This window comes from Miscanthus floridulus, chromosome 1 (assembly GCF_019320115.1).
Source record: "Miscanthus floridulus cultivar M001 chromosome 1, ASM1932011v1, whole genome shotgun sequence".
NCBI classification, from domain to species: domain Eukaryota; kingdom Viridiplantae; phylum Streptophyta; class Magnoliopsida; order Poales; family Poaceae; genus Miscanthus; species Miscanthus floridulus.
The window spans coordinates 58994644-59066585 of NC_089580.1; the positions used below are offsets into that span (position 1 = coordinate 58994644).

The 71942-nt window shown below is 44.2% G+C and overlaps 3 protein-coding genes, 1 long non-coding RNA gene and 1 pseudogene across 4 annotated transcripts; 4 read left to right on the forward strand and 1 right to left on the reverse strand.

Moving 5' to 3' along the window:
• The first annotated feature begins 21250 nt into the window (after positions 1-21250).
• LOC136457384 (putative F-box protein At1g50870) lies at positions 21251-22423 on the forward strand. The gene has a single exon (XM_066457421.1). The coding sequence runs from the start codon at positions 21251-21253 to the stop codon at positions 22421-22423; it is 1173 nt and encodes a 390-aa protein (XP_066313518.1).
• Positions 22424-23236: 813 nt separating this feature from the next.
• On the reverse strand, positions 23237-24102 carry LOC136457396 (transcriptional corepressor LEUNIG-like). The gene is made up of 5 exons (XM_066457430.1): positions 24018-24102; positions 23829-23916; positions 23679-23754; positions 23388-23437; positions 23237-23263 (listed from the first exon to the last, which is right to left on the reverse strand). The coding sequence occupies exons 1-5, from the start codon at positions 24053-24055 to the stop codon at positions 23237-23239; spliced, it is 279 nt and encodes a 92-aa protein (XP_066313527.1). The 5' UTR covers positions 24056-24102.
• Positions 24103-26721: 2619 nt separating this feature from the next.
• Positions 26722-32863, forward strand: LOC136457407 (uncharacterized). Its single transcript, XM_066457438.1, has 9 exons — positions 26722-26911; positions 26990-27184; positions 27280-27429; positions 27525-27728; positions 28303-29262; positions 29374-29474; positions 29565-29660; positions 29758-31496; positions 32485-32863. The coding sequence occupies exons 1-9, from the start codon at positions 26722-26724 to the stop codon at positions 32861-32863; spliced, it is 4014 nt and encodes a 1337-aa protein (XP_066313535.1).
• Positions 32864-36342: 3479 nt separating this feature from the next.
• Positions 36343-37149, forward strand: LOC136484789 (uncharacterized). Its single transcript, XR_010766219.1, has 4 exons — positions 36343-36415; positions 36536-36698; positions 36780-36928; positions 37017-37149. It is a non-coding gene; the product is annotated as an uncharacterized lncRNA (long non-coding RNA).
• Positions 37150-37169: 20 nt separating this feature from the next.
• Positions 37170-39370, forward strand: LOC136457414 (uncharacterized; annotated as a pseudogene).
• The last annotated feature ends 32572 nt before the right edge of the window (positions 39371-71942 follow it).

Sequence of the window (71942 nt, forward strand, 5' to 3'; positions counted from 1 at the left end):
CTTCAGGAGCAGCCAGATGGAAAAAACGACTAAACGGCCGATACGCAAAGAAATCAGCTCTTACAGACTGTGAAGCTCGTGGATCGCGATTGATTTTATGTTGATAGGTGTAATGCATGTGGATACAAGCAAAATCATCAGCTAGGTGGATATTACCAGTGTAAAGCATTGAGCCGATGAATCTAACGAGAAAGGATATAACATGCGAATGAATCGACTGTTTAGTACGAATGGATCTACAAACACTCTGAATCTAATCTGTTACCATCAATAGTGAGGTTCAACCGGATCGATGACAGCTATGATGATAATAACAAATCAAAACCGAAGAATCCGTAAAACCATCTATACATTGACAGGTTTTCCGAAGGACATGCTATATGTGTGAGCGCTGAAGCGAATCGGCTGAAATATCCGATTCAGATGGAAAAAGGACTACGGCATGTGAACAATCGACTATTTAACATGGACAAATCTATGAACTCATCAGACTTAACCTGCTATATCTAATAGTGGGGGTCGACCGGATTGATGGCAGCTGTGATAAAGACAACAAATTAAACCTTTAAAGTAAACAGATCTATTCACATTTAATAGAATCATGAAGACACACTGTAGGCGTTAAAGCATAGGAGATCAGCTATTTGGCCTATGTAGGCATAGCAAACAGTTAATGTCATGTCTAATCGAGAACAAATCTACCAACTGGCATCCTCCAATCTAAAGTGCCATCAGTGGGGATCGACCGAAACCGTTGCAGCCATAACAGCAAACTATAGACCCAATTTAACCGGCCAACAAACCTCCTCAAGATCGGACATGCCTTAATTGCGTACTATGCACGATCAAGATTGAAATAGAACAGCCAATGAAACATAACCGGTCACTTAAAGTAAGAAACATCATATTGTAACAAAGCAAACGATGGACTAAAAGGATGTAAGGCCGATCTAGATCAATCTGGACCGGGCATGTTGATGTTGCCCAAAATTAATGACAATAAGAACATCAGCAAGATCAGTAATTTAATGAATCCACCTAAAGGACGTCACCCATAGGTAGAGCCAATAACTTGACCTTGATCTAATTCGAGCAATGAAAGTCGAACTTAACTGATGCAGCCGTACTTGAACTAGATAAGGGTCGATAACTAGCTTATACTAGAGTTCGCAGTGGAAGTCGAACTTAACCGATGCAGCCGTACAAACAGAAGTATAAGCCATGACGGTACTTACAGACAAGCTGGAGGTCGGCCAGACCGATACAGCCCTGCTTGTTGAAGAACTCGCCGAGATCTACACTACTCCTACTCCTAAGGATTGGCGTAAAGCCAAAAAAGTAACTTGTATTGATTGATTGGATGTCCTTTTTACAATAGCCGGGGTCGGCATCAGGGCCCAAATAAGAGTAGAACGCTGGTGCACTATTTGATTCTAGCTCCGGAAAGAGTGCCTCGCAGTGTTGTGGTATCTCGGGGTACTTCTATTGGAGGGCAGGGTCGCTCTTGGTCTGTTCCCACCTTCATTCTGGGTGGTAACTTTCCAGGAGGAATGCCAGGTGATGAAGATCCAATTCCTGTAGACAGCAACCCTCACCCGGCCCATGGAGTGCCATTGGCTGGAAATCCCAACAACTTCTAGAACTGGCAGCATGATCTTGTTGGAGCCGGCAATCAAGCACTGGGTGATGCAGGGATCAATATTCAGATGATGCAGGAGATTAACATGGAGGTCGATCCAATGGTGCAGTTTTAGAATGTTCAGAATCAAGGGAATGGAAATAATGTTCAGATGGAGGATTTGATGGATAACTGGGTGCCTCAGCACCCCGATCAGCCACAGGATACCATCACCTTTGATCAGTCTGGCAGTACTGCTAATTACTTCAGGGTGAATGGCCCTAACATTGTGCTGAGAGTGGAAGATGTACTTGCTAAAATTCAGAATGAGGTAGACATGCAGAATGCTCAGAATGGGAAGGTTCTTCAGAATCAACCAAATCTAGACCTGCTAATGGATCAGCAGATGATGGAAGCCCAGAACCACTCTAGCTCATCTTCATCTAAAGATTTAGGGGTGGTGACATCAGCCAGGATAGCTGCTGTGATTATACCTCCCTTCATCGTCAAAGTTTGTCAGAAGTTGCCTCTTGATAGTGTGATTCCTATGTGGAAGGAAGACATCCAGAAAGCTTTAGTTCCTGCTCGACCAGTCATGGACTGTATTTTGATCAAACTTTGGGTGGCCCTGTTTGGTGATAAGACCCAAACTGGTGTGGTCCCTGGGCCTGTTTCAATTCCCACTCTTGTTTCCAAAAGGCCAGGCTCTAGGACTCCATTGGTGGACACCATGGTTAGAAGAAGCCCAAGAATCAACCCCTCTGCAGTTAATGGCTTTCAGATGGTGAAGGTTAGAGAGCCAGCCACCAAGAGAAGGAAGAAACTGATCAACCTAGATGAGCCACCTGCTGATGTTAGTGAAGTGATCAACCCAATCCCCCTTGAGAACATCAAGGAGTGGGGAGTAATCTATGGTTTGTCTCCTGAGGAGCTTACTGACGATGCCCTGATGCAAGGGCGTACTGAAGACTGAATCAATGAAGATCTTTCCAATGGCTATGGAGTTGGGTTAGGGTTTATTAGTGTCCTTTTTTTTGTCCTTCGTCTGTTCCTTCGGATGTGTCCCTCTTTCCTACCCTTCCTTCCTTGTCCCTAAGTGTGTCACCAGTCTGAAACTTTACCGTATTAAGTGTCTGTCTCTCAGTCTTTTTGTAATGCTTGTTTTCATGGGTTGGACATTGTGGGTCCAGTTCTGGACTTCCTATGGAAGTCTTGACGCTACTTGGTCAATTTATCATTATAATGAATAGATCGTGGAACATGCTTTGTTGGAACGTGAGGGGGATTAACGCTGCTGAGAAATGGCTGCTTATTAGAAACAAAATAGATGAAAGCAACTGTGACATTTTCTGTTTCCAAGAAACCAAGAAAGAGCACTTCGAGCCAGCTTTCATCAGAAACTTTGCACCTCGCAAGTTTGACAAATTTGTGTTTGCCCCTTCTGTGGGGGCCTCTGGAGGTATCATTGTGGGCTAGAATGGTAATCTTTTTGATGGATCTATCATTGAAGTCCACCCATTTGCCATTTCTCTTTGCTTTTCTTCTAGAGTGGATTTACATTTTTGGAAGCTTGTCACTGTCTATGGGCCATGCTCTGATCCGGCTAGATCTTTATTTGTCTCTTGGCTGAGAAACCTGGATATACAGGAAGGAGAGAATTGGATTTTGCTTGGAGATTTCAATTTCTATAGATCTCTGGATGATAGAAATAAGAGTGGTGGGAATTTCCAGGACACTCAAATTTTCAATGAGGTTATTGATCACTTAGGGCTAGTGGAGCTTCCTCTAAAAGGAAGGGGTTTTACCTGGAGTAACATGCAGGCTGATCCTTTGTTGGAACAACTGGATTGGTTCTTTACATCAGTCAACGGGACAGCGGACTTCCCAAACACTCTGGTGACCCCTTTAGCCAGGCCTACCTCAGACCATGTACCCTACAAAATCTCAATTGGCACCAAAATTCCTAGAGCTAATGTCTTTCGGTTTGAGAATTACTGGACCTCCCATAAAGGATTTCTAGACACTGTGAAAAGCTCTTGGGTGAAACCTGTTGCCGGGCAGAACAATTATGTCTCAGTCATCTCTGCCAAATTTAAGCGTCTAAGATATGACCTGAAGCAATGGAGTAAGAGTCTTTCAAAAATCAGGATGCTCATTGATAGTTGTAACAGAGTCATTAAATACCTAGATACTATTGAGGAATTTAGAGCTCTCTTTAACCCTGAATGGAACCTGAGATCTCTGGTAAAGCAAAAGTTGTCCTCTCTTCTGATGCAACAAACTCAGTATTGGAAGCAAAGAAACATAGTGAATAGGATTAAGTATGGGGATGAATGCACCAAGTATTTTCACTCCATGGCTATAGTTAACTATAGAAGAAACTTGATTGCTCAAATTCAAGATGATTATGGGGTAAGTCTTATTCAGCATGAGGACAAGGCACATTACCTATGGCATTCTTTCAAGAACAGAATGGGTGTCTCTAGGGAGGTCTCCATGGCTTTTGATTTGAGCTCTCTAGTGTTTGTCTGTTCATATGACATCTTGGAAGGATTGGTTGCTCCCTTCACTGAAGCTGAAATCGACAACATCATTAAAAGGTTACCTGCTGACAAAGCCCCTGGGCCAGATGGCTTCAATGGGGTCTTCATTAAGAAATGCTGGCCAATCATTAAGAATGATGTATATGACTTGTTCTTTGATTTCTTTGATAACAAGATAGACCTCTCTCCAATCAATGGTTCTTACATTGTGCTGGTGCCCAAAATTAGCTGCCCTATTACAGCCTCGGATTTCAGGCCGATATCTCTCCTAAATTGTTGTGTTAAATTGATCACCAAGCTGCTAGCGGATAGGCTCCAATCAGTTATCTTGAAATTCATCCATCAGAACCAGTATGGTTTTATCAAGCACAGAACAATCTAGGATTGCTTAGCTTGGAGCTTTGAGTACATCCACCAGTGTCACCAATCCAAAGAGGAAATTGTTATTGTAAAGTTAGATTTTGCAAAAGCTTTTGATACCATTGAGCATTCAGCCATTTTGCAAATGCTACACAGTTTGGGCTTCCCTAGAAAGTGGACTGATTGGATTCAAGCTATACTATCACCAGGGACTGCCTCTGTCCTACTGAACAACACTCCTAGAAAAAATTTCAAGTGTAAACATGGTGTTCGACAAGGTGATCCTTTATCACCACTGCTGTTTGTTTTGGCGGCAGAGCTTTTGCAGTACATTATTAATGGGCTAAGAGAAAAAGGAATTCTAAAGCTTCCCATCCCTCAACCTTCTCTGGACTTTCCAATAGTCCAATACGCGGATGACACATTGTTAATCATGCAAGCTGACGCCAAGCAGCTATTTTGTCTTAAGGCCATCTTGAACACTTTTGCCTCCGCTACTGGGTTGTGTGTTAATTTTAACAAGTCTATTATTGTCCCAGTGAATGTTTCTAGTGAGAAGATGAAGGTTTTGGCTGGGACCCTAGGTTGTCAAATTGGGTCCTTCCCATTTACCTATCTGGGCTTGCCAATGGGGACGACTAAGCCCAAAATTGAAGAGTTTGCCCCGTTATTGGATAGGATGGAAAGGAAATTATCTGCCTGCTCCTCACTGCTCTCTTATTCAGGAAGAGTGGAATATATCAACACTGTTCTCACTCCAATAGTTACATATGCTATGTGTACTTTTAAGTTGCAGAAAGGGGTTATCCAGGATATCGATAGAATCAGAAAGCAATGCCTATGGAGAGGGAATTCTAAAAGAAAACATGGTGGCAATCTGGTGGCTTGGCCTCTTGCTCAAAGGCCTAAGAAGAAAGGAGGGCTGGGTATCAAGAATCTTCTCCTCCAAAATGATTCCCTACTAATGAAGCAAGTACACAAATTCTATTCCAAGGAGGACATCCCTTGGGTTAATTTGTTGTGGTATAGGTATTATGATGGCAGAGTTCCTCATACCCAAAGGGATGCTGGCTCTTTCTAGTGGAAAGATGTCTTCAGATTAAAGGATTTGTATGGATTCATAACTACTTGTCAGCTGGGGGATGGCTCTTCTATCCTTTTCTGGAAAGATGTCTGGGCTGGTGAAAGTCTGGAAGATATGTTCCCTAATATCGCCCATTTTGTCAAAGATTCAGATTTATCAGTCAAGAATGTCAGTGAGGCCACTAGTCTTAGTGAGCTCTTCAACATTCCTATCTCATAGGCTGTAGCTACAGAGTTAAATGATCTGAGAAATTTAGTCCAAAACTTTGTCTTGACAGAAGAGAATGATCAGAGAATTTTTTGTTGGGGGAATAGCAGATTTGCTACCTCAAAGCTTTATAAGATGGCTTTCTTGTCGTCACCGGTTCCTGCCTCCTTCAAGTTAATCTGGAAATCAAAAGTGACGCCTAGAATTAAATTTTTTGCCTGGTTGATCTTACTAGACAGGCTTAACACCAAAAGCATGCTGGCAAGGAGAAACTTTAATGTGCAGCCTAACTGTCATTGTGTCCTCTGCACTGAGGGCATTGAGGAATCCATAGAGCATCTGTTCTTTTCTTGTGAGTTTGCCAGAAAAGTTTGGGATAAATTGGGTATTAGTTGGACTGCTAAAATAGATATTCACTACAAGATCATACACACTAGACGACAGAATGACATTCCTTTCTTCATGGAAATTTTTCTCATAGCAGCCTAGGAATTATGGAAAATCAGGAACCGGCAAGTTTTTGATGGTGTCCATGCTGCTTTTAGTAGATGGCTCAGAAATTTTAAAGATGAAGCAGCTCTTCAATCTCACCAGGCTAAAGGACGATGATAGAAGATTAGTTTGTCTCTGGCTTGATGCTTTGTAACTCTCTAGCTGGCTAGTCTTAGTTTTTTTGTTTCTCCCTTGTAAAGTTGCTGTGTACAGTCTCAGGTTTCTAGGTCTAGGCGCCCCCCCTCTCCCTCCCTCTTCCTTCCTCTTGTAAGTTCTCTGGTTCTCTTGTACTCTTGTTCTCTTGTTTTGTTTTAAAAAGTTTTCATCCGTGGGGATCTCCCCCATGGTTTTTGCGTCAAAAAAATATTTATACCCGGAGCCTAAGCATGAATTCTACTTAAGTACGACTCATTACAATCTTTGGTATAAAAGAAAACATTCCTAACTTAAGATAACTTGGACCCTAATCTTTCCCTTTTTGTAGAGTCCGATATGTATTTTCCGATGCCAACCGTAGCTCATTGTTGTTATCTGCTGGCGTCATTCGAAGAGAGCCGATTTCAGCGCCGCATCTGAATCAGCTGATATCGATCCTTATGCAATCGATTCCTTGATTGACATGATCTTGGAAGCTTCGAGTTCTCATGTTCTTCTTTTCAAATTTGGGTGTAAACACATGCCCTCAATTTTAGGATAAAAATGATTTTATTCCAAAATTCCTATTCACCTATTTACCACATCGCAAACGTTTTATTCCGAGATATACGCGTGACTCCTGACTTCCCGGTCTGAGTCTTATATAATATCCCAACTGTATCTTTTCTAACTTACTCAGCTCATTTGCTTTCCCCTTCTTTCTTGAGCAAATCTTTACAGCTGACGCCGCCATCGCCAAATCCCCAACCCTAGCAAGTCTTCTGCCCTATCAAGCTTTTATTCAAGCGATCTTCCTCAGATTCAAATCTATTTCGGTTGCAATGGCGACCAGCGACCACAGTCCCTGAGGTATGCTTCCAAGTTCCCGCTTTCCAAGTACCAGCCGCTACCCTTCATTTCTTTTCTTCTCAAATTTATTTAATCTGATTTCTAGGAAATGAGGAACGATGTCTTGATTTCATCGGCTGTTACTCCCAATGTCTATTTTCTTAGGCCTATGGGTGACCCTGATCCATCTGATTTTATCCATCAAGAAACCAACCAAATCCCCTTTAAACAATCTATAGTGGATTTGTCCTCCTGGAACACCAAAACTCCCTTTAGAAACTGGCCCAAAATGCCTAGGGGATGGAGAGACTGGTTTCGTAGGGTATCTGATAAAAAGGCTGGAGATTGGGAGGTTTATGACTTGAATCAATGCTTGACACTCTCGTTGTCTGAGATGGAGCAGAACAATTCACTCTCGATTTCTGCATCTTATTTCTGGTCTAACACCCTAAATGCTTTTGTTTTTGGTCATGGCCCAATGACCATCACTTTGGCCGATGTTTACATGTTGACCGACCTTAGAATAATAGGATCAATGTAACCTTATGACTTTTTAAGTGCCGGGTCCAAGAAGCTAGCCAAAATATCAAACTGCATAGGATGGGCAAGCTACATTTTGAACCATGTTGGAGATGGGTCAACTGTTAGCGAAAGAGAATATGTAGCCTTCCTAAACATGTGGTTAGAAAGATTCATCTTCTGTCGGTCATCTTATGGTCCGACTTACAATCATAAGCTCATGGCAGAGCATCTAGTAGTAGGCGCTAAAATTCCTCTTGGAAAATATTTGTTGGGATCAGCTTACCATTTGATGCATCAGGTGGCCGCTTAGCTGCTGAAGAATGAAGCAGTGCACACCATCAGCGACCCTTGGTGGCTAATACAAATGTGGTTAAACTTGTATATGCATAAGATTGTAAGGCCAAATCTCTAGAATTTGAGCTTCCCTTCCTCCAACTTTGATGAGAAATACAGAGGCAAAGAAAGAAGAACCTACCAGTGTATGAACTATGGTGAAGCCGCATCGGCCATAACAATTGCCGTCGATGTTGGCCATCTCTTCAAGAGGTTTTATAGAGGGTTTGATGCAGATACCCTGACTTGGCTACCTTATGATGAGGATGAGAACAGTGAGCTGGTCTTTCCATTCAAATTTCGATTTGAATTAGGCTGTTCAGACAAAACGGTAGCTGCAATCTTCAACTCCTTCATCAAACCTTGTGTTCTTCCAGCCAAATTTTATCATGGCCAAGGCAAAATGTCTACAGGTTCCTTTCTCTAGGCAACCATCCAACCTATGAGTTTTACAACCCTTCTTTTATAGCTCGTCAGTTTAGTCTTGGTCAACTGTCTCCTTAACTGTTCTTCAAGGATATATTGAAGCCAAGAGAGGGTATTAGTGAAGTACTAGAATCCTCCAGAGTCTTCCAACTAGGATCAGATCTTCCTTTCTTTTGCTTGCATGACTGGACAAGAGTCAACTTCTCTTCCAACCTTTTTGACTCTTGGTGGCAAGAATGGCACTCCCATCTTTTCTGTGGGCCGGTTCATCCTAGATGCATAGCTCTAGATGGAGAGTTTGGTTCTGACAGTGAGGTAACTTACCATCCCTTTTTTTAGAAAAATTATTCAATGAATTCCCCCACCAACTGTTCTAACAGACCTTTTCAGGACATCGAATTCGATCCCCCAAGCATGGACAGGAAGGGGCATCCTATAGATTATCAGCCACCATGCCCAGTTTCAAGAATAGGATTAGCTGCACCTCCACTGAAGAGGCTGATGAAAACTCATGCTGCCTTCGTAATCGTAACATATCAATCTTCAAAGCGCAAGGTGGCACAAGGGACAACCTAGAAAACCATTACTGGGAAAGACTTCGCAGAACGAGACCATCGACTACCAGGTAAAACAATGACCCCTCATCTCAAAGTGATATTCATCTTCTAATCCTGTTCCTTTCTTCACAATTATCAATCATTGTGTCTCAACCTGCTCTAGGTACGGAATTGTTGTCCTAGGCATTCAAGTCAGCATCAACTGAACCTTCATCGGCCGATCCTCAAAACGAGCCAATTTTGGTTGAAACAACTGATGCTTCCAAGATAGCAGAGGATGCAAGTCTTTTCATTTCATCCCCTGATGTTGCCAAGGTATTTTTCTTAAAATTCTCAATTTTATTCAGTTTTCACCCTTCATCTGACCATTTATCATGCCAGATACTCTCTGAGGAAACACCCATGCAAGAGCAGGAGTCTGACAGTCCACCTATTGATAATGATCCTATTGGCATTGAGAATGATCCTGCTATTGTTGACACTCAGACTGTCGATTCCCTAGTTCAGCACATAACTGATGGTAAGAAAATCATATATCCATTTTATCCTTCTACAACGATCATGAACTAAAAATCTTCCTTGATGTTTGTAGATACCAATGTTGAGAGTTTAGAGCCGATTCAACTAGATACTATTGGTGCATCATCAGTCATTCCTTCTTCTTAGATGGAAGCTATCTCAGAGAAGGTACCGCATTTACTTCATCATTTATCTTATTATCAACTGATTCAATCCTCCTAACAAGATTTCCTTATATGTAGGCACTTAATCTTCCAGCTCCGAGCTACTCATTCAACCTTGAAGAGTATTTAGATGAAGACGAAAATTAGTTCATCAGCAACCTCTTCTAAGGAAGCTTTATCAGAAGAGATCAAAAATTGGCTAAGGGATATATTGCCAATGCTTGAGAAGAATATAGCTGATTTGGTCCAAGATGCAGATTCAATGTAGACACTCTCCTTGGCCTTTAAGGATAATTCATCCTCGGTTCTTACCAAGGCCTTGTCATCTTTGTCTATCATCGAAGATCAATCCCCAAAGGTGAAAAAGGCCCAGAGGAACCTGTCTAACCATGAAGCTTTATTGGCCAAGAAGAACTCCAATAGGCAAGAGGCCAAAGAGTTGACACAGTTGATCGATGATTTGAAGAACTCTTCTCTTAGGATCGATCCAGAGGTGACCCAACTAGAAGCCAAGTGTGCAGAGCTTGAGAAGGAACTAGAGAGTGTGAAGGCTACCATTAATCGCCATAAGTCCAATTTGGCTCAAATACCTGATGCCATTAAGCAGAAGAAACAAGAACTGCTGGCCAAGGTCAGAGAAGGCAGGGCCATCTATAGCAGCCTTGAGGATATTCCTGGGTCAGCCAAAGAGGATAAGCAATAAATCACGGAAGTCGACGCTATCTGGCTAGAAGCATTAAAAGCAATCTAGGATGTTCTAGACTTGTAATCTATGTATCAACATGCATCTTGTGTAGCACCAGTGATAACCATGTTGTCTGTTGTCTTATTGTATTTCTTGCCTCGACTAAAGAGCCGATTTACAAATAGCCGATTCCAGACTTCTAACTTTAATCCGATTAAGTCTGAAAACATGACCTTCATTAAGAAAAACCCCTCAATCTTCTGTTCTCAGCCACATTCTTTTTGGCATTAGTGCGGTGGTGCTTCGCCTCCTATTAACTGCGGTTGCCTTTTGCACATCTCGAGATGACCACCACCTCGCTTCGTGGCTTCAAATACCGGCCAAGGCCTCTGGCCTCGAACACATCTATACTCGCAACCGCTCATGTTCCTTTGCACTTCTCCACCCTCGCAAACTCTATAGCGGCCTTCTCCCCCCTTCTTGTAGATCCAACCAAACTTCATGGCCGGCGAGGACAACCGAGGCAAACGTGCGGCGGAGGAGATTCTGGAGGAGGACATGCCGGTGAGCTAGCGCCTTCAATGCATGAGGTGAGATCAATATCTTATGTGCATGGCGATGAACTTTTCTAACTTGTCTATAGGTTCGTCTTGAATGATAGCTTTCATCCTCTTCCTAGGGCTAGCGAGCCCTCCAATGCTGTATCTGATGCTGCCTCTGCGTCGGATTCGTCGTCGGACTCCTCTGATTCCTATAACAGCCACGATGCCCGGCGTTTCCTCCGGGAGTGGAGGGTAGCCCAGGACTGTTATTCTGAGGCAACTCGGGGAAATGGTCAGCTTGAGATCCGCCTCTGGGTCTCTCAAGCCGCTCTTCATGCCGCCGAGGAAGAGGCCAGCGCTGCTCGGGCGTGGCTGGCCGAATCCGATGCCATGGTGGCGGGTAAGATGGACTCCAAGAACATATTTACTTTGATTTCTACTGTCTTTATCTTGATAGTTCATTTGTTTCTGTGATTGCCATCCCTAATGGTGCAATTGGAGTCCCTCCATCTAGCAGCGAATGTGGCCAAAGTGGCCGTCAACTCCTAGGGCCCCCTCATCAGCGCCCGCCTCCATGATGTTTCGGTCCACGTCTAGGAGATCACCCTTCATGGCGTCCATCATGGCACATCGGTGGCGCTGGGCGCGGCACAGGTCCAGACCGGGTACGAGCTCCATACCATGGAGACCAGTTTCTCGATGGGTGATGGCCCCGAGGAGCATGAGGACTTGATCGAGGAGTTCGTCGATGCAGTGGAGTCCATCGTGGACATCACATCCACTTAGGATGTGATAAACAATGTCTTCAATTAGTTTGTATTTAGGGTAAACTGATCAATGAACAAAATCTTCCATCTTTCTATGTTGTATCTATGTATTTTCTGCAATGCCTTTGTATACATCATGGTTGCTTCTATGTTTGTTTTTGCTCTATAGGCGATACATCTCGTATCGGTTTTTCCCCTTTTGGGTTAATTTTGAACTAAAGGCGATACCCTTCTGGTACTGGCTATTAGAGCCGATGACTAAACAAATCAGCTATCAAGTGTTGATCCAAATGCTATGATAATATTCCTTCAAATACTTTCCATTAATCGCTTCTTGATAGGTTGCACCAGAACTCTTCAGACCAAAGTTTAAACAACTGACCAATCTAAGCCAGGCATCTCATTAAGCAAAACAATCTTTAAACTTCTTTAATAAATCTATCAACTCTGGCTTGTACTTAGGATTCGACTCAGCGCTCACATACGTCGGTCTAGGCCTATCTCTAGGACCAATGCCTATCTCCCTTAATCCACCGGCCGACGCGAAGCCATGCCCTAACTTACCACTTGTGCCATCCATTGGATTATTCATTAAAACAAACTCTCAGAGCCGATTGCTTGGATTAGCTGTTGGCTTTCATTACTGATCTTAATGAAGCCTCCTTCCCATAACTTGCCAGAAAAACACTCGAAGTCTTCTAGCTCCCAATATACTAGATCGGCTATTGCAATACTCACATATTCATCAGCGCGAACCAACTCAACATCGTCTCCATGCCACTGAATCAAACATTGATGCATGGTTGATGGTACACAATAATTTGCATGAATCCAATCATGACCAAGGAGTAGACTGTATGAACCTTTCCCATCAATGACGAAGAATGTGGTGAGCAAAGTTTTACTTCCAATTGTTAGTTCGATGTTCATTGCCCCCTGGTCATGGATGCATTACCCCCAAAATCTTTAAGCATCATGTTAGTCTCAATCAAATCTCTTGGTCCCTTGCCAAGCTTGTGAAAAGTAGTGTAAGGCATAAGATTGATAGAAGCACCTCCATCTACCAACATCTTGCTCATCGGCTTCCCATCAACAAAACATTTTACATATAAAGCCTTTAAGTGCCGATGTTTGACTGGCTTATCAAATATAGCCTACTGTATCACTGTTAACTTGGCAACTACCTCTTCATACTCTAATTCATCAAAATCCAAATAGATTTCTTGGTCTACTGGAGCTCTAAATTATGATGGTAATAAAAAATCCATTTGAATATTAGCCGATGGTTGACCCCTACTGTCTGTTTGTTTAGCATGCCACACTTGAGGTCTATCAGACGCCTAAGCCTATTCTAACTCTCTGTTCCTTAGGCGTTGCACCCTCCTTTTCTAGCTTCTTATCAAACCTCCTAGACACCATTGGCCTTCCTGCCAAACATATCCTTCCTCATTACTTTTTTCTTCATAATTAGTCCAATTTTAATCAACAACTCGCTTCCCAAGCCGATCATGAACACTTCTATTTTTTAAGCGCCGATCCATATTATTATGATGGTACTCATCTCGAGCATGGATAGACCGGTGGTTGGCTTAAGATTGCCTAAACTCTCAATATTGCTCGCTGCATTTTGGGCAGTTATTTCTAGTAGGCAATTTCAAACCTTCATTTCAACGATGTCTAAAGAAAGGACAATTTCAATGTGATTCAACTTGCTTTCTTTCATATCTCTCCTCTTCTCATTGACGCTGGTATTCTTGCTCTTCTAACCAATGCTGATAATCTTTTTCCTTCTACCGCTGTCATTTATTCAACAAAATTTGAGATATAACATGCGGTCTTGTCGCCCCATCCCTTGATATCTCTCCCTACTCATATCATCTCTTTTGTTGGTCACGATGCCTTCTAATCTTTGTACATTTATCAGTCGATATTTTCATCTTAGGATCGACTGTTCTAGTTTCTCTTGATCTAGTTGATGTTAGTACTTTAATTTTTCCTTTGAGCAACCTAGCATCAACCATGTTCTGATCTCTTGGGAAAGGATTATCATCAACTTTCATCTTTCGAGGTGTATCAAATTTGAGCCTTCCTTGCTGAATAGCCCTCTGTATGTTTTGCCAAAAAATTCTGCACTCATTAGTAGAATGAGAAGTGGCGTTGTGAAATTTGCAGAACTTCTTATTCTTCAACTGATCAGGGGGCAACATAACATGATTGTCGGACAACTTGATCTGTCCCTTCTCAAGTAAGAAATCAAAGAGCTTGTCTGATTTTGTGACATCGAAATCATAGCTCTCTTCAACTCCCCTTCCCCAAGGATTTGACACCATTACTATCTTCTTACCCTAATTCCATTCAGCTATGGCAACCTCTTCTTCTTCGTAGTCCTCATAGCCGTTATCAACTAAATATGGATTATAGGTTTCGCCAATTGCGGCACTCTTCTAGAAACGGGTATCTCTACGCATATTCTAAAATTGGCTATTGAGTGCTGCCACTCGTTGAGCCAACTGACCCAAATTGTCAAACTCTTGTCCAAGTAGCATCTCTCTCCACGTTGGCAACATTCCTTGAACAGCCAAAGCAGCTAGCTGATCATCAATCAAGTTCAATGAGAAGCACAAATTTCTGGTCTCTCGGAATCTCTGAAGAAACTCAATGCCCGATTCATTAGTTCTCTGCTTTATGGTCATCAAATCGGTAATTTTCTTTTCTCCTATCTTAGTATAAAAATATGTATGAAACTTCTTCTTTAGGTCAGCTTAATTGGCAATGGAGTTAACTGGTAGTGATGAAAACCAAGTAAATGCTGGTCCTAATAGGGACAAGGAGAAGAGATGAACTCGATGAGCCTCTTCAATGGATGCTTTGCCCAACTGTGTAAGATACCGACTGACATGTTCTATTGTACTTGTGCTATCTTGGCCAGTGAACTTAGCAAACTCTGGGAGCCTGTAATTTATAGGAAGAGCGACCAAATCATACCACTCTGGATATGGGCGTTTGTACGAGAAGGTCTACCCTTTTGGCTTCAAATCGAACTGATTCTTCATCATCTCGGTCACTCTAAGCAACAACTCATCAGCATTTGAATTTGAATTTCTCTACAATTGTTGATCCATATGTGGATTAAAATTTTGGGTACCTTGATACCCCGAATTTGGAATCATGTGAAGGGTATTGTAATCTATGCCATAATGATATCCTTGTGGAATCTCTATCTGCTGGGTCCTTTGCTGGTTTGCTGCTTGAAGTATCTAGTTGTAGATGTTAGGATCTATATCTCTATGAATCATTTGAACTGATGGTGCTATTTTTTAAGCCAACGACGGTATTTGGCCTGATGTGCCAAAATTAACCATCTGGTTCTGTCCTTACCCCTTCGGTTGTTGCACATGCTGCACTGATGATCCAGGATTATTTTGTACTTGATTGGTGGTGGTACCTTGAATTTGCTTAGATGAGCTCTAAATTGCCTAGATATCATCATTACCAGTTAGTGCTGCTTCTTGATGGCTAGTACCGGCTTGATTAGTTTCCTGAGTCGATGGATGTGGAATATTGTAGTAAACCAGTCCAACCTGATCAATTGGATATCCATGAAACACCTCTTTTATGGTGTTATGGAATGTGTTCAAGAAGACTGTATTATGGTTTAATATAGCATTATGAACAGAATTGTTTACAGCTTCTACGAATAAACGCCTATCTTTAGCTTCGTCTGTATCTGACTATCCATGCAATAGAACTCTTGGTAGTGGATATTTCTGAACAACTTTATTGTCATGTGTCTTGGTGTAGGACAATAAACACTTATTCTGAAATTCTTCTATAGCTTGCTGATGACATCTTTATCTTTACTAGTAGGTCTTCATAAGGTATTATAAGGATGTCATTGTTGTTGTAAATCATCATGACGATTGTGGTCCCACCGGGTGTGCCAGAACATGTGTTGGCGCAAAAATGTGTCAATGCGCCAGGCACACAGCAAGCGAGAAGGATCTGCTTAGGATGAGCCTGGAGATCTGCTTGGCTTCAACGCAGGGTTAGTCGATCTTGCGTATTTCTCTCAAGGCATGCCAATCAATTTGACCTACAATTGACAAGGAGAGAAAGTTTATCAGTAATATAAGGTGGAACATGCCGGTCTTTGCCCATACAGTTCTAAGTGTGCCACTTCGGGACCAGCCAGACGGAAAAATCGAACTAAACGGCCGATACGCGAAGAAATCAGCTGTTACGGGCTGTGAAGCTCGTGGATCACGATTGATTTTATGTTGACAGGTACAATACACGTGGATATAAGCAAAATCATTAGCTATGTGGATATTACGAGTGTAAAGCATTGAGCCGATGAATCTAATGAGAAATGATATAACATGCGAAGGAATTGATGGTTTAGTACGAATGTATCTACAAACGCTCTGAATCTAATCTGTTACCATCAACAGTGAGGTTCGACCGAATCGATGGCAGCTATGATGATAATAACAAACCAAAACCGAAGAATGCATAAAACCATCTATACATTGACAAGCTTTCCGAAAGAATGCTATATGTGTGAATGTTCAAGCGAATCGACTGAAATAGCCGATTCAGGTGGAAAAAGGACTACAGCATGTGAACAATCGACTATTTTACATGGATAAATCTATGAACTCATCAGACTTAACCTGCTATCTCTAACAGTGGGGTTTGAGCAGATCGATGGCAGCCGTGATAAAGACAACAAATCAAACCTTCAAAGTAAACAGATCTATTCATATTTAATAGAATCATAAAGACACACTATAGGCGTTAAAGCATAGGCGATCGGCTATTTAGCCGATGCAGGCATAGCAAACAGTTTAGGTCACGCCTGATCAAGAACAAATCTACCAACTAGCATCCTTCGATCTAAAGTGCCATCGGTGGGGATCGACCGGATCGTTGCAGCCATAGCAGCGACCTATAGACCAGATTTAACCAGCCAGCAAACCTCCTCAAGATCAAACATGCCTTAACCGCGTACTATGCACGATCAAAATTGAAATAGAATAGCCAATGAAACATAACCCATCGCTTAAAGTAAGAAACATCGTATTGTAACAAAGCAAACGACAGACTAAAAGGATGTAAGGTCGATCTAGATCGATCTCGACCGGGTAGGTTGATGTTGCTGAAAATTAATGACAATAAGGACATTAGCAAGATCGGTAACGTAATGAATCCACCCGAAGGACGCCACCCTTAGGTAGAGCCGATAACTTGACCTTGATCTAATTCGAGCAGTGAAGGTCGAACTTAACCGATGCAGCCGTACTTGAACTAGATAAGAGTCGATAACTAGCTTATACTAGAGTTCGCAGTGGAGGTCGAACTTAACCGATGCAGCCGTACAAAGAGAAGTATAAACCATGACGGTACTTACAGACAAGTCGGAGGTCGACCGGACTGATGCAGCCCTGCTTGTTGAAGAACTCGCCAAGATCTACATTACTCCTACTCCTAAGGGTTGGTGTAAAGCCAAAAAAATAACTTGTATTGATTGGTTAGATGTCCTTTTACAATAGTTGGGTCCAATATTTATACCCGGAGCCTAAGCATGAATCCTACTTAAGTATGACTCATTACAATCTTTGGTATAAAAGAAAACATTCCTAACTTAAGATAACTTGGACCCTAATCTTTCTCTTTTTGTAGAGTCCAACATGTATTTCCCGACGCCAACCATAGCTCATTGTCGTTATCTGCTGACGTCATTCGAAGAGAGCTGATTCTAGCGCTGCATCTGAATCAGCTGATATCGATCCTTATGCAATCGATTCCTTGATTGACATGATCTTGGAAGCTTCGAGTTCCCATGTTCTTCTTCCTAATTTTTGGTGTAAACACATTAATAGCCGCATCGATGGGTACTCGCCGACCTGGTTGTTCTGGAGGTGGATGCCGGTGCACCCCATCGGCGTGTGCAGCTCCTACCTACCGCTCTTCTCCCTCTTCTTCTAGAGGGTGACAGCGAAGAAGTGCCTCCACAGATCAAAGTAGGGGTTGATTCGTAGGAATCCCTCGCACAAGGCAATGAACACCGCCATATGCTGGATCCTGTTGGGATTGAGGTGTTGCAGCTCAATCTTGTAGTAATGAAGCAGCCCCCCGAAGAAATATGTGGGCGGGGGTCATGAACCCATGCTCATGGAAGTGGGTGAATGACACCACATAGCCGTCAGGCGGCGATGGTAGCTCCTCCTCGCCGGGCAGTAACCACTCCTTGGCCGAGGTCCACACACGAAGAAGACCGCAACAGACGAGACCTTCCATGCGCTGGAAGGTAATGTAAGAGCGGCACCATGGATCCATTGGAGGTGAGGACAGTTGGATGCGGGCTCGATGGCGGTGGGGATGTAGAGACAGGGAACCCTAGGCGATTGGTGGCGGCGGTCATGGCTGCGGAGGCAAGGAGGCAAGGTATAGAACCCTAGGGGTGAACCCTTTGGTTTTATAGGGGCGACGGATGCGAGGAAACCAACCGTCTGCCTGGATCTCTGTGCCTACCATGATCTACCACAACGTCCCACCGTGGGAAGTGTGCATGCAATCTCTATCCGTTCCCTTAGAAAGCTCGCCCAACGTTTTGCCTTTCCGGACGAGCCATGACTCGTCACAAGTAAGAGGGATATGGATAAAAAAACACCTCCACGGCCCGCATGGGCCCAGGAGTTCGAAGGATTGGCCCATCGACGGGTTCGATGACTGCTCCGATCACCCTTAGAATAAGGGATGGGCCCGCAAGTGGCCAATACCCACGCGCACGAGCGCCATGGACATGCTAGCTCACGTTTGAGTATCGGTCAGTTACGATTTGTGGTTTTGTCCTCGAAGAAAGGCACATAGCCCTCGGGACCGGTCGAATGGACCCGAGAACTATATGGATCGATAGCCAAGAATCTAGAGTCGATCACCAAACTAACCCAAGCCGGATACCCATGAACAGGATGCTGGGACCCCACTCGAACTAGCCAGCTAACGGCCCACCAAATCTCACGGCCGTACCCGCGAAGGGTTCGACCTCGAGGAGAGGGAATCACCGTCCTCGGGACATGTCATGGGCGACAAAAGAAGGCCAGGGCCCTTAGAGTCCTTCTGTTTAGAAAAACCTCCGAAGGAGTATTCTACTCCTCCGCAGGCTCGAGGGCTACTGTTAGGGACCAATACTAGGGTACCCGAAGAGGAGGAGCTAATAACCATCAACGTTGTTTCATCCGAGCGGTCAAGAGCGCGACTACTGCTCTTGCTGACCCCTAGGTACGCAAGCTCCACCTCGCCCAACCTCTGGGTCTGCGCTCTGCCTCACCCGACCCCTAAGTCTATGCTCCGCCTCGCCCGACACTTAGGTCTGTGCCCCACCTCGCCCGGCCTCTGGGGGAGGACTCTGCCTCGCATGACCCCAAGGCCGCGGGCTCCGCCTTGCCCTGTCTCTGGGGGAGGACTCCGCCTCGCCCGACCTCTGGGTCCATGCTCCACCTCGCTCGGCCTCTGGGGGAGGACTCCGCCTCGCCCGGCATCTGGGGGAGGACTCCGCCTCGCTCGACCCCAAGGCTGTGGGCTCTGCCTTGCCCGGCCTCTAGGGGAGGACTCCGCCTTGCCTGGCCTCTGGGGGAGGACTCTGCCTCGCCCGACCCCTAGGTCTGTGCTCCGCCTCGCCCTACCCTTGGGTCTGCGCTCCGTCTCGCTCGACCTCTAGGGCTGGACTCTGCCTCGCCCGATCCCTGGGTCTGCGTTCCGCCTCACCCGACCCCTGGGTCTATGCTCCACCTCACCTGACCTCTGGGGGAGGACTCCGTCTCGCCCGACCCCGAGGCTACGGGCTCCGCCTCGCCCGACGAAGACCCATACTGCCGCCAACCACTCCAAGTCAATGCGTATGGGTCTAGGTCAAAGCTCTGACGCCAGGGAAGAGACTGGCACACCTCGATGTATCCCGCGACCCACGACGGGCCATACCTGGGGGTTCATGTCAGGAACAGCGTCAGTTCACCATGACGAACACTGACGGGCGCGTCAGTTCACCATGACGACCGCCAAGACGGAGTGGAGCGCCATGACCGGCAGACGACGCCTGCACATGGCGCCAGTGACGGACAGGGCCGCGACGTGAAGTTGTCCCTGTTGACGTCTACAGGGTCGGCGAGACCCGCATAGAAGAGAAGAAGGACCCAGTGATCCTGGGGAACTTCTTTCTCCTTCTGATTCTTCTCTTCTCCCTCTGCTGTAACCCCTGCTTTCCCTTGGCCTATAAAAGGGAAAGCAGGGCGTCCCATTAGGGGGTATCGGACCAACGATCAGAGCACATAGCATACATCCGAACTCGACTCGACTCAACTCAAATAGGAACTCATCGCAACACACACCACCAGAGACTTGGGACCTGTCCCTATCTCGACTGTTTGTAACCCATACTACGAACTTTCAGTGCTAGTAACACGAGCAGCAGCAACGAACTGGACGTAGGGACATTCTGTCCGAACCAGTATAAACCTCATGTCCTCTTAGCACACCATCCGGGCTAGACGCACAATAATACAAATTTATCCGTTGGTGGCAATTCGAAACACCGACACTAAGAAACCCCTAAAACTTGCTAAAAAGGGGAAGGAACCCCTTGAAATGCAAGTCTTTGCATTGTTCCTTGGAAAAAGATTACAAGTTGTGCTGACAAAGGATGGTCGGTTGTATGGCCTATGGGCTATGGCGAATTGGCGATGGGTAGTGCTGACAGGGCTCCATGTGTCGTCCCGTCCCGGTGTCTATCATCGTTGTGGCACCGGTGTTTATCCAGGACTAAAGTTTAGTTCTTATCATATCGGATATTCGGATACTAATTAGAAGGACTAAACATGAGCTAATTATAAAACTAATTTCAGAAGTCGTGGCTAATTAGCGAGACGAATTTATTAAGCCTAATTAATCCATCATTAGCATATGTTTACTGTAGCACTACGTTGCTAAATCATGAACTAATCGGGGTTAATAGATTCATCTCGCAAATTAGTCTCAAACTGTGCAATTAGTTTTTATAAGTAGTCTATATTTAATACTCCAAATTAGTGTCAAATATCCGATGTGATAGGGACTTTACTTTGTGGAACCAAACACACGTGGCCGCAACAAAGAACAAGCAATGTTTAGCGCGAAAAGGCCGGTTAGTAGACACGCGCGTGCGTATGAATTCTACGATCGTGACTCGTTATGCACCACTTTTGCGCTACTGCAGATCCACGATAAGGATACGTAGGTACAACATGCTTGGACGAGATACTGGGTGTATGAAAGAGGGAGGGAGTCCGGATTTGCGACGTGTGCTAGCTCCTGGTGGACGTATCTATATATACGCGTGCATGTACTATAGGCCGTAGCATAATATAAAGGAAATCAATCGGTCCAAGACCCGCGAGAATAACGGCGATCATGGCGTTTCAACCGGAAGAAGCAGCGCCGCAAGATCTGAACGACGACGTGGTCACCGAGATCCTGCTCCGCCTCCCGTCTGCCGCCGTTCTCCGCTCCCGTGCCGTCTGCAGGGCGTGGCGCCGCATCGCCAGCAGCCCAGCCTTCGCCGCCGCCCACGCCCGCCGCCGCCCGCTGGAGCTCATCTTCCAACGCCACGGTCCGAGCGGCGCGCTCGAAAGCATCCCGGCGGCCGCCCTCGACGAACCTCAGCGCCGGTGCCTCGACGTTGAGTACCCCAAGGAATCTTGCTGGCGAGGCTACAATCTGATCGCTTCGTGCGACGGGCTCCTGCTGTTCCAGCGAGGTCGCGGCGGCAGCAGCTACTACGTTTGCAACCCGGTAACCCGGCAGTGGACGGCAGTGCTGCCTCGTCCCACCGGCATCTTCACGCTGCCCTGCGGCTTCTACGTCCACGGGCCATCCCGCGAGCACCGCCTGCTGTGCCTCACGAGCGACCACCAGGGATCGCACTACGTTTACTCGCTCGAAGCCGCCCAAGCCCGGTGGCTGGGACAAGCGTTGCCCGTCATGCGGTTGTGGCTTGACCAGCCCATCTGTTCCCTCAACCATCGCGGCAAGCTTCACTGGCTGCGCCATCCCCGGGTCATCTTCTCGACAGATGAGAACGTGCAGCACCTCATGGCGAGAGACGACGACAAGTACAAGATCTTGGCGTTTGACACCGTGTCGGAGACGTTCCGGCGGATCTCCCGCCCGCCGCTGAGGAGGAGGGACGGCGTCGCCGAGTTCTTCCTGCTGGAGATGGACGGGATGCTGGCCATGGCGGATTTTCTCGATGGTTCGATGCACCTTTCGGTGCTGGAGGACTATAATGATGACAAGAGCTGGACACGTCGTCTCCAGGTTTATTTGCCGGCACCGTTGCAGCATGCATGTTGGGCGGTCAACGCCGACGTGGAAGCCGCAGGGCAGGATGTGATTCTTCTAGGAGACAGCAGGACATGCTGGGTGGGGCTATACCATGTCAAGCAGAAGAGGGTGTTAAAGAAATTTCTACTTGCTGACAATGAGAGGCGTGGGAGCCGCAATCCCACGCTGGTGCATGCCCTCTTATTTAGGGACAGCCTTGAGCGACACAACTTCTTCCATCTTCATCATAGTCCACAATAACATGGTAATTATTCTCCCATCTTCAGGTTCCAAATATAGTAAGTGCCTGCGACTGTCATTGCACATTCCTCACAAAAATCAAAGAATTGTGCTACTTATGGGTCAAATGATTTCATTGAGAAAATATGTTGAATTCCTAGCCTCCTGATTATCAATGAAATTCGTGCTCGTAAACTACTGCTCCGCCTCCGACGACCTCCACGAGCTCCTCTCCAGCGAGGTATAAGGTTAGGGTTTCGGATTGAGGTTTGGGGGCTCCAGAGTCTAGAGAGATGGTTGGGAAGGTTGCCGTGTCTGCGTTGGTGATGGTTATGGGAGCGAGGCGGCAAGGGCACCAAAAGCCGGCTAGTTGGGCACACTACACCACAATACCAAGATTAGCGACGGATGGTCTGACGCTAAAAGCGGCTATAGCGACGGACAGTCTGACGCTAAAAAGTTATAGCGACAGACTTCTGCACACGCTGTAAGTCCTGACGCTAAAAATCTTTAGCGTCAGACAGTACTTTTAGCGTCAGATAGTCCATTGCCCTAAATTTTTTTAGCGACAGATAGTCTGCTGCTACTCTTTAGGGACAGATGCTCTGTTACTAGGCATATACCGACAGATCATCCAACAGTACATGTATTTATAGCGACAGATTGTTCCACAGGACACTATAAATATATAAAAAAATAAATACAATGAGAAAATATGTAGCACATATCATACCCAGATTCAAGCTTAAGGTCCATCGCATAAAGATATAGAAACACATACATCACATGGAGATCAATACATATATAACATACAATCTTGTCTTGCATAGTACATCATCCAGATCGAAGATGTTCTAAACCCTGAATAGTTATGATCAAAAGGACACGTGTCTTAAGAGCACAAGAATGTGTAACAGGCAAACTTGCTTCCAATTATAACTTAGAATGCAAGTGACTGGAAGCCTAGAAAAGGTGAAGAACTAACTTTGAGAGGCCACCCTTTCAAGGTCAAATTGTTCCCCGCCTGATTAGAGCCTGCCAAGCATGAAAACGAAGATGGAAAAGCATGTTACAAACATAACAGTGTAGCCCTTGCGTTGTTCGAGAAAAAAAACAGTGTAGCCCTTAAAATCTCCATTAGACATGCAGACTGAAGAATATCCCAAGGTTATATTTTTATTTTGAATTCTACATTCAGAAGGGCTTTAGTTGTGAAAAAACAAGTGATTGTACTAAACAGAAGCATCAAATAACAAGAGAGTTCGATGTCAGACACCTGATGCTCCAAATAGTGATCCATCTGCACCTGCAGCTCTCAGGTTCAAAGCTACATTTGTTTCTGCCTTCATATCCTGATAGAAACTTCCCCCATCAATTACGGATATTAACAATAGAAGGATATAATATCTGAATATAAACTATCAACCTGTGTTGATCCCAGAAGTGGCCGGCTCCTGACCTGAGCTTGCAGTAATGAACCAGACACGCCACCAGCTGATCTATGGAAGATTTGCCTAATAACAGTTGGAAGAAAGCCAAATCAAATTTGACAAAGGTTTGCACTAGATATGTCCTCACATGTAAATGCTACAGAATAAAATGGAGTGGACGGTACCCTGAAGCTAGAGATGATCTTGCAGGTGACTTTAGCATTGAGGTCGGGTTTGATTCTAGTAATGGGCCAATGCTTTCAGTGAGCCTTTGCTGCTGTTTTCACTGCGCTGATGTTGCTTCTGCTGCCGCCGTTGCTGCTGCTGCTCTTGCGGATGCTGTTGTGCATGCTTCTGTAGCAAGAGTTGCTGCATTTGTATCTGGTGCTACGATTATTGCTGCTGCTCCCGTGCTTTAATCAACTGTGTGGGCATAAATTTATATGCCATCATATAAAGGCGCACAAGAGTATAAGACAACACAACCGGCAAACAAAAAGTCATAGTTACTTCCTCCGATCACATATATCTATAACTTTGACCTAAGTCATAAAAAGTCAAACTTCTCTAGCATTGACCACCAATATCTTTGAAAACATATTATTTCAAATGAAAAGAGTAATGAATTACAAAAGTAGTTTCTATAACGAGTCTAGTAAAGTTGTAATGTCAAGCTTGTCTTGTTAATCTATATAATTTAGATATTTATCTCTACTATAATTGAAAACTTGAGACTCATCACGGAGGCTTCAACTCACGGCCACCATCCCTAATGGGCTCTCTTCTATTGGGCCTCTCGGCCTTTGTTGAAGCGCTCACGATCATCGCATCTTAAAAGACCTCCGCCCAGAGTCCTCGCCTGCCCTAGCCGCGGCCACAACAACGGTGCGTCCTCGCCCGCCATACGCGCCACCATTACCTCCTGACCCATCGCCCACACGAGCCCTGCCCACCGCCAGTAGCGAACAGCGCGCCGCCGGCCTAGAGTCCTCGCACGTATGACATCAAGGAAGCCGCGAACAGCACGATGACGACCTTGACTTCTCGGCTAGCGGCAACCATCAACTCTACAAAAAAGTCCTTGACGACCGCAGCCGCGCCCTACTCGCCGCGGTCCACGCATCGTCGGACCCGTCTCTGTCCAGACGGACATGCCAATAAGCAAGGTATGGTCCCCACTCTCTCGCCTTCCTGTTGTGCAAAACAGAGGTCCTAAACCTTGATTAATGGTATTGTATGCTGATCGTCATATTCTTTTGGAGTCACAGGTGCGAGAAAATGGAGCATGATCGTGACTTAGTTGACAAACCAGTGGAGGAGCCTGAGGTAGTTGTTAGTCCAAACTTGTTCACACTATAATTGAAAACTTGAGACTCATCACGGAGGCTTCAACGCTCCCGTCCGTATAAAAGGAAACAAACGCCGTCCGTATCGACGAAAAAAGAAATAAAAAATTCCCTTCCGCGCGAGCCCGCCCGTCCATCATCGACGAAAAAAAGGAAGCCCGACGCCCGCCCATCCATCACGGCAACCAGCAACGGTGATTCCGCGACATGCCCGTGCTAGCAGTCCACGACGAAGGACGACCGGGATCCTAATCACGGCTACCAGCAACGGCGATTCCACGACGTACGATTAGCGGTGGCGACACGTCCCTCCATCGTGATCTACATCGAGTGCCGTCCACGACGTCGACTCCGAAGGCTCCACGGAGATCATGCACGTGGCTAGTGCCCCCACCTCCACGGACAAAGCCTGAGACCTCACGCACTTGAAGGTTTGCCTTGCCGTCCTTTTTTTATTTCCGTCCACGACGGAGGACGACCGGGATCCTGATCACGGCAACCAGCAACGGCGATTCCACGACATACGATCAGCGGCGGCGACACGTCCCTCCATCAGTCATCTACATCGAGTGCTGTCCGCGACGTCGACTCCGAAAGCTCCACGGAGATCATGCGCGTGGCCAGTGCCCCCACCTCCACGGACAAAGCCTGAGACCTCACGCACTTGAAGGTTTGCCTTGCCTTCCTTTTTTTTATTTCTGTCCACGACGGAGGACGACCGGGATCCTGATCACGGCAACCAGCAACGGCAATTCCGCGATGTATGATCAGCGGCGGTGACACGTCCCTCCATCGTGATCTACATCGAGTGCCGTCCGCGACGTTGACTCCAAAAGCTCCACGGAGATCATGCGCGTGGCCAGTGCCCCCACCTCCACAGACAAAGCCTGAGACCTCACGCACTTGAAGGTTTGCCTTGACTTCCTTTTTTTTATTTCTGTGAAGGCTAGGGTTTATTTGAATGCCTGCATGCCTGGGCTTAGGTTTGCCTTGCCTTTCTTCAAATCTAGAGCCAGTGACAATGAATTGATTAATGCTTTGCGTAAACTTTGGCACTACATAGTTTCAAAGCTTAAAACTTGATGCACCTGTGAAGCCAAACCATTGTGAAAACATGATTCTGTTTCATGGGTGTACACTGGGAAGCTAAAGCTATAGCTCCAATATGTTTATCTGCACTATCATGTCATCTCATGACTATTGTGTTTGTTTGGTGTGACTGAGCCTCCCAAATCTAATGAATCATAACATCGAATGATTGCTATACCTATATGTGACATTTTATCCTTAACATTGTAGCTTCTGGTTGACAACACCTAATCCTGCTTGTCGCCAGAGGTTGTACCTAATCCTGCTTGTCTCTAGGTTCTGGATGCTCGGTGGTGATTGGTTTCACTGCTAAAACGACTTGGAGATCACCTGTACTACACGCCTGGGTACACCATCGTAGCTACCACTGCATAAGAGTTCAAGGTAATTTTGTGTCCATGTTAATGTTAATTTAAGCGGAGATAATAATAATTGTGTACATAGGGAAGAGGCGATGTCTACACCGGGAGATCCACGCGACGGTCAGAGCAAAATGTCTACTCCGAGAGATACGCGCGGAGCGCAAAGCCAAATGATTACGCCAACATATACACGTGAACCACTAAGTGATATCACCAACGTCAGCCAAATGATTACGCCGACATATACACGCGAACCACTAGGTGATATCACCAATGTCATAGGTATGCTTAAAATATTTTCGTATGCAAACCTTTTCATATTTTTCACTATTTACTGGAAGGACGTTTTCATATTTTTAGATGAGGAATCGCGGAGGAGGGAGCAAAGGAATATGCAGCAACGGAAACGTCGAGCTGATATGTCCATGGAACAAAGGGACGAGATCAATCGGAAACAACGTGAGTACCAAGAACGGAAGAAACATGCAACCCAGAATAGTAGCACTTCCGCTGCTTTGCGTGAGACGGTGCCGTTAACTTCAGCATCGTCCATAGGTATTTAATCTCTTTCTATTTTTTGACACTTATTATTACACCATAACCTGTTTTGATTAAGTAGAGGTCAACCATTTTGTGCCACCCAATCATAGGACTTGACGAAACTGCCGACCCACAGAATGAAAACACGCCAAATATATTTTCCAACGGAGATATGGAAACAAATAGTAGAGATGTTGGCGTAGGCACGGCGAACACAAGAGTCAGTACGCTGTCTATGGACATAAGCGATAATGACCTAGGTATAAGTGATGGTTATTTTGTAAAGGAAACACACTTTTTATGTCTACACACCCCATCTATATATATTGACTTTAACATGTGCCTTTGTCTCCAGAGACGAGACCTACGGACAGTGCCGATGCTAGGAGGGAAGCAAGGAATGCACGTGCACGCAAACGAAGAGCTGAAATGACCGATCAACAAAGGGAGGAAGCTAATAGGAAACAACATGAATACCGAGCACGAAGGAAAGCTGCAATGCAAAATAATAGCCCCACCTCTGCTGTGTCCCAAACATTGCCGACGTCTTCACCAGCTGGTGAGATATAATAACTGTTCAAATTGTGCATTTTCTCAACCAACTGATACATCATTAACTGTTGTCCCTGCTATGTCAAGGTGCAGCTTTTGGAACTGGCTTACCAACTATATTGGAAGATGATGAGTTAGCAGATCCCACAGAGTGGCTACACCGAAATGATAATTACGTTCCACGAGCTAGAGGCACATGTACGGTCCCTCCTGGCCCATTGCCTACTTCCGGTGAGTCAAGCGAGCACAACAACGTCATGCTTTTTTCAATAAAATATAATTTAAATATATGTTAGCATACTTATTTTTAAAATATTTGCATAACTTCATTTACCTGAACTACACAATGAAGAAGAATTTGACCGTGAACTATTTGAACCAATGCATGATGGTTGGGACGGTGATGAAGATGCCATAGACGCCGGCCATGGATTGTAGAATGAAAACTTATACGATGATGGAGTCATTCACCAACATGCGCAAGGTACTGTGACAACAATATGTATGCCTGGTTACAAGTCTAGCTTCACTTTGGCATGTTTATATATTAAATGAAAATAATTACTGCAATGTCTACACAGGTCATGATTATGAGTCATATCGCGTGCTTCTAGAGGGTCCAGCTACAAACAGTGTGACACATGATGATCCATATGATTACATCTACCAGAACCTGCCAGAACGACATAAATTGAGAAAGGTCCCTGACTGCAGTTATTGTGGTGCGATGAGGTTTCAGGGTGAGACACCCGGGTTTTGTTGTAGAAAAGGAAAAGTACAGATACATATACCAGATGTTCCTGCAGAGCTCAAAAGGTTGTTCACAAGTCAAGTGCACGATGATGCAAAATATTTCAGGAAACATATACGTTATATCAACTCACATTTCTCCTTTGCAAGTCTAGGGGTTACCACTGATGACAGGTATAAAAGTCCAGTAGGGACCGGTGTTTATACATTTCGAGTTCATGGTGGGCTGTACCACCGTCTTGACCACCTGGTGCTAGGTGGCCGCGGTGCTCGGCATTTGCAGCTCTACTTTTATGATACAGAAGATGAGGCCTTATCACATAGAGTCAAAAGATCCCCTGATCTTGATATCAACATCATTCGGACTATCCTAGCAATCTTGCAAGATAACCCATATGTTCAGACTTTTAGGAGAAATGGGGATTTTCCAAACTTGGATGAGTACCGGATTGAACTCAATACAAATATCACGCCTGACCAAAGAAGGTACAATGCCCCAACTGCATCCCAAGTTGCTGCTATTTGGATGGATGGGAACGATCCACAAAGATGTTTTGATAGAAGTGTGGTTGTATATGGAAAGACTGATCGTCGTCCGCAGTATATCCGGGCATGGCATGGTTGTTATGACGCCTTAGCTTATCCTGTATATAACCCACGAGGGGAGACAGGATGGAACAAATATATGCCGTACAGTGGGAGTCCATTCACTCCACCATCTGCAACCACGGCTTCTACTAATAATCAATGGCCAGAGAGTAGAGATGAAGGGACGTCCGGTGGTAATCATGGTATTATCTCTTAGTAATAATATTTTTTCCTATAATACTTACTGCTATACTAATGATTTGATGCTATAGTACCATATTATAAAATGTTCTAATATTTTATCTATTTCCCAGCTGATAATAATAATGAGAATCCAGTGGAAGATGGCAACAATGAAGTACAAGAAGGTGACGTCCTAGGTGGAGTTGCTGATGCAGCACAATCTGCAAAATATGTAACTGCACGAGAATACTACTGCTTCAAGTTGCAAGTCAAAAGGGGAATTTTTAATATTTTATTATTCGGAGGACGTCTTTTCCAACAGTGGGCTGTGGATATGTATATAAAGATTGAGTCTATGAGGCTAGATTGGTACTCTAATCCTGATAACCAAAAACTAATACGGGCCGAGCTATACCAGGTAAACACTCATAATCTATTGTTTGTAATTGTTTTTTACGATCTTTGCATGCTTGCTACTACATAAAGCTAAAATTAAGTGCTTAAATGTATTATAGGGACTGGTTGATGTTATATCTGTGGGAGAGATGCACGGTTCTAAGGTTGGCAAGAGAATTGTGCTGCCAAGATCATTCCCTGGATGCGATCGAGGCATGCAGCAAAGATTCCTTAATGCAATGGCTATTGTGCAGCGTTTTGGCAAGCCTGATTACTTCATCACCATGACATGCAATCCGTACTGGGAAGAGATAACAAGCAATCTCGAACTGGGGCAGGATCCACAAGATAGGCCAGAACTGGTTGCAAGAGTATATAGGGCAAAGTTGCGGGACCTAAAAGAACTCATAATCAAGAGGAAGTACTTTGGTGAAGTTGCTGCATATGTTCATGTTACCGAGTTCCAAAAAAGGGGTCTGCCACATGAACATTTCTTGTTGATCATGAAATCAGGGAGTAAGTTGACAACCCCAGATGCATATGATCGAGTTGTTTCAGCTGAGATACCAGACAAGGATAAATATCCAGAGTTGCATGATCTGGTTATTCGCCATATGCTACATGGCCCATGTGGGGTGCTAAACAAATATTGTGCATGCATGGTGAATGGAGAGTGTCGCTTTCAGTACCTTAGACAGTTCTGTGAGGCAACCCAACAAGGAAAGGACTCATATCCAACCTACCAGAGAAGAGATGACGGACGTCGAGTTAGGATCAAGAGAGCAGAGTTAGATAACAGGTGGGTTGTGCCATATAACCCCGGTCTGCTCTTTAGATACAACTGTCACATAAATGTTGAGGCATGCTCAAGCATTAAAGCAGTGAAGTATCTGTTTAAGTACATATATAAAGGCCACAACCAAGCATCATTCTTGGTAAATGCAGACCAAGATGATAGAGATGATGGGGTCATCAATGAGATAAAGCAGTATAGGAATGCTAGGTACATATCTCCACTAGAAGTTGTGCACAGTATATTTGGATTCCCGATGTTTGGAGTTTATCCTTCAGTATTGCAGCTCCAGCTACATTTGCCAAATATGCAGTCTGTGACATATAAAGATGATGAAAACCTGGAGGATGTTGTGAGTCGCCTGGGTTCTAACAGGACAACACTCACGGAACATTTTAGTAAAAACCGTGAAGAAAGGGCAGCAAGGAAAATATTATATAGAGAATTTCCGGAACACTATCGATGGATCACAGGGAAAAAAGTGTGGCAAGGAAGAAAACAAGCGTCAGCACAGATAGGGCGGATTGTCTATGCTAACCCTACTGAAGGTGAGAGATACTTCCTAAGAGTACTACTAAATCATGTGAGAGGTACAACATCGTTTGAGGATTTGAGAACAGTGGCTGGTGTAACATACTCTACTTTTAGGGAGGCATGTGAGAAAAGAGGGCTTATCGAGACAGATAGATCAATTGATGACTGCTTGACTGAGGCCACCACTTTCCAAATGCCGTGTGCCTTGCGGAGGTTGTTTGCTACCATTCTTGTGTTCGGTGAGGCCACTAACATACGTGGATTATGGGACAAGCATAAGGATGCGTTAGGTGAAGACTTTAGCCAGGACAACACCAACACATCGACAGTGGAGCAAATGGTGCTCAGGGACATACGGGATATGCTTCACTCGATGGGCAAAGATATCAGAGATTTTGGTCTGCCACCTATTTGCGATATGGGTCCAACCTCCATTGACATGATGAAAGAGGTTAGAGAGGAGCAGAATGTCTCTATTGACCAGGAACACCTAGATATTTTTGATTCTCTTAACAAGGAGCAGAGAGCAGGGTTTGATGAAATCATTCAGCATGTCTTTGCCAAAAAGAGCCAAGTTTTTTTGTTGATGGTCCGAGAGGCACAGGAAAGACGTTCCTATACAAGGCCTTGCTTGCTAGAGTTCGCTCCAAAGGATTAATAGCCATCGCAACTGCCACATCTGGTATAGCAGCATCAATATTGCCCAGAGGACGCACTGCACACTCCAGGTTTAAAATTCCAATTAAAATTGGGGACAACACCATGTGCAACTTTACAAAGCAAAGTGGCACTGCAGAATTGCTTCATAGGGCATCTTTGATTATTTGGGATGAAGTTGCCATGACCAAGCGTCAGTGCGTCGAGACACTAGATAGGTCCCTACAGGATATCATGGAATGTGCTTTGCCATTTGGAGGAAAGGTCATGGTATTTGGTGGAGACTTTAGACAGGTCCTTCCTGTGGTGCCACGTGGGACAAGGGCACATGTAACTGATGCTACCTTGCAAAGATCCTATTTGTGGGATAAAATAAGGAAGATACGATTGTCACAAAACATGAGAGCACAATCAGACCCTTGGTTCTCTGAGTACCTACTACGAATTGGAAATAGAACCAAGGAAACGATTGGAGATGATTATGTTCGACTCCCTGATGACATTGTGATTGTATATACTGACACGGATGTCGCAGTCAACAGACTCATTTCCTCTGTGTTCCTATCACTTGAAGAGCATGCAACATCAGCCGCCTATATGAGCAGATGGGCCATTCTATCGACCAAAAATGAACATGTTGATAGGCTGAACGCAATGATGATTGGACGGTTTCCAGGTGAGGAAAAGGTTTACCACAACTTTGACACTATTGTTGACGATCCTCAGAATCACTTCCCTATTGATTTTTTGAACTCAATAACTCCAAATGGCCTCCCCCGCATGAGCTGAAGCTAAAAATCAACTGTCATGTGATTCTTCTCCGCAATCTTGATCCTAACAATGGGTTGTGCAATGGTACAAGGCTTATGGTCAGAGCATTGCAAGACAACGCAATTGATGCTGAGATCGTTGGTGGACAGCATGTGGGGAAAAGAGTTTTCATACCAAGGCTACCATTGTCTCCCTCGGATGATATTTCTCTGCCTTTTAAGTTTAAGAGAAAACAATTCCCAGTGAGGTTAAGTTTTGCCATGACCATCAACAAGTCACAGGGACAGACCATCCCTAATGTTGGGATCTACCTTCCAGAACCGGTATTTTCGCATGGACAGCTTTATGTTGGTTTATCAAGGGGGCTGTCAAGATCAACAACAAGAATTTTGGCAAAGCCAAAAGATGACTTGGATGCTACAGGAAAGAGCACCAAGAATATAGTTTACAGAGACGTCCTAAATTGGTGATTGACGGTGTGTATACTTAGACAATTTTATAAGTCCTCGTAAGAATAAATATTGCTGCTCGTATGCTTGATTCTTTTCTTTTTAGCATCAGAGTCCTATTTGTCTCTTATATACAACATTTGATTTCCAAACTTTTAGGTTCATTTCACTGTGAAGAAACGGGACAGGCCAGTTCCTGTAGCAGGTGCGACAACAGGCAAGAAACTTGCAATCTTAACTTGCTCATAGATGGCTGTGGTATGCACTGCTAAGCTTATTTGGATGGGGTCACTTAATGAAGTAGACCTCGGAGGTTTAGATGATAATTTAAAGACAGCATATAACTTGTTCTAGATGGTAGACTTCAATTTTTTTTGCCATCGAATAAGACAGATTCAACCATCCAATAATCTTTCTCATCCTCTTCCATCAAATCAATTATTTGAATATATATATATATATATATATATATATATATATATATATATATATATATATATATTGTGCCATGTTTGCTTCCAGTTTCAGTTAACACGACATTATGCCCTGTTGTCTAACAGATTCAGTTAACACAATAGTGAGTGCAAACTTGCTGCAGCATTTTATAGCGAAAGCCGCCAGTTGGAGTGATTTGGTAGATCCTATGATAGATACATATCATAACTCCATAGTGCTTCACAATAAATCCAACGACCATGTCTCTTATATATGTGTACGAGCTGCACCTACTGATTACACGTTACTATGTAGTAGTGCTTGAATTGCTTGGTAGTCGATCAGCAATTGATGAGGAAATTGCTTGCTTCAAAACTTTCAGGTTCTTCTGGAGTGTCTATGAGGAAACCCAAGGAAAGGCCGGTTCTTGTAGCTGGTCTGACAACAGACGGAAAGGCAAGAGTGGAGGCTGATGACCCACGAGGAGGGAATTTTTGCAATCAGGCATATCTATACATGGTGCCAGGGACATTCAGACTTCTTATAGTTTTAATCCTAGCCTTCTTGCAGTTATATAGATGCATGGTGCACAGTTTTAGTTATATTCAGAGTTTCAGAAATCCTAGCCTTCTTAGTAGAGATTCAGAGATTCAGTTATATTTAGAAATCACAGTATTGAGATATTAAGTTACATTCAGAGATGCATAGTGCACAGTTTCAATATGTGCCAATGCATAGTTTCAGTTTTAATAATCATCATACGCGCAAGAGAGAGTGAGAGACAGGAGCCATTAGTCCAGCCATTTGTTATTAAGTTAAGCACTAATAATATACCGGCAAAATTTTGTCCGCTTGAAACATATCTCTCTCTCGAAATATATGCACCAACAGTTACCAATTTGGCCAACTTGAAACATGTAACTCTTGAAATAATAATTGTGGACATTGACATACAACTCAGAGGAGAAAGACGTGCTCCCCAGAAACAAAACCTTGCCCAAACGTGCATAGTTATACCGTAGCCATGTGCATCATGCTCAAGTTTAACGCAATGTCGTCGGCCATCTCGGAGTGGAGCTCCTCGACCCCCGCCCAGAAGCAAGACTCCAGCCCTGAGCTCTGGTCTCGCCCTGCCATCGGCCTCATCGACCATGCACCGGCGACACAGGACTCGACCTCACTTAGCACGGCCACGCCAGCGATGATGCTGTCCAGTGCACCGCAACCTCGCCCAGCCATTCCAGCTGCCACAGCCGCCGTCGTCAACGCGAGCTCCTGTTCTGGGTACGGACCACGCGCCCAGCTCCAGCGCAGGCACCAAACTCATGGCCACCATCCCTAACGGGCTCTCTTCTATTGGGCCTCTCGGCCTTTGTTGAAGCGCTCACGATCATCGCATCTTAAAAGACCTCCACCTAGAGTCCTCGCTTGCCCTAGCCGCGGCCGCAACAACGGTGCATCCTCGCCCGCCATACGCGCCACCATTACCTCTCGACCCATCGCCCACACGAGCCCTGCCCACCGCTAGCAGCGAACGGCGCGCCACCGGCCTAGAGTCCTCGCACGTATGACATCGAGGAAGCCACGAACAGCACGACGACGACCTTGACTTCTCGGCTGGCGGCGACCATCAACTCTACAAAAAAGTCCTTGACGACCGCAGCTGCGCCCTACTCGCCGCGGTCCACGCATCGTTGGACCCGTCTCTGTCCAGAAGGACGTGCCAATAAGCAAGGTATGGTCCCCACTCTCTCGCCTTCCTGCTGTGCAAAACAGAGGTCCTGAACCTTGATTAATGGTATTGTATGCTGATCGTCATATTCTTTTGGAGTCACAGGCGCGAGAAAATGGAGCATGATCATGACTTAGTTGACAAACCAGTGGAGGAGCCTGAGGTAGTTGTTAGTCCAAACTTTTCACACGTGAGGTAGCACCTGAAGAACCAACATCCGTGCCCGTCGACTCAGGTGAATTCCATATGTAATCTTTGAACCTGTAGGTTCAATCAATGCTATGATTATTACTTTAATTTTGCATCATAAAATAAACTATGTTTGATTACTATTTTTTAGTCAGCGTGTACTATATTTCATTGTATTTGAACTATGTGTGATTACTACTTTTAGTCTGTTTAGACTATAATATTTCATTTTTACTCATCTTCCAGAATCATAAATTTGGTTTCCAATATTAAATTAATTTATGCTTTGCTCATCTGGATATAGAAGATACTAAAAAAGATATAGAGACTGAGGCAACAACCGAACCTGTTGGGAATTATCAGATATCTGCAGAGGAGGAATTGCAATCAGCCTCTAACCAAAAAGTGGATACACCAGGTGAAATAGATGGATACACAGAATATTTCATCAGCGTAGACTATATTAGTCAGCTTAGACTATCTTTCATTATTAATCATATTCCAAAATCATAAATTTGGTTTCCAAAATTAAAATAATTTATGATTTGCTCTACTGGATACAGAAGAAACTAAAAAAGATATAGAGACTGAGGCAAGAACCGAACCTGTTGGCAATTATCAGATAGTTAAAGAGGAGGAATTGCGATCAGCCTCTAACCAAGAAATGGATACACCAGGTGAAATAGATGGATACAGACTATTTCAATGCTCTTTAGACCACAGTTATCCACAGTTACAATAATCATTGTTTAATTATTCTTTGCTCATCTGGATACAGAAGACATTAAAAAGTTTATAGAGAGTGATGCAAGAATCAAGGCCTCTACCCAACAAATGCAAAACAAAGACGATGCTGATATAATTACTCTCGCTCGTAATTGTGAAGATGATGTTTTGGAGACTAAAACCATAGTGGACACTGATGAGTCCATAGAGCCCACGGATTGGCTACACAGAAATGGTAATTATGTTCCAGGAAGTAGAGGGCCATGTACAATCCACACTGATCCATTGCCTACTTCCGGTGAGTAAGATTAGCACAACAACCTCATGCAATTTTTTAATAAAATATATATAAGGCATTTATTTATAGCTATGTTACTGTACTTATTTTAAAAATATTTGCAGAAGTACACCTACCAGAGCGGGGCTATACTGATGAAGATGTCCAAACCAAAGACGGATACAAGAAGCGGAAGCGTGCACACGAGGATGACGTACGTAACAATCTCTCAAGCAACTCAAATATCCTCTCATATTTTCTGCCCGTATGGCTCATTGCATACTAAATGTAAAAGAATGACGTATAAAACTGATATTATATATTGCATATGCAGATCATTATAAAGGATGGAAATGAAGTACAGTACAAAGATAATGATGTACAAACGCCACGGCTAGAAGCCAATAAAAATCCAATACATGTTCTTAGTGAGATGATGGTGTTGCCTCCGTATAATAAGCCAAAGAAAGCAAACAATGTACAAGTCATGCCTCAAGGTGATCCACCATCAATTTAAACCTATATGTCTTTAAATTTGGGAATTAATTAATTATTAATAAAAAATAATACCTCTCTAGATTATGCGTGTACGCAACAAGATGTTGAGGTAATTGAATATATGAAAGGAAAAAGTAAAAAGCATTTGCTTGTCAGAATCGATGATTGTTGGGGAGCAAGAGATGACATGGATTGTCTTTTTCTTGGGAATGAGCAAGTCAAAGGCGCGGTAAGCATGTTTAACACTTGCTTCAGCATTAACTAATGTCCATGGGAAATATCTGCCAATCTTGAAATGACAAAATAAAAACTTGTAGGTCATGAGTCTTTATATCCAATTGATGCGGCACGAAGAACACCTACTACATAGAGAAGGTGGAGATGTTTACTTGGAGAATACGTGGTTCTCTCAATTACTACAACAAGAAGGAGAGGAAGATGAGATGAAAAAGAGCTGGATAAATGAGGACATGGTTGAAACAAGGGTACAAAATTATTTAAATGCTGATATGGTAAGATTTCACATATGCTAATTTTATACCCTTTCAAATGTAAGGAAATAGTTTAGATAAATGTCTATTACTGCAGGTCTTCCTTCCTATCAACATTACAAATTTTCACTGGTACCTGGCGGTCGTGAATGCAAATGAAGGTGAAATACATGTTTTGGATTTCTTCGGACAAAATATGACAAATTGGAAAGATCTCAGATATATGGTATGGCTTAACAATTGATATACAAACTTCTTTAAAATTCTTCATTATCTCTTTCTTAGTTAACCTTGGTGTTTTGGTCATTCCAGTTAATAAGAATGGAAAGACTAATAAAGCATGCACTGAAATCTAAACTACTAAACCAAACTAAATGGCTACACGGTATCGAAGTGTCATCTTGGGAGATTAAACATAAGATTACCGAACAAATGCAAAAAGATGGGTAAACTATCTTTCCATTTCGTGTATATACAATTGCACAACCAACAACAGTACCTCAAAAACTCATATTTTATTCATTTTTTGGAATATATGCTCAGTTGTAGTTGTGGATTATGGCTGATTAATTATATGGAATATTGGACTGGAACTGCTTTATCTGACCATGTCACCCATGTAATTCTATAAGAGTTTATTTCTAAACGTAATCATTTCTTTTGGATTGGTTAATATATATCAGAACTTGCTCAAATTTTCAGGAAGATATAAGTAACTTCAGGTTCAAACTACCTGCGATCTTGTATAACTCCCCGTTAAATGAAGCAAGAGGGTTACCGGATCATGGGCAACAGTCAGAGACCCACAATGAGCTAGATGGTGATGTCACAGAGCTCGATGAGCTGGATATAATAATGTCGGGTGAAATTAAGTTGACACGTGCAATAAAGTGGAAAAGTAGGGAACAAATATTGGCCGCAATATGCACAAACATCCAATTCATCGCCAGCGACAAAACTTTACTTCAGTAAGTCATTCTATAGTAAACTGTTTTGTTCTAATTTAGATATTTTAGTTATCTGTTCTAGAATTCATACAAAAAGTAATTTGTGGATTAACCTTGTTTTATAGCAAAGAGTGGGTACGAAGTACACGACCGTACCTAATTTCTTTGAATCCTGTCAAGATTAAAAATATTTTAGATGAGGATCTAGAGATGGATCATGAATGCTTAAATATGGCTATTCGGATGGCAGCGTCCAACCAACATATGGTTGGTAAGAAACAAAAATTCCACTTCATGGACCTCAAGTTTGTTGTAAGTTGATATATAAATTTATTGTTTATCAAAGACTTACAATAATTGTATAATTAATTAAAATATATTTTTGCACAATCCTCAGGAAATAACTGGGTTTGGATGAGATCCACGATGTTGTGGCAGAATTGACAACGAATACCGCGGGAAATTGAGAAAAGTACTTGAGTGTTGGCCAGACATGGATTACAAAATTAAAGATTGTAACAACGTAAGTTATGTTATGTGTAATACTGTATAAAATTAATTTATTTTGTTTAGCACTTATATTCTCTATGTTTGTTTTTAGATTCTAATACCATATTATCAAAGCGGACTGTACATTTTATTCATAATGGACATGGAAAACAAAACCGTGCACATTATGGACCCCCTTCAAGATGGTCCATGTTTCAAGGGTTATGATCAAACAATGGCTTATATACCTACGTTCCACACAATGGCTAGAATGTTCAGTCTCGCCATGGGGCTATCAAATTCTAAGTGGAACGGCAATATTTATGACTGGAAGAAAGAATACCCTACATGTGTAACAAAGGTTACACATAATAAATACTGGTAACCAGTTGTAATATATTTCACCTGTTATATCACAAAAAAATTATTTCATTTATTTACATCAAATAAACAATTGATCTTGTCCAGGAAACTGGGAGGCTTTCTTATATACAATTTTATGAAGTTCTGGGACGGCAAAAGATTGCCACCGATCAACAATGTAAGCATATATAGTCTCTAGCTATATATTGTACACTACATAGAAAAACAGTAACTTATTGTTAATCTATATACCATGCACAGCTCTCAACTTCACTAAGGATGGAATTCTTGGCAGACGTTTTGGAGAGTCGTGCAAACGAATGTTTCGATAACATCCCTGAATATCTTCAAGAGATGATTAAGGAGTTAGGCAAAATGTAACTTAGATGGTCATAATATTAGAAAATTATACGTAGACTCAAGTACAATTGTTTTTACATTAGACTATGCAAAAATAATTTTATTGTTTTAAGAGACATTCTCAAGAAAAATCCGTAGCGTTAGCACGGGCATTATACTAGTAAAAAAAGTAGAAGTTTTGTCTCTTTATTATTAGATTAGAGATAGGTTATTAGAAACTCTTGAAGATAGTCTTCTTTATTCCTTCCGATATATTTTTAGGGGTTATAAAACTTTATGTTTTTAGAAAAAAATATTGGGTACTCTTGGAGATGCTCTAACACACGTGAAATGTGATGTAAGGCGGATCGAGGTCCTTCCATCCCAGACCCAACCAGGAGGCCACAGATCATATGTGGACCAACCAGGAGGCCACAGATCATATGTGGACCGAAGGGTTCCAAATGACCAAAGAAAATCGCTTTCGACTCGTGGAGCTGATTAACGACCTTTTCTACACAATAAAAACTCAGTCGATTTTAGAATGTACAGCTGAATTTGAGAAATTTGCGCTACATTCGAAACATTATATCGCTTGACTTCTTCATATTTTCTATTTCTGATATGTTTTATTTATTTTTTCATTATTTTGGCATATGAAATGACATTAGTGACATTGCCTCTATCTGTCTTTTTCTCCAAATTTCTTACCTCGCAGCATCTAGGAGGAGAGCGCGGTGGAGGCTATCTATTGCTTGGGCAATAAAATCGCATCATATCTGTCGGTGCGAAAAGTGACCAACAAGTAAATATTTATAGTTTTACCGTACGTTCTGATCGGATGTGGCCTAGCACTCAATGACACAGGATTTATACTGGTTCAGGCAACGTGCCATACATCTATTTTGAGTCGGTCGGTGACTTTATTCCTGAGCCTAGGTGCTCGAAGTTTGCTGTGGGGTTACAAACGAGTGTGAATAAGATGAGGGTGTTAGAGGTCCGGTCGGACTCTGGACTGAAGGACCAAGAGTGACGGGAGCTCCTACGTGTGCTGAGTATTGGAACATATGCTCTATGTAGCTTTAGAGTTCTAGAGCCGTGGAGCTGTTCGAGTGCTCAGAATGTCTAAAGCTAGCAGAGAGAGAGTTGGAATGACTGTCCTTTTAGGAGAGAGCGCATCCTCTTTTATAGATGAAGGGGACGGCCTTACAAGTTTGAGAGAGAGAGTATGTGTTTCACTTAGGACAAACCTAGATGGATTTATATCTTTGATTGGAGCTGCATAATGTGTAATTAGGCTGCATTGAGCATGGTCTATGGCAATTTTAACTAGATGACAAATAGAATTACTAGCAAATAACATATAAGTAAGAAATATATGTTGAACGTTATGATTACAAAAGTAACAATGTGGACATCCATTCCAATTTCTTTTGACTAGTCTATCTTTAACCATGTAATTAGGCACTTATAGGAGCTTGCTTCGAGGAACCAATGTCTTCTGCCATGGGTTCCAGTCCTCTATGGTCAGATGCAACTCTGCCACCATCCTGCAAAATACAAGATCAATAAGAATGTCAGCAGATAATCACATTAGTCGAGCAAACAGAAGTGCAAAAGAAAATGAAAATACCTGCCCTTTGATCTCATTTTCACCAAATTCTCTCGACTTTTATACCTAGAATGCTCCTCCTACAAAAATTGACGAGGGCCACACATCAGGATGAAAAATAAAACCCAAAACATAATGAGTACAGTCACTCAGAGAGGGAAGGGGCTAGAGAGGGAGGGAGGGAGAGAGAGACCTCGCTGTCTCGTCCACAGCCTTGTGATCATCCACTTCCATATCAGAGTCAGGATCATGCAGTTCATCTGGATCATCTTGATCTGCTAACACGTGCAAATAGAAGAAAGGAAATTACCACTACTTTTACCTTCTATCCATTGCACAATCTCTGAAGGAGTGATACTTTGTAAGCAGAATGCAAAGAAAACAACTGTTCCTACCTGCTACCTGGTGAACTGAACTATGAAAGAAAAGAAGTAAACTGAGCTAACAGGCAAAATGAACAGATTCCGTAGGACTTGAGCAAAATAGTGAAAATGTAAGAATTGATGTAGTGGAGGTGGGCATAGCTGACGAGCAGTCTAGTGAATCTAACAAAATGTACAGTGATAATAAAGAGTAAGAATTGACCTTACAAAACCAAACCATTTTTTGAATCACAATTTTCCTTTGCCAGAAGCAGCACTTGTGCACCACTGGACGGCTACTGAGTAACCAGCAGACATATGTACGAAAGAGTTCTCTTTTTGAATTATAGTTATAACAAAGCACAGTCACAATAATAAACAAATGGAGGATAGTGCTCTCATATATGATGGCAAGAAAATAGTTGAATCAAAGTTAGCAGATGTGCAGAGTGGCTGAGACCAATTGCTAAATAAAAGTGTTGGGAGTCAAACTAAATCGATTTCACCTTTAATCAGCTCTTGTAGGAAAGAACATATAGATTTAGCTCTTGGTTGCCCCAAACATCCTTCATCCACTGCATGCAAATTTAAGGTCCCAGAATATGAGTTCCATCAATTTCGTGGGGATGAATTCAGAAGAACAGGTGGAATCACAAAGCGAAGAAATTACACAGAAAATTGTTCCCCAGATCAGATGCTTCAACTTTGGAGCCATCAACAACAGTCACACTTCCTATTCCTCCAAGCACGAGGTTCTTCAACGCTTCTGTTCCAGTAGGACCACAGTTAAGCAAGCATATGCTAGCCTTCTCCAGTGCAGCCTGACCTTGATCACCCCATATCCTGCGCTTTGCAGTTAACACGTAACAGGTGTCTTTCAATATCTGGGCATGCAATCCGATCACGTAGGCAGTAGAATAATCTGGAAAAATAACAAGCTTGTACCTAACAAACTACAGGTTAAATGACAGAATGGATTTCATTAGTTTTAATAAACAATGCCTTGCAGTTCGCAGAAAATGCAACACTCAGTTTGCAGTTGAGTATGTAATAATGCCTTGCAGTTCGCAGAAAATGCGAGCACAGGCAAACTGTCTTTGAATGCCACACGAAAAGAACAATGAAATTGAAACCAAAGGAAGGACAAAGACAAGCATGTTCTCATTTTCTTCTTTTTTTGTTTTTGAACCGGAGATTCATCTGGCTGTACATCAAACATGTCCAAAAAGAATCAGGTTTTGACTTATCACTTCCAATAGAATACCAGGGCAAATTCAACCAACACTAAAGATCATTTGTAAAGTTACATTTCTGATAGCTTAACACTTGTTGCCAACCACTTTATGTAGATAGTTGAAGACTTGAAGGATAAAACTAACTAAAATAAATTATCAATCATCCAATTTTTGTTGATATATGTTCAATTCAGCATAATAAGTCCTAACATTCAGACTGATTGAGGCCATGGAGAATAACACTAAGCTTGAAAAATAACATCAAAGTGTGCTTCAAATAAAAGAATATTCTGTGGCAAAAGCCACTCTTAATTTTTAACTATAACACAGTCTCTGGTACACGAATAATTCAAATGAACTGAATATCAAACAAAATATGGATGAGAAGAAATCCACAAAAAATGTGGAAACTGGAATGTGTGCACTATCTTCTCATGCCACCTCAGCTGAGAAGCATAGCACATGCATGTATATCACAACATTGAAACACATAGCACGTCCACTGTATCATTCATACACATAGCACATGCATGATATGCAGTGTAATATGCCCTGGTAAGGCCTGAATTCTTTTTTTTAAACCACATGGCATAAAAAACTAGAGAAACATTTCAACCTACAAAATTATGATATGCTAGTCACATCAAATTATAATTTCCAAGATACGCTTAAGCAAAACAAATATAAACGCATGCTATTGTCCTGCTCGAGAGAAGACACCAGAAGCAAGTAGAAAATTACAGAGTAGAGGAATCAATCAGGTACCTGCTGTCCTGCTTGAGGGAGGGATGCTGCAGCAAGGAATCAATCGGGTGAGCTGTGACTTCCGGTTCTTCTCCCCGGCCTCCTCCTCCTCAGATCTGCAAAATATCTTAAGTTAGGGTTCGGGTGCTAGCTTTCACACAACAGCAAGGGAAGAGAAGGTGGCCGGAGCGGTGGTGTGCTGTCGTGGATCTTGCCGGAGGAGAAGGGCAGCCGACTCGCCGTGGATCCGGCTAGAGGAGAAGAAGGGCGGCCATCCCGTAGTAGATTCGGTCGGGGGAGAAGAAGGGCGGCCACCCCGTCGTCAATCTGGCCAGGGGAGAAGAAGGGCGGCCACCCCATCGGCCGACGGCTAGGGTTCTGGTTGGCGGCTATGAGCTCGTGCACTATGCCTGACCCGCGCCACCGTGGCCCGTCTAGGGAGCAGGGTGACCTCAGCGCCAGAGAAGGGAGGGAGGGAGAGCTCGCGTTGGGAACGGAAGAGCAGGGGCGCCGACGCCGGCGTCAGTCTGCTGGGAGGAGGTCGTGAGGGAGAGATAGATGCGGGTGGATGGGGAGCGATGGCCGAGCAATGGGATAAGGCGGCCGGGGCTGCGTGCGTTTGCCGTGGGCCAGGCAAAAATTTGCGCACGAGCTGGGCGTGGGGCCCATTTTTTTTAGCGTCAGACTGATCAACGCTATATCTAGTTTTAGCGACAGACGGGCTAACGCTAAATATGGACATCTATAGCGACAGACAACAAATCGCTAAATGAGGATTTAGCGTCAGATGGTCTCTGAGTTATCTTTAGCGTCAGATCATCCATCGCCAAATATAATTTTTAGCGTCAGATGTCTGACAGTGAAGCGGTGTTGTGGTGTAGTGGCAAGGGTAGTTGCGGAGAAGTCGTGGTGGAGTGGTTATTATATATGGAAGACAACTCCAACGAGATAAGCCAGTACGGAAGACGGGGGAGCACATGTAAGAGATGGAAAGGAAACAATGACTCGTGTAGCCCAATCTCGACAGTGGCATGAAGTCACGAAGAAGTGAAGGAAAGAGATACGATTGTTTGGAGAGAGGAAAATTTGTAAAAAAAAATTAACAGATTTTTAGGATGAAGTTTACACCATGCGCTCGCCATCGGCGGTGCCGTTATTGCCACAGTGCCACATCACCATGCCACCACATTCATCGGGAAAGCGTATGATTACTATTATTATTTCAACTAACCAAGGGGCCGGGTGGCAAGTGCATGTTTATGTGGGGCCTACTGATTCGCGCGTATGCGATTTCTGTAATCAGCCTCCTCTGTCCCCTCCAAATTTCCGTTTTCAGAAAAAAATTATTTCCTATGCTTTTCCTTTTTTGGAAAGTCATACAAAAACTTTTGTAGAAATTTTTTCAGGACAACTTTTATGAAAAGTTTTTTAGACGAAGAAAGAATTATATTATATTATAGCTGAGTACATCATATTATAAGCATTCTGGAATATAATACGTATATCCAGAAACTAATTTCATCTACATTGTACCCACGTTTTTTGTAGCTCCAAATCTCAATCTCAAACTTGTATGATGATCGTATGGATGACCACACAGACAAACATTCGACAAAAGGCCTAAGAACAGATGCCCAACGAACGATGGCCAATATTCCTACAGGTGGAGTTGAGAAGCTTCTTCTTTCTTGTGTCTTCCTTCTTTCTACACCGAAGAATCAGGAAGATTGATCTGAATCTTCACAACTCAATACCAGTAATTGGCTTGAGGTGGCAGACTTATTCTCACTGGTCCTTCATTGTGGTTAGATCGATCCACAACAAAACAGAGAAGAGACCGGAGAAAATTATTAATTTCATGGCGGCAACATCATCTCCACCTTGATGTCACAGCTCGGAAACCTATGTCTCCATGTCCTCATGCTGAGGAAGTTGTTGACGCCGCAGTTGTCGCCCTTATCTTCATCAGAGCCGCCATGGAAAAACCAAAACCATCCTACTCCCTCGCCATCATCGGGAAGGAGGAGGAGGGGATAAATCTTCACTACCAAGAAACTTGGCACGAAGAGACCCTAACCCTGAAGGACTCGATCAACTGGAAAAACTTATCAAAACGATGGATCATCGCTCCCTCTGGCCTCCAGCGAGATGCTGGAGGGGGAAGGGAGGAGGACCAACGGGGGGCGGAGACGGCTCCCTAGGGCAAAACTCGAGAGGGAGGAAACAGGTTAACAAGGTGAATGAACATTTGTAACTTTTATGAAAAGTTTTGGAACAATTTTTTTTTCCTGCTAAACTTTTCATATAACTTTTCAAACAACTTTTCATAACTTTCCATACATCTTTTTTTTGTGCACTTTTCATACAACTTTTCGGACAAGTTTTACATACAAACTTCTTCTACTGCTATTTTTCTACAACTTTTTGACAACTCTCTGCGCAACTTTTTGAATAAGTTTATAGTCATTTTTTTTCACTGTAATTTTAGTACGACTTTTATAACAGACACTTTTCACGAGGACACTGTGAAAAAAAAGAAAGAGTACAACTTTTCAAATATATTTTTTTGACAACTTTTGGGTATAACTATTCACGAGGACACTATCGAAAAAAGAAAGAAAAAGAAAGATGAAAGAAAAAAAAGAGAAAAGAGGGGGGGGGGGGGGGGGGGGGGGGGGACATCCAACAGACAAGGCATGGTGTAGCGGCTCTTCGAGCGCTCGATCTCTGTGTTTATGTTGTGCTTTGTTTGTCCAAGTGTATGTTTGTAACTGTCTTTTCAATATACATAACTAGAAGGTAAGGTGCCAAAGTTGATCTTGCTTAGGTACTTAAATTATGCTTATGCATCGTGTTGTGATTAAAAAAATAATTACAGAGTGTAAAAATCGGCGTCATTATAATTAGTCTTTGATCGATAATTCTTTTGACGGAAACTCCAAAAAAATCTCAAGATTACACTCGTAGAAGTATATGACTTATCTTTTAATAGACGAATCTTGCACCATTGAATCTGGCGTCTCATCCTGCCACGTGTGCCCACGTCTTCAGCTCTTTACCTGGCCACGCATCATTCGAATCCACGCCTGATTCAAGTGGAATGCTGCAAACCAAGAACGGGCCAACGGATCAAGCAACGTCGCCCACTAACCCATTAACCGTCAGATCAGGCAATGACATGGACTGTTAGATTGTGGATCAGTTTGTCTTCTGCCCGCTCCCGGACCCAAAATTTCTGGACTCTCTCGACTCATCCGCCTGCGTCCTGTGGTGCCTGTCAGCTCAACGCGAGCGCGGCATCCGTTAGCCAAACAAGTCACTGATTGCTTGGAGCTCATTCAGCTATGGGAAAAGCGTGTGATGCAGCGGTCTATCATTGCACAGATCCTCTCCGAGATAAATGAGCTCATGCTTGCCTCTACGGAGTTTGTTTTTACCTTTGCTAGTAGATCTTGTAACGACAAGCCTGGGCGCGCCGCAAGAAGGCCAAGATAGAAACACAAATCCAATGCACTGTCTTTCCAGCTCTAACTTCTTATCGACGAAGATATCAGGTAGACATGGTGCATGCATGTACATGGTTTTATGTTGGCTTTGATCCATTAGAAGAAGCTAGCATGAGTTCCATGCATGTTGATGGCCCCCCGGGCCAAGGCCGGCCCCCAATGAATAAATGTAGGTTCCTAGCACCAATATGTATGAATGAAGCTCTTCATTGGTCCGATTCAACATGCAACACTACGATAAGGTATGAAATATATAGATGCTAGATGATCTCCAACCACGGCTAATTGGGCCTTTGGATCCGTGCCCTGATCGAGGGCGCCCAACCCTACATGGTTGGTGGGCCCCCGTCACACTGCGTTATAAAGACAGGTGGGGGCCGCCGACTCTTTTCACGAGGTTCACCGTGAGCAGCCACAGTCACCCCACCGACATAACCCTAATCCGATCTAGAGGGTGCGCAGCCAGTGACGGAAAGCTCCATTGCCTCACCGCCACCGGACTGCGTCACCGGACTTCATCACCGAGACACCGCGCCACTGCTGGAACACTCCTACGACCGCTACATCACCCGACGCCCTCCGGCAACATCACCGACGTGATGGACGGCTCCAGCAGCTCCACCAAACCCTCCGACAGTCAGAGACCACTGCCCCTCTCCCTTCTTCTCCACCTAGATCTCGTAGTTCAGGTTCTAGGGTTTGTTCATCATGCTTATAGTAAGATGTACCCGCTAGATCTACGGCTAAGGTCCTGTAATATTTCTATCAATGGTATCAAATGCCTAACTAGGTGTAGATCTAGCCTATCGGAGTAGAAAACCGAGTAGCAGCATTTAGAAGGAGGTGATAGATTCATTTCGGATCTAAGCAGAGGGTTCATCGAACCCTAAACCCAAATCGGGTGAAGAAAAGGAGTAAGAAAGGGTCTTGGTTTTGAAAAGGAACTCGAACCCTAACCCTAACCCACATAGATAGCTTAGGGAAGAAGAACAGTACTCAAACCCTAACCCTAACCCTACCCTAAAAATGAAAGGATGGCGAAGGGAGAGACCTACCTAGGAATCTTCCTCACCGCTGGCGGTACCACAGTCGTGCGGGAAGACAGCGCCCGCTGAGAGAGCCGCCGGCTCACCGGCGCTCTACGGCATCGCACTCAAGAGCACAGGGCGCAAAAGAGCACCACCGCGGTGCCACTTGACGGCGCCGCACATGGCTTCGACCGCACACGAGCACCGACGAAGGGTGCCACAGCGGCGCAGCCACCTCCTACATTGACCTCAGGTGCGATGGGGAGAGAGGGCTAGATCTAGGGTTAAGGCCAATCCCATCGCAGCGCGTATGGGGGATGAGGGCACCGTCGCCCAGACCGCTCGACGGCGGCGCACTCAGCCTATAGCGAGCGCGCGCGCCAGCGAGGGGACCGGTGGCAGCGCCACTGTGTTTCTCTCTCTCTTCCTCTTCCGGCTGCGCTGAGGAGAGGAAACGGGAGGAAGGCGAGAATGAGTTAGGGTTTAGGGCGCCCACGCCACGGGGTTTTTTTTATCTCCCGGAAACAACGCCTGGCCGTCGGATCTAGATGGACGGCTGAGGGCGCGTCGGACTAGAATCGGACCAGGCAGGGAGACACTTTCCTAGCCTAGGCCCAAGTTGCAGCCTGGGCGCGGGGGAGGCGACGCGAGCGCGTGCGTGCGAGCCGCCGCTGCTGCCGGGCCACGCACTGTTGCTGCTGGGCTGCTTACTGCTGCTGCAGGCCAGGCCAAAATGAACAACAACTGACGTTTGAAGTTTATTTATTTTTAGAAGCAGATTCGAATGAATTTTGAAGGTTTAAAATTTCTAGTAAAATTGCACCAACGTGTTACCTTTTTCGAGAAAGTAGATATGAATATGAAAATGCTTTGAAAAGTAGATAATTATTATTTATTTATGTTTCCGCTGCAAAGTTAAAGTTGGTTATCTTCTAATTAAATTCGAACCAATGGGAGGATTTAATTTTGAAGAGTAGTTATAATTTTCAGTAAATTTATGATTTTGCTATTTTCTGACCAAAGTTGTTGATAGCAATATTATAAATGCTTGATTTATGAGTTTATGCATTAATTCTATTTTCTGCCCAACGGTGATGTAGAATTAATATAGAAGAAGTTGTATGTTTTAATTTTGACCAACATTAAATTAAGGCATGCAATTATTTTGTTATGTTTTCTTCTTTGACACTGTTTTTCAGACTCAACCCAATGACTTTTATCTCGCATATTCCGCCTCTTGAAGGGGGCAATTACATAGTATGGCGGGAGAAGTATGAGCTCGCACTTGCACTGTCCGAGAATGATTTAGCACCTACCTCTCCGTGTCCTACTGAGCCAGAGGACTCGGTGAAGGCAGAAAATGAGACTAGTGTTGATTTCAAAGCTCGAAAGTGAGATCATGCAGAAGTTAAAATGAAATACGATCTTGATCGGAAGAAATGGGACATCTCGAACCGCAAGTGCTTGATGGTGGCTAAGTCCACTATCTCAGATGCTATAAGGGGATCAATCCCAGATTGTGATACCGCCACCGAGTATCTTAAGAAAGTAGAGAGTCAGTTTACTGTCTCTTCAAAGGCTTATGCAAGCACCTTGATAAACAAATTATTCAATAAGAAATACTATGGTGGAGGTACAAGAGAACACTGCATCCAAGCTCAAGCCAATGGATTTGGGGCTCAAAGATGAGTTCCTGATTCATTTGGTTTTTGTTTCCTTGCCAAAGAAATATGAAACCTTTGTTGTTAATTACAACATGCAGCCCGATAAGTGGGATATAGAGAAGCTCATCGCAATGTGCGTTCAAGAAGAGAAGAGGCTAAAATCCTTACAGAGTGACTCTGCTAACCTTATGAAGGACAACAAGAAGAAGAATTTCAATAAGAATGCCAAACCTCAAGGAAAAGCCCCTCAGAATTACCACCATCCGAAGAACAACAATGCTCAAGTTGAGAAAGATCAGTGTAAATGGTGCAAAAAGCATGGACACTACCAGAGGGACTGTCTAGACTTTCTAAAGAACCTTCTGAAGAGAGGTGAGGATTTTATTACATTCATAGATGAATCCTTGTATTTAAGTTATGCAAAATCTACTTGGTGGATTGATTCAGGTGCAACTATTCATATTGCAAATTCATTACAGGGATTCCGTATGAGGAGGACCCTGCAAAGAGGAGAAAGAAGAATTAAAGTTGCAAATGGAGTTGAAGCTGAAGTTAAAGCCATTGGAGATCTATCTCTAGAATTATATGATGGTTTTAGACTGCAGCTTTCAGATATTCTTTATGTACCCTCTTTACGAAGAAACTTAAAAAGTGTTTCATGTTTAGATGATGATGGATATGATTGCCATTTTGGTAATGGCAAATGCAGGATTGTGATTAATAATAAGTGTGTTGGTCTTGCCTTCCGACAAGACAAGCTTTATTTATCATCACTTTCTGAGAATGTGAATGATGTAAGTACTGAGAATGAGAATGCCTCTTCATCTATGAATGCAACAAATAAGCAGAAGAGAGTGCATGATGTATCTTTAAAATTATGGCACTATCGTTTAGGCCATATTTCGAGGGGGAGAATAGAGCGATTGATTAAGAAATCAATTCTTTCGCCTTTAGAATTTTTAGATTTAGAACAATGCATAGATTGCATAAAAGAAAAGTATGTTAAGAAAATAAAGAAAGATGCCAAATAAAGCGCAGGAATTTTAGAAATAGTTCACACAGACATCTGTGGTCCTTTTCCTATGAAGAGTGTGGATGGTTATGATTCATTTATAACATTCACAGATGACTATTCTCGTTTTGGCTATATTTATCCAATTAAGGAAAGATCGGAAGCATTGGATAAATTTAAAATATTCAAGGCTGAAGTAGAAAATTAGCACAACTTAAAGATTAAGATAGTAAGGTCCGACCATGGGGGAGAGTACTATAGTCGACACACCCCATATGGCCAAGTTCCTGGACCCTTTGCAAGGTTCTTACAGGAAAATGGCATATTAGCCCAGTATTCTACACCGGGTGAGCCTCAGCTGAATGGAGTAGCTGAAAGACGCAACCGTACCTTAATGGATATTGTGAGAAGCATGATAAATTACTCTTCTTTACCAATAAGTTTATGGATAGAGGTGTTGAAAACCGCCATTCATATTCTTAATCGAGTGCCAAGTAAGTCGGTGCCCAAAACACCATATGAGTTGTGGACAGGAAAGAAACCCTCACTAAACTATTTATGTGTGCTGGGTTGTCCAACTGAGGCAAAAGTATTTAACCCAAACATAGAGAAGCTGGACTCCAAGACAGTCAGTTGTCATTTTATTGGCTATCCAGAAAAGTCAAAAGGTTATCGCTTCTATTGTCCTAACAAACAAACGAAGTTTGTAGAAACAAGACATGCTGTCTTCTTGGAGGAAGATATGATCAGGGGGGGCATGGTAGCGCGTGAAATTAGTTTTGAAGAGAAGCGGGTATATGTGCCCACTCCTATGGTTCAGGAGCCATTCTTCACGCTACTTGTTGTTGCTGTACCAATAGTGCAAGACACTGTAGTAACAGCACCTATTGTTAGTTCTCCTATGGCAACAATGAATGAACATGAGGAACCTGTCCTTCAGGACCCCCTAGAACCCGTTGTCACACATGAGGGAGAGCAACAACAGCCTAATATAGAACAAGTGTCATCTAACAAGACCCCTAGAAGGTCTCAAAGAGTTAGGAGATCAGCCATTCCTGATGATTATGAAGTTTATGAATATGAGGAATTTCAAATGGAGGGTGATCCCACCTCATTTGAAGAAACCATGAGAAGCGCTCACTCATTCAAGTGGCTTGAAGCCATTGAAGATGAAATGAAATCAATGAAAACCAATGGTATTTGAAACTTAGAAACAATTCCTAAAGGAGCCAAGACAGTAGGCTGTAAATGGGTCTACAAAACTAAACATGACTCCAAAGGGAATATAGAAAGGTTTAAAGCGCGACTTGTGGTGAAAGGTTTCACGCAAAGAGAAGATATAGATTATAATGAGACATTTTCTCCAGTCTCATGTAAGGATTCTTTTAGAATTATAATGGTGCTTTATCGATGTTTCACCACCGATAGCCTACCACGGGGATATCCGGGGCAGTATGTTTGGGCTTCAGCGTATGCAGAACTCGACAGTTAACGCAAGAGACAGTCGATTTATCCTAGTTCGGGCCCTTGATCTTTGATCGAGTAATAGCCCTACGTCCAGTCGGCGTGAGCCTTTGCGTTGGATTGATTGTAAAGTGTTGTGTTGTACAATCGTTGTCTGAACTCCCGATCCAAGGAGCCCTGTCCTCATTTATATAGTCAGGAGGCCAGAGTCCTAGTCGGTTTATAATGAGAGTTCCTAGTAGGATTATAGAGTAATACTGCTACTAAGATTACAGGGGAAGAATCCTAATCAGACTAGGTCTTCTTCCTTCCTTGTGGGGTATCCCGTGGGTCCCGCACCGACAAGCCCCCGAGCACTTCATGGTTGAGTTCTGGAAGCCTTGTCTTGTTCCTTCAAGTCTCGTCGAGCAGGAACAAGCGTCGTCCGAGTGCTTTCTTGAGCGAAACTTTGTAGCGCTTCGTGAGATCTTTGCGTGGCGTGTACTTTTTTGAAGAAAAAAGTACTCCTATTTGGATGTAGCCCCCGAGCCTCTTGCTTTTTATCACAAGGAGCTTGAGGGTCTTTTCTTGAAATCGTCTTGATTCTTTGTCGAAAGGCTCCCAAGCATATACCCGAGTTCTTTGTCGAAAAGAGCTCTAATTTTGATATTTTCGGGTTCTTTTTGTCGGAAAGAGCTCGGATATAGCTATGTCCGGGTTCTTTTTATCTTGTGGCCTTGAAGTCGTCTTTCTTGAAGAAGTGTTCTGAGTGACATGCGCTTTTTGAAGGAAAAAGTGCACTCACTGAGTGTAGCCCCCGAGCCTCTTGCTATTTGGAACAAAAAGTTGGAGGGTCTTGAATCTGAGTTGTTCGAAAGAACTGTATACCTTTCCTTTTGTAGCCCCCGAGCATATATCTAGGTTGTTTTGTTTAGGAAGAACTCGGATGTAGGGTCTTGGTGTATTCTCTGGTAGTCTGCTGTTGTCAGATGTAGTTGTGTGGTGGTGGTTGAGTGTAAATGCCTTTTGTTCACGGGTTGTACTGTGTTGGTATATTCTTTCGAATATGCTCGTCTTCGAGTACTATTCCCTCTCGCCTGAGTCTTTCATTATTGAGCCCTGTCTTTTCATTATGTCCTTTGTTAGGATTATTTCATTGGTACTCCTAGTCCATGTGCACCGCTCCTTCGCTCTATAAATACCCTCCCGGAGTGCTTGTTTTCATCCATTGAACATTCTGTTGAAACCTTTGTAGTCATGAATATGGTAGTTTGTGAAGTAGAGCAGCCCCCAGGCGTGTTTTGTAGTTCCTGTGTGTCTTGTCGTAGCTGGAGGAAGTCTTGTGATAGGGATTAGAGGTAGGCTAATCCCGCAGCAGCAATGTACCAGGATGTACATGGCAGTAGTTGGAGGAAGTCTTGTGATGTGGGCTTTGTTCCTTCATCTGGCAGTTCTGGGTTGATCCTCGCCGCTTCTCTTGAGATTGTCTGGTGCAGATCAACACCATATCCAGCATCACATCGGACTTGGGTAGACAGATGCCTGTCGGCCTTCTCTGCTCCATGTTGTCCCGCTGTTCTGCTGATTTCCGCCTTGGGTGCACTGCGTCCGTCCTTTGAAGAAAACAGTGTAGCCGAGGGCGGTTTGTCCTTCCGAGTAGCAATTTGGGACACGTAGTCGTTCCAGAGCCTAGCCGTGTCCGGGTTCCTCTTTGCTACTTTGCTTTTCATGGTACCAAGTTCGTTGGGTCTTGTAAGTTTTGTAATCTTCTATTTTTGAAGTCGCTTGTAATGGAAAGAATCTTGTCTTTTGAGTTGTCATTTATTTTTCTGCTGTGGTCCTGGTTGTTCATGAGATTCCCGAGTTCTTTCCGTAAGAACCGAGTTCTTATGTTCCTTGTGAGGTAGCCCTCCTTTTCTTTGTGGTTGATGGGTTGTTTTTTGCAGTAATCTGATAACTCCGCCGTAGTGCTGGATGGATAAGTCTGAAATCTGCCTGTTGAATTGTACCGTTGTGTGGATTTGTGCCCTTCGTCATTTTAGCTGTGTCGTTAAATGGACCGTTACGTTCTCACACGGTGCTTTAACGGGCCTAGTGGGCCATTTTTATTACTGTAAAATCTATTTAAAGACCCTTCATCTTCTTTTTCTTTACTGCCCTTCTCTTGCCTTGAAAACCCTAGCTTTCAGAAATCCGCCGTCGCCATTGCCGCCGCCATCTTAGCGCCGCCATCCAAGCCTTCTCTTCCCCTAGTTCCTTCTTGCCTCCGTTAGTACATGGGTTGGAAGAAGGCTACGACCAAGTCTCAGGCAACCTTCATGGATGAGGAGTCGTCTCTTTCCGTGATCGAGAACCAGGAGTTCGTGGCCATGAGGGCTGCCCAGAAAGCTTGGCCGACTCCAACAACAACTGAAGACCAGCTTCATGAGCTCATTGATGATGGTCTAATCCAGAGCAAGGGCATTGCTGAATGGAGAGTTCTAGGCGAGCATTGGGTCCCTGCCCCAGGTCCTGGTGAGATTATCCTTTTCGTCTCCTTTATCTGTGCCGGTCTTTGCCTCCCTGCTTCCACCTTCCTTCATCAATTTCTTGGTTATTTTGGGGTTAGTTTGAACCATCTAACTCCTAATGCCGTCCTCCATCTTTCTGTTTTCGTACATCTCTATGAAGCTTTCCTTGTAATTCCTCCTTCCCTTTCTCTTTTCCGTCACTTTTTCCGTTTGAAGCCTCAACCCCGCCGTGAAGATACCAACGTTCTTGGTGGCTGTGGGATTCAGTTTCGTCAGGGTCTAAAAAGCAAGTTCTTTAACTATGACCTGGTTGATTCTGTGAGGGATTAGCGTGCTGATTGGTTCTATGCCGCCAATTTGATTCCTTCTCTTGCCGTGCATTCTGGATCTGGTCCCTCGGTTAATGACCGGTGGGAAAAGAACTCCCTGACTCCGGTCGAGCTCTAGGCGATCTAGCCATTCCTTGAGCGGATAAGCACTCTGAAGCAGCAAGGCTTGACCGGTTTCAGAATCGTCTCAAGTTTTCTTCATCGTCATGTCTAGCCTCTGAAGGAGCGAGAGAACTTTGGATTCGAGTACTCTGGGGCTGAGGATCCTTCACGAATGGTCCCTGCTCTTGAGTTGACCGACGAGGAGGTTCTCGAGCGTCTCTAGAAGATGCTGAAAGGAGCAAGCATTGTCCCGCTTACTGTCTTTGAGTTCTCTACCAACAACCCGCCTATAGCTGTAAGTCGTTTTCTCTTCATGCGGGTACTTTCTGTATTTCTTTTGTTGTATTCATTTTTGCTTAATTTTCCTTGTCTTGTTGTTTTATTCTTTTCGTAGGAATTGGGGCGCAACTTTGTTGACCTGATCTCTCTTGATGCCCTCCCTACCGTGGTGAATACTGGGGAGAACCTTGCTGGGGCTTCTGTAACCAGTAAGTTCCCAATCACCACCGTGTTCCCTGGAGTTTCTTCTGGAGTTGTTGATGTATATGAAGAATATGTTCCTCGTCCGGTCCCTCGAGGTCCTCATAGTGTCTCGAAGAGGGGGCAAGCGGATGGTTCTTCATCTAGTTTACCTACTTCCAAGAAGTCTCACCAGCCAAGTACTCATCCAGGTACTCTAGTTGTAGCTAGCATGCTCTTAGGTGAGCATATTAATACACTTTGTCCCTTTGTCTTCTTGTTATTGTCTTGAACCGAGTTCTTTTGTTCTTTTTTCAGCTGGCGCTATGGTGGCCTTGGTCGAGACTGAGGAAGAAGAGGATGATGATGTGCCCCTTATGCGGCGGTGAGTTATTTTCTTATTTCCCTGCACTTGAAACCTTCTTTTTGTTTTGACTTTGGTCTTGATCTTTTTGTAGTAAACGGTCATCAGGTATGAGCTCTTCCGAGCCTCCTGCACCGGGTTCTTCTATAGCTTCAGAGCTGAGTTCTTCCGTAGCTCTAGTACCGAGTTCTTCCAGGGCTCCGGTACCAGCTATACCGCTCCTACCGCCTAGTGCCGGGGACGTTTTTGCTGCCGTGGTTCCTCCTGCGAGGTCTTCTTTTTGTTTTACAAAGAAGAAGATAGCTGGGTGAGTGGATTCTGGTTTTGTCTCTTTGCTTCTATTCTGCTTTTCTCTTGTTCTCATTAGCGAGTTCTTTTATCAACTTTCAGGCCTTCGTCTTCTCTTGTCCCTCCATCGACTTCTTGCCAGCCCTCTGTTGTGCCACCGAGTACTGAGCCTCAGGACTCGCGGCGCACTGTTGGTGAAGTGGTTGTGGGGGTGACAAGGCCTTCTAGTGACGATGCTACTGCTGTCTTGGTTTCCCCGGAGGTGACCGTGGCCATTGTGGTGGATTCATCTAGGGAGGTAGCTGGGACTTCCCATGATGTGTCCTTGGTCCTGCCTTCTCCGCATCGGTCGTCTTCTCCCTTCGCTCCTCTTTCTACCGAAGATGTGGTTTATCAATTTGATGCCACTCATCGGTTGTCAGAGTTGACTGCTTCTTGGGGAGACTTCACGACCTTTGCGGCTTCTTTTGGAGAAAAACTCCAAGTAAGTTTTCTGAAGTTCTTTCTTTGGATGTCCATCTTTCTCCTGTTCTTATGCCTCCTTTCTCTCTTTCTTTTTTGTTTAGTCCTTCTCTTGGGACCATACCAGCTTCTTCTTCTCGTCAGAAACCGAGAAGAAGTTGTCTTCTGAGTTGAGTGCCCTGAGGGCAGAGCTGGATCTCTACCATGCCAAGATGGAGGCTAAGCGTCAAATGCATCAGAAGGAGGAATAAGGTCTTTGTGCCCGGGTTATTGAGGCTAAGAAGCAGAGGGATTCCGCTATCTAGGAGGCCTTAAAGAATTCGGAGGCCATGAAGAACTTGGAGGCCACAAAGAAGGAGTGCAACGGTATTGCGGGTTCTTTTTGTTTCCTTCTGCATTCAAACTCTCCTTTCTGCTGACTTGTTGTTTGTTGCCTTGTCCAGCTCTCTGGGTTGAAAAGCAGAAGCTCTTGGAGGACGTTGATGAAATGAAGACTCTTGTTCATATGAGTCACAACAAGGCTGAGGAGGTAATTACTCATGCTGAGGAGGAACTTGCGCTTGGTAAGTTGATTAGGCGTGGAGCTGATAGAGATCTTGTGTAGGCCCAAAGAACTATTGAAGACTTGTCTGGCAAGTTGGCGATGGCTACTGAAAACTGGAAAGCTTTGTGGAAATCCTTTCGTTCAGTAGCCGACGTTCTCCGAACTCCAGCGGATGATGGGCAATCTTGGGCATAGTTAGTTCCTCGAATTCTGACTCGTTTCCAAGAGTTTGTGAAGAGGTGCACCCAACTGTGTACCAAGAATGTCCTGGCCCAGGTCCGGGTTCTTGCTCCAGCGGCTCCTTTGTCCAAGATAGCAGAGGAAGCTGATAGTCAAGAATACATTGATGCCGTTGAGAGGAGGGAGCCTGAGGTTGAAGACTTAGCTAGTAGAATTGTAGATAATCTTAATATTGTTATCTCTTCTCCTGATGATGAGGCTTGATGTATTTGACCTTTATGCCCGTGCCTTGCAATATGACATTATACTTCTTTTTGAATGAAGATTTTTTGTCGATGTCTTCTTTGCCTGGATGCCTTGTTTATTCCTTGGATGATTTGTCCAATTGGTCAGAGTTACTAGACTTGCCAAGTACTTTGTCTTGCTTTCGTCTTTGCCTTGTAAACAATTCTACGCGCTATCTTGACAAACTTTCTTGATTTGTCGAGTACTTTTCTACCCATGTAAACAACTCGTTATATATAGATCTTTGTGTTGACAACCTTTCTTGATCTATCGAGTGCTTGTCTGGCCTTCTTTTGTGCCATGTAAACAACTCGTTATACGTAGATCTTTGTGTTGACAGCCTTTCTTGATCTGTTGAGTGCTTGTCTGGTCTTCTTTTGTGCCATGTAAACAACTCGTTATATATAGATCTTTGTGTTGACAACCTTTCTTGATCTGTCGAGTGCTTGTCTGGCCTTTTTTTGTGCCATGTAAACAACTCGTTATATGTAGATCTTTGCGTTCTTGGGTATCTCCAGTGTAGCCCCCGAGCCTCTTGCTATTTGGACCAAGTAGCTGGAGGGTCTTGTCTTGAAATTGCTATGGTCTATTCCCAGGCTTAGTTTCAGTCATTTTGCTTTTTGTTTTAGGTGTTAGCTTGTTAGCTACCCTCATCAGCGGGCTCAAGCATCTTTTTAGCTATTTTGCTTCGGCCGGGATGCTCAGGCGTATTTTCAGCCATTTTGCTTTTTATTTTGGGTGTTAGCTTGTTAGCTACCCTCATCGGCGGGCTCAAGCGTCTTTTCAGCTATTTTGCTCTCGGCCGGGATGCTCAGGCGTCTTTTCAGCCATTTTGCTTTTTATTTCGGGTGTTAGCTTGTTAGCTACCCTCATCGGCGGGCTCAAGCGTCTTTTCAGCTATTTTGCTCTCGGCCGGGATGCTCAGGCGTCTTTTTAGCCATTTTGCTTTTTATTTCGGGTGTTAGCTTGTTAGCTACCCTCATCGGCGGGCTCAAGCGTCTTTTCAGCTATTTTGCTCTCGGCCGGGATGCTCAGGCGTCTTTTCAGCCATTTTGCTTTTTAAGAAACAACTCGGGGAAAGTCATGATGAGACATATGTTTGTCGAGAAGGAATCATCTTTATTGATCATGAATATTGATATGTCACAATGATACATATGTTTTTGGTGAGCGCTATCTTTGTTGATCTCTTGTGTCTTGTATACATATTTTCCCTTGAGTTGTTCTCATGCATAGAATCTTCGTAGCTGACTGACGTGCCATGTATTGTTGACTTCTTTTCTGTCTTCAGTTACGAGCTTGTATGTGTGAAAGGTCCTTGTTTGGTTTTGGTAATTGAGTGACAACCTAGGTGGACTAATTGTGTTTATGTGAGATACACAGGTGATTAGTCCATAGGTACATGTGTGTGAGCAACATATGCTATGAAGGTGAAAATGGCTTGGAGATGTTGCAAAGCTCACACATATGATGATGAAGGAGCTTAAATGCACATGAGACATGACATTGAGTCATGTGATCAAGGTGGAGAAGATCAAGACAAGACTTGGCTTGATGGACCGGTTGCAAGCGTGAAGGGCAAGTCGAAGGCTTTGGAGTGATGGACCATGTGGCGCTGAAGCTTGAGCAAGACTTGGCGCCGATGGACGATAGCAACGGTGAAGAGCAAGTAAAGTCAAGATCGATGAACCAATATGATCATGTGATGATATGAAGTGGATCATATCATTGTTGATCGTGTTGGTGCATGTGTTGCATCGACATTGGAGGAGATGGAATGGAATGCGCAAGGCAAAGGTATAACCTAGGGCATTTCATTTCACCGGTCATAGGTGTGTAGAGAAGTTTATGACCGGGTTTAGGATAGATGGCCGTACTATCAAGAGGGGCAAACTTGTTTGCATATCGGTCATCTAGTGCCACTCGAGTGATCTAACTTTGCATCGTCGCAAGGATCGAGTGGCGTGGCAAGTTGAGTGGCTAACATCCCTTGGGAAATGATTGTGAAAAGCTAACACACATACACATGGTGGTGTACACTTGGTGGTGTTGGCACATCTACAAAGGAGGTGGTGTTTGCAGGGTTGAGATGGGTTTGGGTCCCTAGGTTAACTGAATGGAATGCCTATTTTCTATTGCACCGGATGCAAATTCTTGTGGTTGGCACATTGGAGCAAGGGTGAAGAAGTTAGAAGTGAAAACGAGTTGATCGCGAAGACGCTAGCGTCGGTCAACTGACCGGACGCTGGGTCTGAAAGCACCGGACGCTGGCAGCATGCGTCCGGTCAAACTGACAGGTCTGCACAGTACCGAGGGTATTGCACCGGACGCTGGTCTGTGTCCGGTCAAGGTGGACCGGACGCGTCTGGTCGAAGAAATACGCCTCGGGGAGCTTACTGGAAACGACCAGACGCTGAGGATTCTGCATCCAGTCAGTTGAAGCTACTGTGTCCGGTCAGGTCAAGTGACCATTGGAATTGGGACACGTGGCCGTCTGCGGGTGACCGGACACTGAGGTCCAGCGTCCGGTCAACACGACCGGAGCGTCCGGTTGGCCTGATTTTTGCCCAGTGAAGGGGTAACGTCTAGTTTAGCCCTTGGGGCTATAAATAGAAGTGGCCTTCGGCCATGGCTGGTGCTGAGCACCTCGGGGGACTTAGTGTCCATGCTTGTGAGTGCTTGGGAGCCCTCCATCTCACACATACTTGATAGTGATCATCCGATTGTGTGAGTAAGCGATTCTAGTGCGATTGCATTGTGAGGTTGCATCGAGTGGCACTAGGTGATCGAGTTGCAAGCCGGTGGTGCTTGTTACTCTTGGAGGTTGCCACCTCCTAGATGGCTTGGTGGTGGTCTCCGTGGAAGCCCGCAAGAAGCTTGTGCGGCGCTCCGGAGAAGTGCTTGTGAGGGGCATTGTGCTCGCCCCGCGGGAGCCGCGAAGAGCAACTCTAGTAAAGCGTGTCATTGAGCTACCCTCACTCAAGGGGTAGGTTCTTACGGCGCCCGACGTGCGGGCTTGGCGGGTGATGCCAATTAGCCGTCGAACCACCAAGTGGGCGGTCGACACAACGGGGACTAGCGTGTTGGCAAACACGTGAACCTCGGGAGAAAAATCATCGTGTCAACCTTTGTTCTTCCCATTGGTTTGCATCCCCGTTACACAAGCTTGCAATTACTTTTATACATATTAAGCTTGTGTAGTTGCTCTTATAATTAGATAGCTTGTGTAGCTTGCTAATTACCTTCTTGCTTGTGTAGCATAGAAGTAGCTCCCTTGCGTGGCTAATTTGGTTTTAGTAACCTTGTTAGTCACATTGCTTAGTTTGTGTGGCTAAGTATTTGTGCTCTCTAATTAGGCATTGGTTGCCTTGTTATTGAGCATTGCTAGTGAGCTTAGTTAGCTTTGTGCTTTTGCTTACTAGCATGTGTAGGAGCTCCCTTGTTGCTTAAAGTACTAGTGGCATAGGTTTGTGTGACCTTGCTCCTAGAATTGTTTAGGAGAGCTCTAGCTAGCCCGGCACCTTAGTTGCATAATAAGTATCTTTGCTAGGTGCTAGTGAACATATATTGAGGGGTGTAGTCTTGGCTAGACCGATTGTTTTAATTCCACATTTATATCGGTTAGCCGACGCGTTTAATTTTAGAAAAGACTATTCACCTCCCTCTAGTCCGCCATCTCGACCCTTCAATGTGCCCGGTCCGATGACTTTTGTGATGATAAAAGGACCTTCCCATGGACTGAGTAGTTTGTGGCGTCCGTCGGTTTTTTGTATTCTTCTTAGTACTAGGTCTCCGACTTGTAATGATCGAGACTAGGTATTCTTGTTGTAGTGGCGCCTTAGTCCTTGGAGGTATCTTGCTGATTGTAGGGTAGCATTTACTCTGACTTCTTCTGTACTGTCGAGTTCTAATCTTTGGGTGTGTTCTGCTTCTCCTTCGTCGTATTGCTCTATCCTTGGTGACGTCCAGATCAAGTCTGCGGGTAGTATGGCTTCTGATCCATACACCAGGAAGAAAGGTGAGTATCCGGTGGCTCTGCTTATTTGAGTCCGTAGCCCCCATACAACCTTGGGTAATTCTTCAATCCATTTTGATCCATAGTCTACTAGTTCTTCATACAGTCTTGGTTTCAATCCAGCTAGTATGAGTCCATTAGCCCTTTCTACCTGTCTGTTGGCTTCTGGATGTGCGACTGATGCGTAATCTATGCTAAAGCCACAATCTTGTGCCCAACTTTTGAATTCTATAGCTGTGAAGGGAGAACCCAAATCTGTGATGATTCGATTGGGCATGCCGAAGCGGTGCATAATGTCTTGGATGAACTCGACTGCTTTGGCTGCGCTGTATTTTGCGAGTGGTTTGTATTCGATCCACTTGGTGAACTTATCAATTGCCACGAAGATGTACTCAAATCCGCCTTTTGCTTTCTTGAGAGGTCCTACTTGCTCCAGCCCCTAGCAGGAGAAGGGCCAAGCAGGTGGTATGCAGATGAGGTTGTGGGCTGGCACATGAGCCTGTCTTGCAAACATCTAACAACTTTTGCATCTTCTGACGAGTTCTTCTACGTCTTTCAAAGTGGTTGGCCAGTAGAAACCAGTGCGAAATGCTTTGCCGACTAGTGTTCTTGGAGTAGCGTGATTTCCACAGCAACCTGAGTGTATTTCGTCTAGGATTTGTTTGCCTTCTTCAAATGAGACGCATTTTAGGAGTACTCCTGATGATGCGGCTCTTCTGTAGAGCTTGTCTCCTACTAGGATGTAATTCTTGCTTCTGCGGATAACTCGTGTGGCTTCCTGTTTTTCTGCTGGCAACTTATTCTCTTTCATGTAATCAACAAAAACCTGGGTCCATGAAGTGGTGATTACTAAGATCTGGTTGTCTTTGGCTGAGATTTCAGGGGTTATCTCACCGGGTTGTTTGATAGAGGGAGCTGATAGCTCCTCTATAAATACACTAGGTGGGACCTTCGCCCTGTCTGATCCAAGCTTGGCGAGGATGTCTGCCGCAATATTAGAATCGCACAGGACGTGTAGAATTTCTAATCCTTGGAAATGTTTTTCGAGTTTTCGGATTTCAGCGCAGTAAGCACCCATGTTTTCTTTGGTGCAATCCCAATCTTTGTTGACTTGGTTGACGACTACTGCCAAATCGCCGTATATGAGTAATCGCTTGATTCCGAGGGTAATTGCCACTCGTAGCCCATGGATGAGAGCTTCGTACTCTGCTTCATTGTTGGTAGCTTGCCATAATATCCGAAGGACATACTTGAGTTGTTTTCCGTCTAGAGAAATTAGGAGAACGCCCGCACCAGCTCTGCCTAGCTTGAGTGATCCATCAAAGTACATCTTCTAGTGGTCAAGGATTGTATTTGACATAGGTTGTTGAATCTCTGTCCACTCGGCAACAAAATCGGCAAGGGCTTGAGATTTAATTGCTTTCTGTGGGGTAAAATTGATGTTGAGAGCACCGAGTTCAACTGCCCACTTAGATATGCGCCCTGTTGCGTCTCTGTTGTGTAAGATGTCTCCGAGCGGGAAATCTGTCACCACGGTAATCTTGTGGCTTTCAAAATAGTGGCGAAGCTTGCGTGAAGTGATCAGTAAGGCGTAGAGTAGTTTTTGTACATGCGCGTACCAGATTTTTGATTCTGACAGTACTTCGCTGATATAGTATACTAGGCATTGTACTTTATATACGCGCCCTTCTTCTTGTCTTTCTACTACTATCGCCATGCTGACCACAGTAGAAGTTGTCGCAATGTATAGCATCATGTCTTCGTCCTTCTTTGGAGGTATGAGAACTGGTGAGGAGGTGAGGTATGCCTTAAGTTTCTTGAAAGCTTCATTGGCTTCTTCTGTCCACTCGAACTTGTCCGTCTTCTTTAGCAATTTAAAGAAAGGTAACCCTTTTTTGCCTAGTCTTGATATGAAACGATTTAGTGCCGCCATGCAGCCTGTTAGCTTCTGCACATCTTTGCCACTTCGAGGAGGGCCCATCTCTGTTATGGCTCGAATTTGCTTGGCGCTTGCTTCGATTCCACGATGACTGACCAGGAATCCGAGTAGTTGTCCCGAAGGAACTCTGAATACACATTTGTTTGGATTCAATTTCCACCTCCATCTTTTTAGGTTTTCGAAGGTTTGCTTTAGGTCTTCAATTAGTGCGTCCGAGTTCTTTTTCTTTACTACTATGTCATCCACGTATGCTTCTACATTTTCACCGATCTGATCACCGAGGCATGTTTGAATAGCTCTTTGATAGGTGGCTCCAGCATTCTTGAGTCCAAACGACATGGTTTTGTAGCAGTACGCACCAAACGGAGTGATAAAAGATGTTTTGTTCTGGTCTTGTTCTTTTAATGCGATCTGGTGATATCCTGAATAACAATCAAGAAAGGATAATAGGGCGGATCCTGCCGTTGAGTCAACTATCTGATCGATGCGTGGTAGGCCAAATGGATCTTTCGGGCAGTGTTTGTTGAGATCTGTGTAGTCGACACACATGCGCCACTCGTCTGTATTCTTTTTTTGTACTAGAACTGGGTTTGCTAGCCAATCTGGATGAAGGATTTCTCTGATGAAACCGGCTGCTAATAGCTTCATGATTTCTTTTTTAATTGTTGTCTTCTTGTCGGGTGAGAATCATCGTAGCTGTTGCTTCACAGGCTTGGAGCCTTCATTGATATCAATTCTGTGCTCAGCCAACTCTCTTGGGACACCTGGCATGTCGGCCAGCTTCCAAGCGAAGATATCTCTATTGTCTTGAAGAAAGTTGGTGTTCCTATTTTGTCAAGAGGTGGGCGCTAATGGTTGCTGTTTTGGAGGGATCGCCGGTGCCCAGGTCGATTTGCTTGATGTCGGCTTCTTTCAGTGGTGTGAGGATGCTGGGCTTTTTAGCTGGTATCTCTAGTTCTTCTTGGCTTATTTCTATGGCAATAGTGGCTATTTCTTTTCTACCATTGTTGGCTTGTGCTTTGGCTGCAATTTGGATTGCCTGAACATCACAGTCAAATGCGCGCTTCAAATCACTCCGAAGAGAAAGAACACCGTTAGGCCCTGGCATCTTAAGCAACAGGTACGGATAATGCGGTATTGCCATGAATTTTGCTAGTGCCGGGCGCCCGAGGATCGCGTGATATGATGAATCGAAGTCCGCGACTTCAAACTTGATGAACTTTGTACGGTAGTTCGAGGGAGTCCCAAAGGTAACCGGTAGAGTGATTTGTCCAAGTGGCATTGCTGCCTTGCCAGGTACTATGTCATAAAAAGGTGTGCTCGTTGGTGTGATCATCCTGGCGAGTTGTAGTCCCATCTTCCTTAGAGTTTCTGAAAAAAATGATGTTGAGTCCCGCTCCTCCGTCGATTAGTATTTTCGTAACAGTCATACCGGCAATGGTTGGATCTAGAACCAATGGGTAATGGCATGCATTTCCTACGCTGATCCATTGGTCTTCTCTTGAAAATTGGTTTGGATACTCTGACCAATTGAGATATCTTGGTGTAGCAGGTTCTGCTGCCATGATGGTTCGTAACACTAGTTTTTCTTGATGTTTGCTTCTAGAATCTGGAACCCTAGCAAAGATTACTGCCACTATCCCTCTAGATTTTTGGAATCCCTTGTCTTCATGGTTGTCGTCTTCTTTTTTCTGATTGTCTTCTTTATTGTTCCCCTTACTATCTTTCTTCGTGTATCTTTCGTTGAAGGTGTAGCAATTTCTGATGGCATGCTTTCCATTGGGGTGCAAGGGGCAACGTATGTTCTCAAAGTTGTCATATCTTCTAGGCTTGGAAAACTTCTTTGATTTGTCAGCCATTGCTACTGTGTTGTCTGGACCACGCTTTCTTTCCTGATGTCTGTTGTTTTGAGGATTTTGCCTGTCTGGGTTGTCTCTATTGTTTCTATCTGGGAATCTTTCTTGTGTCTTTTCCTCTGCAGTAATCATCTTTTCCACTATTTATCTGAATTCTTCGTTGTTTCTTGGATTTTCTTTGTAGAAGTCTTAAAATTGCCACCTAGCCAAGATTCCATGAGAGAAAGCTTCGATTACTTCTCGTTGTGTGATGTCATGTACTTGAGCTCATAGTTCGCCAAATCGTCGATAGTAATTTCTGAGACTTTCACCTTCTTTCTGCTTGAGTCCTTTTAACTCTACGTGGGTGATTGGGTGTGTAATAATACCCACGAAATTTTCACAGAAAGCTCTTTGCAAGTCCTCCCAATTTCTGATTGATCCTGGATTCAATTTGTCAAACCATTGAAGTGGCATGGTTTCTAGGGCCATGGGAAAGAACAAGGTTTTGATGTCATCGTCTCCTCCGGCCAATTCAATCAATTGTGAGTAAATTCTGAGCCATTGCTTTGGTTCGGTCTTGCCATCGTACTTGGAGTGGTTGGACGGTTTGAACTTGTGAGGTAGTCATATGGAAGCCAGTCTGTTTGCGAAACAGGGGAATCTATCATGTGTTCTGGCTTCTGTGTATTCTGATTCAGCGCCCCCTTCTTGCCAACTGTTGTCTTGGTGAGAGTAGTTCTACGTGGCTGTCCGAGTAGGTGCTTTGCTTCTGGCCTTTCTTGGTTGTTCGACTCGGTTGTTTTGACTGTGATTTCTTCGGCTCTCTCCGTTGTGACTTCCACTTGGTCCAAGTCTTTTGAAAGTAGACTTCCTTTGATTTTGATCTTCCTATTCATGAGATGTTGCCTTTTTGTCGTGTGTCCTAAAGACTATTGATCGGAGAAAGTCTCGTAGTTGTTCTTGTTTTTCATTGGGATATGAGGTCGCCCTGAGTTCTTCTAGTGCTTCTCGGATCTTATCGTAGGGTGTATTCGCTACTCGTCCTTCTTCGACCTCTTGTTCTGATTTTCTTCTATTGTACTCGGCTAGGTCTGATTCATATTTGATCCAAGTGTCCTTTCGCTGCTTAGCATGGCATTGACATCCTTGTTTCAATTTGTTCTTTCTTTCTCTCGCTTGCCTCTGACTCTCAGTCTCACCATCGTGCCCCTGGATAAATGGTGATATGTTGGATTCGGATTCATCTGAAGACCTCACGTTGGGTACTTCTGGGGGAATCAATGGTCATCGAGGACGGCGAATTATGAATACTTCTCTAGCGTGAGTTGTTCTGTCATCATCGTTGATTTCCGTACTGCCAGAGCTATTGACAACTTCAGTAGAGGTTTCAAGGTTATAGATCGAATCTCCTTCTTGGTAGGGTAGAGTTGCTGTTGTCGTATCGTCGACTAGTTGGGTACCGTCATCCTCAGGAATAGTACCTGGCCAGTGAACGATGCAATCTTGAGATGTTATAGTTAAAACAAGACCTTCCTGGGCTCCTTTCAGTGGCATTCTAAGCACCGGATAGGTGGATCCTTCGCGCCATGTCTGATAAGGTGTCGCTATGTTGTGGGGTTCAAACGGAAGAGGACCTGACTTCTTTGAAGTACTCTAAGTGTACTCCGAGTAGTATTCTTGATAGGTTGACGTCATGTTCTGGAGCTTTGTCAGAAAAGAACTCAGTTTTCCGAAAGAACTCGGATAAGACTTTGTCTTGGAAATGGAACTTGAGTCAGAATCAGATGCGTGAAGTCATGGAATCCGAGCTGGATTGGACATTATGAGCTGGTGAATCTTCTGGCAAGCTGATCTGTCATTGTCGTCAAAATGAAAGAATCCTGAAGATGATCTAAATCTTCGAGGAGATGGCCTTGGAGCTTGCCATCGTCGCCTGCCTCGTAGATCCATGAACCGAAGATGAAGATTGATCCCTTCGAGAAGATCATGTTGTCGAGGTCCATCGAGCTCTCGGATGCAAAGTCGCCGAAAGCCCCTACCTGGCACGCCAGCTGTCGATGTTTCACCACTGATAGCCTGCCACGGGGATACCCGGGGCAGTATGTTCGGGCTTCAGCGTATGCGGAACTCGATGGTTAACGCAAGAGACAGTCGATTTATCCTGGTTCGGGCCCTCGATCTTTGATCGAGTAATAGCCCTATGTCCAGTCGGTGTGAGCCTTTGTGTTGGATTGATTGTAAAGTGTTGTGTTGTATAATTGTTGTCTGAACTCCCGATCCAAGGAGCCCTGCCCTCCTTTATATAGTCAGGAGGCTAGAGTCCTAGTCGGTTTATAATGAGAGTTTCTAGTAGGATTACAGAGTAATACTGCTACTAAGATTACAGGGGAAGAATCCTAATCAGACTAGGTCTTCTTCCTTCCTTGCGGGGTATCCCATGGGTCCCGCACCGACATGCTTGTAGCACATTACGATTTAGAATTACATCAGATGGATGTAAAGATGACATTCCTAAATGGGGATCTGGAGGAAAATGTTTACATGGCACAACTGAAAGGTTTTGTTGTAGAAGGAAAAGAACGCATAGGATGTCGCCTAAAAAATCCATTTATGGATTAAAACAAGCTTCAAGATAGTGGTATTTGAAGTTTGATAGTATAATAAGAAAGTTTGGGTTTGAAGAAAATATAGAGGACAATTGCGTTTATGCAAAGTTCAAGAATAGGAAATACATTTTCCTAGTCTTGTATGTGGATGACATCTTGCTCGCTAGCAGTGATGTTAATCTATTACTAGAAATAAAGAAGTTCCTGTCCTCAAAGTTTGATATGAAGGATCTCGGTGAAGCTTCGTTCGTCCTAGGAATAGAGATTCACCGAGATAGAGAAAAGGGGGTTTTAGGATTATCACAAAAGGCATACTTAGAAAAAGTTCTAAAGAAGTACAGTATGCAAAATTGTAAGTGTTCACCTGCTCCCATAGTCAAGGGCGACAGATATGGGGAATTTCCATGTCCTAGGAACCAATATGAGATCAATCAAATGAAAGCGGTTCCATATAGTTGAGCTGTCGGAAGTTTACAGTATGCTCAAATGTGTACTCACCCTGACTTAGCATTTGTTACCGGGTTAATTGGCAGATATCAGAGTAATCCAGGAATAGAACACTAGAAATTAGTAAAGAAAGTTTTGCATTACCTGCAAGGTACGAAGGGTCTCATGCTAATGTACAGAAGATCTGATTCCCTACACATAAAAAGGTATACAGATTCTGATTATGCAGGAGATGACAGAAAGTCCACGTCAGGATATATATTCACTCTCGCAGGAGGAGCTATATCATGAAAAAGCTCAAAGCAAACCATCACTACATCGTCCACAATGTATGCCGAGTTTGTAGCATGTTATGAGGCCACAGGGCAGGTGAATTGCTGAAGAAATTCATGCCCAGGTTAAAAGTGGTAGATGACATACATAAACCATTCAAGTTATACTGTGATAATAATCTTGCACTATGTTATGCTCACAATAATAAGTCAAGTGGTGCTGCCAAACACATTGACATAAAGTATTATGTTGTGAAAGATAAAGTCCAGGATCATATAATTAGTCTTGTGCATATAAGAACAAAAAAGGTGCTCGCGAATCCGCTTACAAAAGGCTTACTACCCAGCGTGTTCAGAGAACACTTAGCCGGCATGGGTTTAAGGGAAAGCCTATGATTCCTAGACAATAAGGGCCTAGTTGAGAATCTGTTTCAAAATAGAGAGGTGCATTGTAGCTATTTAATCTAATGGCAACTGACCATGACGATGAGGCACGCTCTATACACTGATCTATGATAGAATAGGAACAAGATAAAGTAAGTAAGTTGAGATTAAATCATAAGGTGAGATCAAGGGGGAGAATGTTAGATGATCTCCAACCAATTGGCTTAGCCCTTGGATCCGCACCCTGATCGGGGGCGCCCAATCCTACATGGTTGGTGGGGCCCCGTCACACTACGCTATAAAGATAGGTGGGGGCCGGCGGCTCTTTTCATGAGGTTCACCATGAGCAGCCACAGTCGCCCCATAGACATAAACCTAATCCAATCTAGAGGGTCCGCAGCCAGTGATGGGAAGCTCCATTGCCTTGCCGCCACCGGACTACGTCATTGGACTTCACCGCCGAGACACCGTGCCACTGCTGGACCGCACCTACAACTGCTACATCACCCGACGCCCTCTGGCAACATCACCGATGTGATGGATGGCTCTAGTAGCTTCACCAAACCCTCCGATGGTCAGAGACCACTGCCCCTCTCCCTTCTTCTCCACCTAGATCTTGTAGTTCAGGTTCTAGGGTTTGTTCATCATGCTTATAGTAAGATGTACCTGCTAGATCTACGACTAAGGTCCTGTAATGTTTCTATCAATAGATACTTACAACACTAGCCAAGACCCCAGAGAAAAACTTCATTTCACTCTGCATTTGTTGAATGTCAGATATTTAGCAAGGGAATTCAAGATGATTGGAACCTTGAGAGCTAACCGATATTGTGCTATAGTGCTTTGCTAAAACTGAAAATCCAGGCGATAGAGGTCCTCATTCCTTTAGCAAGGGAATTCAAGATGATCACAACCTTGAGGAAAGTGCTGGCCAAGTTACAGCATAAATTGATAGAAGCTCACAATCAAGCATGACACTAGAATAAGATTAATAATGGTGACAACAGTTCTTTCAATCAAAATGCGCATGCATGGTTTTTTAATATGCCAAATTTAGCTCTTCTCCCCAAAGTGAATAGTTATTATATATGAAAATACAAAAGGTTAATAACTAATGGAGTTTACTGAACTTCTCTTTATTCTCTTGTGATGATAAATTTGTTTATTAACAATAGCTGATGAACTAAGCAACCGATCAATGCAAAAGGCAAGTGTTCATTGCTTATAACCTAAAGCTCTAATTATCAAAACTTCCTTATCTTTGAATAATCACATTTTTCGGTAGTGGAACTTGGCAGTGGTTGTATCATTTGTAACGTACACTACTACAGAAATCTTAGTGGAGGCAAATGAAATGGGTTAATGGAGGCGGGCATTGCAACCACCTCCAATCAAAGGTCACGGTTAATCGTAACTTTACGGAGGCGGTTGCCCTGCCCGCAACGGTTAATCGTTTAAGATGCCCATCTCTATTAATCAATTAAAAAATAAAAAAACCCTAGCGAGCCCAATCGAGCCCGCTATCATCATCGCGTCCGCTAGATCTGGGCGCCCCTCCTCCTCGCTGGATCTAGGCATGGCTGTGGGAGAGCCCGTCGAGCCGGATCCGCGCTAGATTTGACGAACCTGCACACGCCGCCATGGTGGAGAGACAGGGAGAGAGGCCGCAATGGTGGAGCCCACACCACCGCCATGGTGGTGGAGACCACGCCACCGCTGTGGGAGCCCCGCATAGCACAGGAGATCTGCATTGCCCGCCCAGCCACGCCGGCCCTCGCGCTGGATCCACTATGGGGGCGTGCGCCATCGATGCCTAGAGCCGCGTGGGAGATGGCCGCCGCCGCCAGGCACGTGTGGGTCCTCACCGCCAAGCACGTGGTTAACAGCCAGGCGAGCACATCTCTAGCAGGGGCCATGCGGGTGCATCTCTACCGAGCCCTTGCCGCCATCGGGACCTCCGCCGGTGGGCGCATCTCCACCGGGAGAGGTGGACGGTGGGAGAGAGAGTGGAGGGAGACGAGAGCCACCGCCGCCTTCTTCTGAGAGAAAAGAGAGAGAGACAGAGAGAGTCTGGCTGGGTGATGAGAGGCTCAATCCCTAACTGACGCCTATATACATGGAACCTAGCTAACGGGCCTGCTGGGCTGCGCGCTGCGCGCTGGGCTTCGTTTGTATTAACACAGATGGGTCTTATAGTGTGCACGTGAAAGCTCTAGTTTGGTTTTGGTTAATTGATGAAACCCTAAGTGCTAACCTAGTTTATTAAAGTGATTATGAGATAGGTAGCACTACTCCAAGTAATGAAGCAATGGTAAAGATCATGGTGATGGTGATGGCATGGTGATGATCAATTGCTTGAACTTGGAAAAGAAGAAAGAGAAAAACAAAAGGCTTAAGGCAAAGGTATAAAAAGTAGGAGCCATTTTGTTTTAGTGATCGAGACACTTAGTGAGTGTGATCATATTTAGGATCGATAGCCATACTATTAAGAGGGGTGAAACTCGTATTGAAATGCGGTTATCAAAGTGCCACTAGATGCTCTAACTCATTGCATATGCATTCAGGATCTAGTGGAGTGCTAACACCATTGAAAATGTTTGTGAAAATATGTTAACACATGTGCACAAGGTGATACACTTGGTGGTTGGTACATTTGAGCAAGGGTTAGAAACTTCACCAGCGGAGTGCGGATAGTTCGATGATGCCACCGGCGCTCTTTACAGAAAAGACGGAGGTCACTGTAAGTGACCGGACACTGGTCTGGTTGGACCGACGTGTCTGGTCAGTGGCAGCAGAGGGCGCACAGCGTCGGTCTCTAACCGGATGCTGGGTCACTTAGTGACCGGACGCTAGAGGGTTGCGTCCGGTCCAGCTGACGTGGCAGTGCACAGAGGAGTCACCGTGTGACCGGACGCTGGGTGTGTCCGGTCAAGCATGACCGGACGTGTCTGGTCATGAAAAGTCGTCTCTGGATGCTTACTAGA

Coding starts and splice junctions, on each gene's coding strand:
- LOC136457396 (XM_066457430.1), bottom strand. CDS start 24,055: ATGCTAAAGTCACCTGCAAGATCATCTCTAGCTTCAGG. Junction 23,755..23,828: donor CACTTCTGGGATCAACACAG/GTTGATAGTTTA, acceptor AGTTTCTATCAG/GATATGAAGGCAGAAACAAA. Junction 23,438..23,678: donor ATCACTATTTGGAGCATCAG/GTGTCTGACATC, acceptor CATGCTTGGCAG/GCTCTAATCAGGCGGGGAAC.
- LOC136457407 (XM_066457438.1), top strand. CDS start 26,722: ATGTCTACACCGGGAGATCCACGCGACGGTCAGAGCAAAATGTCTACT. Junction 27,430..27,524: donor CATAAGCGATAATGACCTAG/GTATAAGTGATG, acceptor CTTTGTCTCCAG/AGACGAGACCTACGGACAGT. Junction 27,729..28,302: donor GCCGACGTCTTCACCAGCTG/GTGAGATATAAT, acceptor ATGTCTACACAG/GTCATGATTATGAGTCATAT.
- LOC136457384 (XM_066457421.1), top strand. CDS start 21,251: ATGGCGTTTCAACCGGAAGAAGCAGCGCCGCAAGATCTGAACGACGAC.